At 39.6% G+C, this 72,089-nt stretch overlaps 2 protein-coding genes, 2 non-coding genes and 1 pseudogene across 15 annotated transcripts in view; 2 read left to right on the top strand and 3 right to left on the bottom strand.

Annotated features, from left to right (window-relative positions):
* Positions 1–25,044: 25,044 nt before the first annotated feature.
* TRNAI-UAU lies at positions 25,045–25,118 on the bottom strand. The gene has a single exon. It is a non-coding gene; the product is annotated as a tRNA-Ile (tRNA).
* Positions 25,119–25,195: 77 nt separating this feature from the next.
* Positions 25,196–25,276, bottom strand: TRNAL-AAG. The gene has a single exon. It is a non-coding gene; the product is annotated as a tRNA-Leu (tRNA).
* A 10,214-nt stretch (positions 25,277–35,490) lies between these two features.
* On the top strand, positions 35,491–38,884 carry LOC121984986 (ALA-interacting subunit 5-like). Its single transcript, XM_042538201.1, has 8 exons — positions 35,491–35,732; positions 36,764–36,822; positions 36,910–36,984; positions 37,055–37,171; positions 37,251–37,321; positions 37,893–38,193; positions 38,273–38,562; positions 38,672–38,884. Exons 1-8 carry the CDS (start codon positions 35,654–35,656, stop codon positions 38,727–38,729), a joined length of 1,050 nt encoding a protein of 349 aa, XP_042394135.1. The 5' UTR covers positions 35,491–35,653; the 3' UTR covers positions 38,730–38,884.
* A 176-nt stretch (positions 38,885–39,060) lies between these two features.
* On the bottom strand, positions 39,061–41,264 carry LOC121986829 (annotated as a pseudogene).
* A 19,463-nt stretch (positions 41,265–60,727) lies between these two features.
* The window catches only part of LOC121984985, a 16,999-nt gene continuing 5,637 nt past the window's right edge, over positions 60,728–72,089 (top strand). For 4 of the 12 annotated variants that reach the window (XR_006113042.1, XR_006113039.1, XR_006113045.1 and 1 more), the window contains exons 1-4: positions 60,729–61,067; positions 61,189–61,343; positions 65,621–65,673; positions 69,127–69,352. Coding sequence is in view for 1 of the 12 variants with exons in the window: in XM_042538199.1 (XP_042394133.1) it covers positions 61,269–61,343 (75 nt within the window). In the remaining 11 variants the exon portion in view is untranslated. Of the gene's footprint in view, positions 61,068–61,188; positions 61,344–65,620; positions 65,674–69,126; positions 69,353–72,089 lie in introns of all 12 variants that reach the window. The other 8 variants (XR_006113041.1, XR_006113040.1, XR_006113033.1 and 5 more) reach the window with 6 other exon arrangements.

Raw genomic sequence — 72,089 nt, 5'->3', positions numbered from 1 at the left:
ATAAAATTTCCTTAATTTTCCTTGACATGAATTAATTGAGAAAAATAAAACAAAATTTCCCAATTAACTTGAGATGGCCGGCCACATCATTGGAAAAACAAAAGAGGACAAGTTTTAATCAACAATTAAAACTTCCTAATTTGTTTCCGGAAATTTTAAAAAATAAAATTTCTCTTTAAAATCTCTTCATGGTTGATAAAAGGAAATTTCTATAATTTTAATTTTATCAATATGTGAATAATTTTAAAGAAAAATAAAACATCTCTCCAATCTATAAATAAGGAAAGAGATCTAATCTCTTTCTTTAATCTTTGTAGATCTTTTACAAGAGAGATATTTTAATTTTAATTCTCTTTAAAATATATCTTCCACATAATAATAAAAATTAAAATTAAATTTCTTTTGAATTTTATTTGGCCGGCCCTACTAGCTTAGGTTCAAGCTAGGGCCGGCCACCCAATGTTATACCTAGGCCCTACTAGCTTGTTCGGCCCCTATGCCCCTATCGGGTGGGTATAGAAGGTGGGTATAGGTGGGTATAGAACTCTATAAATAAGAGGCTACGATAGGGACCGAGAGGAGGAATTGGTTTTGGTCTCCCGATAAAATTAAGCATCCCGTGTTCGCTCCGAACACACAACTTAATTTTATCAATGATAATTCATTCCACTAGAGAACTATCATTGAACTACCGCACCAATCCCAAATTACATTTTTGAGCTCCTTCTTATTATGAGTGTGTTAGTCTCCCTGTGTTTAAGATATCGAATGTCCACTAATTAAGTGAGTTACTGACAACTCATTTAATTAATGTCTAAGTCCAAGAGTAGTACCACTCAACCTTATCGTCATGTCGGACTAAGTCCACCTGCAGGGTTTAACATGACAATCCTTATGAGCTCCTCTTGGGGACATTATCAACCTAGTATCTCTAGGACACAGTTTCCTTCTATAATCAACAACACACACTATAAGTGATATCATTTCCCAATTTATCGGGCTTATTGATTCATCGAACTAAATCTCACCCATTGATAAATTAAAGAAATAAATATCAAATATATGTGCTTGTTATTATATTAGGATTAAGAGCACACACTTCCATAATAACCGAGGTCTTTGTTCCTTTATAAAGTCAGTATAAAAGAAACGACCTCAAATGGTCCTACTCAAATACACTCTGAGTGTACTAGTGTAATTATATAGTCAAGATAAACTAATACCTAATTACACTACGACCTTCTAATGGTTTGTTCCTTTCCATTCTGGTCGTGAGCTACTGTTTATAATTTATAAGGTACTGATAACATCATCTTCTGTATGTGACACCACATACTATGTTATCTACAATATAAATTAAATGAACAACTACAAACAAATGTAGATAATTAGACCAAATGTGATTCTTTATTCATAATGAATGTTTACAAAGCTTAGGCTTTCAGTATACACTCCAACAATTACTTGACACCAAGTCCATTAATAAGATTATGCCCCTTCCGTTGGGGAAGATCACACGCTCTTAATTAACTTCCTATAGTCATCAAAAATGGAAGTTTGTTCTAGTGATCTGCAAACAAGCTCATCCGTTATGGAGGAAGGCACTCAGAGCCAACGCGCAAGCTTGTTTGCATCACTTACAAACCAGTAATGGAGACACAGCACAAGTTATTTAAAAATCCCTCTCCCACGTAGTTATTTATAAATGAGGAATTTTAACTATGCTAGCCTACTAAACTTGTAAACTAACATGCACACACAGCACAATATAAAAGCAATAAATAGAAAATCTAATTTTCAACTATTATGGCTTTTATATCTAGTTGTCCTCCGTGTGTTGTCATTTCAAGCTGCTGCCATATTTGGCCACCGCCACCAGATCTAGCTGTCGCATCCATCTTGCTCCTAGTTTCGCTGCACCTCTGGTCCTTAGAAGGTTCCACGCTTTGCAAGATTCGATCCGCGACATAAATAGAATTTTACATTTTTGATTCTATATTCCATAAAAGGAATGTACATGTATCTAGATCAAAAATAAAATCCTAATAAAACTAAATACAGCTCCTGCTGTATTTTAATACAATCATGCACACACATATAAATGCCCTTGACATGTCCAAGGGTCTAATCACACACAATAACTAAAAGTCATAATAGTTGGATCCTGCATCCACAAAGTTAGCACATCCTACTATTAACCTGCCTAAATTATGTATGACATGTGCATAATTAACCTAATACCAAATACACGGCAAAACCCTAGCTCTGATACCAATTGTTGGTTGCTACTCGGAAAGCCTAGAGGTTCCACTGTACAAAATTTTGTACAAAGGTCTGAACCTTTTCCTAGCTACCATGTGTTCTTTTAAATTAAATTTTGGATCGCCTGCGGAACTTAACACGTTTTATCCAAAACTTAATCTATTTGTTCTTTTAGGTTTTGACTTGGATCTCCTGCGGAACTTAACACGTTCGACCCAAATCACCTTAAGTTATTAATTCCATTAAATATTAATTTCCATAATCGGTTCCCAGTACTGACGTGGCGAGGCACATGACCTTCTTGGATATAGGAGCAACCACCACCGACTAGACAAAACCTTTTATAGAAATCTAATATTTAATTTCCTAAAATAACTTTAGGTTAACCGAAGAGAACAATCTAATCACAAGGAAAAGAAAAAACAAAAGAACACAACATCGAAAAATATATTCAAAATTCTAGAACGTAAACCTCTTGTATTTGGTATTATTTCCATAAATAACTAGTATGATGCGGAAAGAAAAAATTACTAGTTATACCTTGTAGAAAAACCTCTTGATCTTCTACCGTATTCCTCTTCTAACCTCGGACGTTGTGTGGGCAACGATCTTCCGAGATGAGAAACCACCAACCACCTTCTTCTCCTCCTAGCTAGGTTCGGCCACAAAGAAAGAAGCTTCACCAAGGAAGAAAATCAAAAACACTAACCAAGCTCCAAGAGATGCTCGCTTCCTCTCCTTCTTCTTCTTCTTCTTCTTCTCCAAGTAGTATCCGGCCACCACAAGAGCTCCAAGGAAAGAGAGGGGTTCAGCCACCACAAGAGGAAGAGAAGGAAAGGATGGCCGGCCACACCAAGGAACAAAAGAGGGAGAGAAAATAATAGAGGTTGTACCTCATGAAGGCACCCCTACCCCTTCTTTTATATTCCTTGGCCTAGGCAAATTAGGAAATTTAATTACAATAAAATTTCCTCAATTTCCTTGACATGATTTAATTGAGAAAAATAAAATAAAATTTCCCCAATTGAAATCTTATGGCCGGCCACATCAATGAAGGAAAAAATTAGACAAGTTTTAATCAGCAATTAAAACTTCCTAATTTGTTTCCGGAAATTTTAAAAATAAAATTTCTCTTTAAAAATCTATTCATGGTTGATAAAAGGAAATTTCTATAATTTTAATTTTATCAACATGTGGATAATTTTAAAGAGAAAATAAAATATCTCACCAATCTACAAATAAGGAAAGAGATTTAATCTCTTTCTTTAATCTTTTGTAGATCTTTTACAAGAGAGATATTTTAATTTTAATTCTCTTTAATAAATTATTTCTTCCACATAATAAAAATTAAAATTAAAATCCCTTTTTAATTTAATTTGGCCGGCCCCCACTAGCTTGGGTTCAAGCTAGGGCCGGCCACCCAATTTTATACCTAGGCCGGCCCTAGCTTGGTTCCCAAGCTAGCTTGGCCGACCCCTTATTGGTGGGTATAGAAGGTGGGTATAGGTGGGTATAGAACTCTATAAATAAGAGGCTACGATAGGACCGAGAGGAGGAATTGGTTTTGGTCTCCCGATAAAATTAAGCATCCCGTGTTCGCCCCGAACACACAACTTAATTTTATCAATAATAATTCATTCCACTAGAGAACTATTATTGAACTACCGCACCAATCCCAAATTACATTTTTGGGCTCCTTCTTATTATGAGCATGTTAGTCTCCCTGTGTTTAAGATATCGAATGTCCACTAATTAAGTGAGTTACTGACAACTCATTTAATTAATATCTAAGTCCAAGAGTAGTACCACTCAACCTTATCGTTATGTCGGACTAAGTCCACCTGCAGGGTTTAACATGACAATCCTTATGAGCTCCTCTTGGGGACATTATCAACCTAGTATCTCTAGGACACAGTTTCCTTCTATAATCAGCAACACAAACTATAAGTGATATCATTTCCCAACTTATCGGGCTTATTGATTCATCGAACTAAATCTCACCCATTGATAAATTAAAGAAATAAATATCAAATATATATGCTTGTTATTATATTAGGATTAAAAGCACACACTTCCATAATAACTGAGGTTTTTGTTCCTTTATAAAGTCAGTATAAAAGAAACGACCTCAAATGGTCCTACTCAATACACTCTAAGTGTACTTGTGTAATTATACAGTTAAGATAAACTGATACCTAATTACACAACGACCTTCTAATGATTTGTTCCTTTCCATTTTGGTCGTGAGCTACTATTTATAATTTATAAGGTACTGATAACATTATCTTCTGCATGTGACACCACATGCTATGTTATCTACAATATAAATTAATTGAACAACTACAAACAAATGTAGATAATTTGACCAAATGTGATTCTTTATTCAAAACAAATATTTACAAAAGCTTAGGCTTTCAGTATACACTCCAACAAGGGTTTTCTACGCTTATTGTAAGCTTGTGCTTGTATTCTTGTATCCCTTCCCTTTCTTTTGTACTGAGAGTCTTGTAGGGCTTCTCCGCCTTCGGTAGTTATCGAAAAGGAGGTTTTTATTAGTGGAGGGTGCGTGAGTAGGTGTGGATCCTTGGACTAGTCACCTCTTGTGAGGTGGATACCAAGTAAACCAACCTTGTTAGCGTTGTGTGATTTGTTTCTGTATTTTCCGCTGCACATCTTCGAAGAAACAAGCAATGACGAGCATCTAGCACACGACGAGCTATTCACCCCCCCCCCCCTCTAGCTACTTTTCGGTCCCAACACTACAGACAACATTATAATATATCTCATTTAGCGCATCGATGGATATAGATTGCGGCTCCCCCCCCTCCCTTTGATAGTGGCTAAGAGGCTTGAGTCACTCTTTCTGTCATTTGCTCCTATGTGAAAAATTATAATATTGATCAATATCTAATTTGATAATAATTATTAAAGTTAATCAAAATAGAAATGAGCAAATATAATAAAGTTAATAATCTTACGTGTAGGACCCGAGATCGAGAATCAACAAATGACCCATCTTTCTTCTTGTGGGTCGTTAGAAAGACCTCCATGCATATGGGTTGTCGAGCAAGATCATGTTGCTACATACACAAATAATTTGAGACATAATTATACATACAAGTGTGATAATAAATTCAAAATTTGTTAGAAAGTATAACTTTAAATTAAACTCACCAAATCTATAGCATGCTCAACAATAGATTTCGATCCTGACGTATGTCGAGCAGTTCCGGTGCTCGAGCCACCTAGCTCTATATTTCTATTAGATCGAGCCTTTTTAGCATTTTCTCACCATCTTTCTGTAGCCTAGGCGGTCATCCATGCACTCCATGTCGTCTCAAAAATATGCGTCGGCCTAGTGCCCTTTTTCCTTATATAGTACATGAGGTCTCTATAAAGTTTAGCACAATAATTTTTCTATGTAGCTTTAAATTGTTCTTCTTGGCTATCTTCCCATGAATATCTTTTCTGCAATTATAAGTTGAGAATTTAGTATATGAAAGGATAAATATATTATGGAATACCAAATATATTAATTTTACTTACTACTAATTTATTGTAATAACATGTCTTCATCTCCTAGTTTACATGCCTCTATGTAGTACTAGAAGTACATACTCGAAGTATATACTCGCTCTTTAAACTTTTCAGTGATATAATAGGCTACCTGGTGTCCATCAAGAACAAATCTATAAAGAAAAAATTTAGGTATGAAAATTATTGAAGAAATATATGAACTTGTATTACTAATAACAAAAAATACATACGTATCTCTGACAACTCTAATAACCTTGCAGCCATGGGATGCTATTGTCTGCTACTCATCCATAATAATATATGTGCAAAATAACATTACAACACAACATATTTGTTGGCACAATGAGGCCGACAATAGGAGGTGAATTGCCTGTAAAACGAAATGTCTTTCTCGATCTTTCAACTCAGATTAGTAGCAACAGTATAATTATATAAATTAAATTAAACAACTACAAAATGAAAGAAGAGACACAAGATTTACTTGGTTACAACCTAGGTGGTTGTTAATCCAAGACAAATGAAAAGCTCTTAAAAGTCTCCTTCGATGAAGGCGGAGAAGCCTCTTACACTCGTTGAATGCTCAGACAGTTGCTAGAAAATGAATACAAAAGTTGATCATTAATTCCTAGGTCCATGGGTTTTTTTATAGCCCCTGGAAATCTTATTCGAGGCTAGAAGGTGCCTCCTGCAAGGCAAGAAAGGATAAAACTTTATCCTTCGCCAACGACAGTATTTGCCCAGTCGAAGGTGCCTTCCATGAAGGGTTGAAGGTGCCGTCAATATCTTGAAGGCACATTCCACCAGAAAGGCGCGAGGGCGCTTTCCACCAGAAAGGCGCGAGGGCGCCTTCTATCCACTTGAAGGTGCCTTCAGCGGCTACTACTGAGCTCCAAGTCTTCTCCTTTGGCTCTTCCGTTGCTCCGCTCGCTTGGATGATTTCGGCCAACTGGAATAGGGCTCACCCGAACCCATTTTCTGGCTTTCTCCTCGAGCAGTCTTCCTCCCCAGCTTCTCGTCCCTTGGACCACTGCGCGCATCCTTCTTGTTTGCCGGTGTACTCTTCCGCAGCACCTCGTCCCTCGAATGCACTAAGCCCGTCAACTCTCTTCCCGTGTCATCTTTCTCGCTAGCTACATCTTCCGCTCAACTTCTTGTGTTCCTAAGCTCCTACATACTTAGATACAAGGATCAAATACATAAAACCTAACTTAACTTGGTTGATCATATCAAAACTATCACGGGATACCAACAATACTAAAATCTACAAACATGCATAACATTAACATTAGCATCACAACACAAAATAATATAGAAATTAACTGTTTCGACATCACATTAGCGTCTGTTTAATCAACATTAATATTTTCAAAGTCTTCATCGTTAGACTTTGTTAGTATAAATTCATCCTCACTATTGGACATCTTTCCATCATCTATCTCTTCGTAAGTGACATTAATATCTACAAGTAATTGAGATGTTGATTCGAGTTGCGCATCAACTGAATGTCTCTCAACTTCGTCATTATGAAATACATAAGGAATTTGAGCAGTGATGGTGTTCTCCACTGAGCAGTGAGGCTTTATTCGACAAACAGACAACCATTCACTAGCTCTTCTTATCTTTGTAGGGTATTCAAGATAGAAAACCTGGCCCGCTTGTACCCTGAAAATGAAATGTTCAAACTTGTTGAACCTTTTTTTTTCATTAACCTTAACTAAATTATAGTTTGGATATATTTTGATACATGTTCTTGGGGTAGGATCATACCATGAACATTTAAATAGCACACACCTTTTTATAGGTAATACAGAATATTTAACTTTTATGATTTCCTCAAGTCTACTATAGTAATCAAGCTGAGTGTTATTGTTGTCCATGTTGGACCCCATGGTAGTTTTGATGTGATCAACCAAGTTGGTTAGATCCTGCTGTGTTTGATCCCTATGTCTGAGTGTGCAGGAGCTTAGGAACACAGAAATTCGAGCGGAAGACGCAGCTAGCGAGAAGGACGGCACGGGAAGGGAGCCGACGGGCTCGGTGCGTCCGAAGGACGAGAGAGCTGCGGAAGAGTACTCCGGTGGGCGTGAAGAGCGTGCATGGCGTTCGAGGGGCGTTAAGCCGGGACGTATTCCGGTTGGCCGCAATCACCCAAAAGAACGGAGCATCGGAAGCTGAAGAAACCAGGCTAAAAAGTGTGCTGCCAGCTTGGAGGCGCCTCCAGCAGGCTTGGAGGCGCCTCCATCATGAAGGCGCCTTCAACCCTGTTGAAGGCGCCTTCAACAGGTCTGTTTTGACCGTTTGCGCTGCGGATAAAGTTTTATCCGCTGACTGAGCTGGAGGCGCCTTAAACCTTGTTGGAGGCGCCTTGGACCCTCGGGATAGAATTTCCAAGAGCTATAAAAAGGCCCCTGGAGCTAGGAATTCAATAACAACTCAAGCATCCAACTTGTAATCAATTCCTAGCAACTAAGTGAGCGTTCTAAGTGTAAAAAGGCTTCTCCGCCTACAGTAAAGGAGATTCTTCTAGTAGAGCTTTTCATCGCCCTGGATTAACAACCTCCTTGGTTGTAACCAGGTTAAATTCTATTTCTGTTTCTTTATCTGTCTCCTTAATTTAGTTGTTATTTTATTACTGATTTAAATTCTGAGTTGACATCCGAGGAGGGTATAGTTTACTTTTGTTTACAGCAATTCACCCCCTCTTGCCGGTCTCCGCTGCATCAACAAGTGGTATCAGAGCCTGATCGCCTCAGAAGGACTAACCGCCAACTGAAGCACTACGATCAAGACGATGGCCGGAGCGAACATCCATCCCCCGAAGTTCGACGGAGACTTCGCCACTTGGAAGCGCAAAATGGAGGTATTTTTTAAAACATATTTTGATATTCTTATTACAATGAAATATGGTTTTTCAGTGCCGAAAGACAAAGAAGAAAACACATGGAGCAAGAAGGAGCAAGCCGATTTCGTCGCCAACGGAAAGGCAGAGTTCCACCTGCTCAGTGTGCTGTCGCCGCAGGAGGTAAATCTGATCGGAAGCTACTACTCAGCGAAAGATCTCTGGGAGAAATTCCTGGAGCTTCATGAAGGTACTTCCGAAGCGAAGCTAGCGAAGCGCGACATCCTCCGGAACCAGTTAACGAACCTCCGGATGAACCAAGGCGAGAAGGTAGCGTAACTCCAGGCGAGAATCAAGGAGCTGATAACGCAAATAACGAACCTTGGAGAAGAGGTAACCAATCGGGATTCTATCCGATACGCACTCAATGCCTTCCCGAGAACTCCAGAGTGGGCCTCCTTAGTAGATGTGTACTACATCTCTAAGGACCTCGAGGTAAGTACGTTAGAACAATTATTTTCAACTTTTAAACTTCACGAATCTCGAGTTTCAGAACCCAATAGAGAAGAGAAGACAAGTCAGAACATTGCCTTAAAGGCAAAGATGAACAGTTCTAACTCCGAAGCCTCAGTCGACGAATCCGAAGCGGCACTACTGGTAAGACACTTCAATAAATTTTTCAATACTAATAAATTTAAATCGCAGAGGCATCATCGAAAGAAGAGGACGGTTTGATACTATAACTGCAACGAAGAGGGGCACATCAAAGATGACTGCCCAAAGCTAAAGAGAAAGGAGAGAGAAAGGGAAAAGTCAAAATATAAGAAGCCAGAACCCTCCAAACACAAGAACCTAAAGGCTACGTGGGATGATTCGTCATCCTCCGAATCGAAAGTCGAAGAATTCTCGGGACTAGCACTGATGGCCAACCATCAGCTAGAAGAAACGTCCAGCTCAGAGATGAGTATCGACGAAGGGGGAGGAACGTCAGAAGAAAGCTGTAGTGAAGGGGGAGCGTCACCAGATAAGGTAAGTAAAGTACGCAATCTAACCCCGAATCAATCTTTTAGATTTATTAAAGCTCTTTCTAGAGAATTAGATAAATTAGAAAAAGAAAATGAAAATTTGAAATCAGAAAATGAAAATTTAAAATTAGAAATTGAAAAATTAAAAAATGATGCATGCTTAAAGAAATTTCCAAAGTCAAAAATTAGAATTTATGGTAAATTAAATTAGTATATAAGGAAGCATCAAGGTCAACTTAGAAAAATACCAAGAAACTATGTACCCCCTAGATTTTTGAATAATCTTGTAGGAAGGAACCTCTATTGGGTTCCAAAATCTGTGCTTAATTAATTTTTCAAAAATTAAAAACTTACAGTGAGAAAATTAAACATTGAAATTCTTTATGGAAGCTTTGTCTAAGGAAGTGGTTGTTGCTCCAATAACCAAGAAGGTCTAGTGCCTCGCCACGACCTGGAAGCTAAAATATTGAAAGAAAATGTTTAATTAACTTTCTAAAAAAGCATTAAACAAGAATTATGAAATGCTTTGAAAGTTTATCAAATATTTGTTAATCAAAAATTCTAACTTAATTTTTTTTGGGGTTAGAAATTTTCTTCTAGAAAATTCTAAAAGTTCATTCACTTGACTTAGAAATTTTTTTTGGAACATTTGAACATTTACATAGGATTTTTTTTACTTAGAAATTTTTTTTTGGAAAATTTATGTTAACTTAGCAATTTTTTCAAAAATTCATTTTTAACTTAGAAAATTTTTCAAAAACTTCAATCTTACTTGAAAATTCTTAAGACCCCATTTTTTGCTGTGATCAAAGGGGGAGAGTAAAGTACAAGTTTAGGGGTAGTTAGACAAATTCAAAATTTCCTTCATTTTTATAAAAAGTGTTACAATTTTACTAATTGCAAAGATTATGTTTAACTTGTTAGTTTAGTAATTTTTCTTTAAAATTACTTTTTATGTCTATTTTAACCCTAACTTGAACTTGGATTGATGCACATCAAAAAGGGGGAGATTGTTGGACCCCATGGTAGTTTTGATGTGATCAACCAAGTTGGTTAGGTTCTGCTGTGTTTGATCCCTGTGTCTGAGTGTGCAGGAGCTTAGGAACACAGGAAGTCGAGCGGAAGACGCAACTAGCGAGAAGGACGCCACGGGAAGGGAGCCGACGGGCTCGGTGCGTCCGAAGGACGAGAGAGCTGCGGAAGAGTACTCCGGTGGGCGTGAAGAGCGTGCGCGACGTTCGAGGGACGTTAAGCCGGGATGGAAGGCTGCTCGAGGAGAAGGTCGAGAATTGGGTTCGGGTGAGCCCTATTCCGGTTGGCCGCAATCACCCAAAAGAACGGAGCATCGGAAGCTGAAGAAACCAAGCTGAAAAATGGAGCTGCCAGCTTGGAGGCGCCTCCAGCAGGCTTGGAGGCGCCTCCATCATGAAGGCGCCTTCAACCCTGTTGAAGGCGCCTTCAACAGGTCTGTTTTGACCGTTTACGCTGCGGATAAAGTTTTATCCGCTGACAGAGCTGGAGGCGCCTTAAACCTTGTTGGAGGCGCCTTGGACCCTCGGGATAGAATTTCCAAGAGCTATAAAAAGGCCCCTGGAGCTAGGAATTCAATAACAACTCAAGCATCCAACTTGTAATCAATTCCTAGCAACTAAGTGAGCGTTCTAAGTGTAAAAAGTCTTCTCTGCCTACAGTAAAGGAGATTCTGCTAGTAGAGCTTTTCATCGCCCTGGATTAACAACCTCCTTGGTTGTAACCAGGTTAAATTCTGTTTCTGTTTCTTTTTCTGTCTCCTTAATTTAGTTGTTATTTTATTGCTGATTTAAATTCTGAGTTGAAATCCGAGGAGGGTATAGTTTACTTTTGTTTACAGCAATTCACCCCCCTCTTGCCGGTCTATGCTGCACCAACAGTCCATAGATCCTTTGACTCAAACACCAAAATTATAAGTTAATCTTTGTGAATCTCGTTGTGCCACGTGAAATTTGAGACCATTAACATAGTAACCAGAGTAGACCTTTATTTTACAGAGGAGTCCTGATGCAAGATTTATTATCCTATTATCTACCACATTCGATATTCTACGGTCTTTGACCTATACAATTAGTAGACATTAGAACACTACTTAATGCATATGAACTTAAATATTTGATAAAATCTCCAACTTACATATATTTCAAACCACAATACAAATTCAACCTCTAACTTTTCAACTACTCCACCTGCATCCATTGATGGATTTTTGTAGATATAGTTATTGTTCATACAAGGTGGCAGTAATACAAATTCAACCTCTAACTTTTCAGCTACTCCACCTGCATTCATTGATAGATTTTGTAGATATAGTTATTGTTCATACAAGCTGGGAAAGAAGGTAATTTTAAGATAATTGAGATATCAAGCAACAAATTAAACAAGGAATAATTTTTTAATTAGAGAAGTAAACTTACTTTATGTATGTTTTGATCTCATCACAATTTAAGAGTATGTATGTTTTTGCAGTATGATATTCTTCTAGAGTTAAGAATCTAGAAACAGATGTACCCATTAGCTTGCCGGGAAACTTAAAAATAGAAAACATTGAATGGTCTATTGCTTGAGCATTATCATAATTTCTAGGATACTTGTGATGTCTGGTTTTCGCATTATCGGCAAAATAATAGGAGCAGAAAGAAGATGCTTCTTCAACTAGATAAGTATTACATGTTGAGCCCTCAACTCTTGCTTTGTTACAAACATTATTCTTTAATTTTCTCAAAAATTGTTTAAATGAATACATCCATCTATATTGTACAGGACAAGCTATTTGTACCTCGCATGACAAATATACTGGCAGATGTTCCATTGAATCAAAAACACTGGGTGAAAATATGCGCTCCAGCTTACATAGTATGAGAGGAATGTCTATTTCTAGCCAAAGCATTTCATCCATCATAATACACCTCGCTGTCAAATCTCTAAAAAGTTGACTCAATTCTGTGAGTGTTTGCCAAACATTATGAGAAAGTAAATCATGGAAAGCTACTGGAATAAGTCTTTGCATGAATACATGACAGTCATGATTCTTCATCCCAAACATCTTTAATCTGTTCATATCCACACATCGAGCCATATTTGAGGCATACCCATTTGAGAATTGTATTTCTTTCAACCAACTACCTAAAGTTTGCTTCCCATCTTTGTCTAATATACAACAAGCCTTTTGCAATCTATTGGTTGTTTCATTTTGATGTAACTTTGGTCTGTTTATTAGTTCTTTTAATTCCACATAAGATTTTGCAGTGTCTTTAGTTCTTCCAGGCACATTAATCACAGTGTTGAAGATATTATTAAAAAAAAATTTCTCAACATACATGACATCTAAATTATGTCGAATGAATAGATACTTCCAATAGGGGAGCTCCTAAAAAATTCTCCTTTTTTCCAACCAGACTTGCACATCCTAACAATGTATTTATTTATCTCATTGGAACTAGATTGAGATACTTATAGAAATTCATAACTATCTATTTGTTCAATAATTTCTTCACCTGAAGTATGATATGTTGGAGGAGGTTTTTTTACTACAACATTTTTTAGGAATTTTTTTTCATTTCGCCTGAAAAGGTGATCAACAGGTAGAAATTTATGGTGATTATCAAACCAAGATACTTTCCAACTGTAAGGTAATAAAAATATATCAGAATCTCTCATGCAGTGTTGACAAGCTAATTTACCACCCGTGCTTTATCATAACAACATTAATATGCTAGAAAATCACTGATCGTCCATAATAATACAGAATGCAATCTAAAATTGGTTTCACTTGCACAATCATAAGTCACTGACCCTACATTTCATAAATCATTTAATTTGGCAATTAGCAGTTACGAGAAAACATCTATCTTCTTCTTGGGATTGGTTGGATTAGGAATAAGCACAGTAAGGAACATAAATTCATCTTTCATACACATCCACGGTGGTAAATTATACGGTATTAATATAACTGGTCATGATGAATATTGTTGTCTCGACTGACTAAATGACTAAAATCCATCTACGGAGAGTCTCAATTTCACATCACGTGGTTCCATTGCAAAGGAGGGAAATAAAGTATCAAGATGTTTCCATGCAGAGGAATCATAAGGATGACACATAATTCCTCCTTCATGCTAATATTCATGATGTCACATCATGTGACAAGCTGTAGCGACAAATGCATACAAGCATTGAAGTCTAATAGTTAAATGAAAGTAATACATCACTTTCCAAGCAATATTTTTCTTCTTCTTCCCTAGTATGTGAGTACGATTCTTATAACGAAGGTGAGTACTGTAACAACCCGGCCCTCTTGGCCCATTTAGCGGCCCATTTGGCGACCTCTCATGTCGTCGACCGTCGGCCCTTATGTCATCGGCCCATTTGGCGACCTCTCATGTCGTCGACCAACTATATGAAATGTTAAAGGCTAGTGAAAGAGAAGTATGGGAAGACATTCCCTCATGTCACTCGTAATTATCAGCTACTACAAGGTTTTTGAATATGAAAGCAGAACATCATTTTTCTAAAAGATTTTACAATAATATAGGTCAATTGATGCCAGAGCCGTTTGCTGCTGACAACATATTGACAGATAGTTTTTACAGTACAAAGAAATTGGTTAGAGATTTATACTTGCATGTAGAGAAAATTCATTGTTGTGTAAACAACTGCATAATATTTTGGAATGAAGACAGCAAACTGAGTGAATGCAAAATTTGTACTTGTAACGACCCGGCCCTCTTGGCCCATTTGACGGCCCATTTGGCGACCGTCGGCCCTTATGTCGTCGGCCCATTTGGCGACCTCTTATGTCGTCGACCGACGACCCTTTGGCCGTGCCGTGTCATCTCACTTGGTTACCAGGATTTTATGAATCCTGGCAACCAAGTGAGATCATCTCACTTGGTTACTGTAAAAACCCTAATACTTAAGCCTGAGGTTTAGAGTTCGAATCATGGGGAGGCAAAATCCAGCGGTGGAAAGTCCTAGTGAGTAACAACACGGCCAAGGGTCGTCGGATGAATCCCGGTAACCAAGTGAGTCGACGACCCGAGGGTCGCCAAATGGGTCGTCAAAAGGGCCAAGAGGGCCAGGTCGTTATTTTATTGTAACGACCCGACCCTCTTGGCCCATTTGGCGGCCCATTTGGCGACCCTCGGGTCGTCAACCGTTGGCCCTTATGTCGTCGGCCCATTTGGATCTCACTTGGTTACCAGGATTCATAAACTCTAATACTTAAGCCTGGAGGTTTAGAGTTCGAATCCTGGGGGAGGCAAAAATCCACTGGCCAGGGGTGGAAAGTCCTAGTGAGTAACGGCACGGCCAAGGGTCGTCCGTCGACGACATGAGAGGTCGCCAAATGGGCCGACGACATAAGGGCCGACGGTCGACGACCCGATCCTCAAATGGGCCAAGAGGGCCGGGTCGTTACAATAAAAGGTGCCTTTTTATTGTAACGACCCGATCCTCTTGGCCCATTTGGCGGCCCATTTGGCGACCCTCGGGTCGTCGACCATCGGCCCTTATGTCGTCGGCCCATTTGGCGACCTCTCATGTCGTCGACCGACGACCCTTGGCCGTGTCGTTACTCACTAGGACTTTCCACCCCTGGCCAGTGGATTTTTGCCTCCCCCAGGATTCGAACTCTAAACCTCCAGACTTAAATATTAGAGTTTATGAATCCTGGTAACCAAGTGAGCGCCTTTTTATTGTAACGACCCGGCCCTTTGGCCTCTTGGGCGGCCCTTGTGGCGGCCCGACTGGCGGCCCTTATGTCGTCGGCCCATTTGGCGACCTCTGCCGTGCCGTTACTCACTAGGACTTTCCACCCCTGGCAGTGGATTTTTGCCTCCCCCAGGATTCGAACTCTAAACCTCCAGGCTTAAGTATTAGAGTTTATGAATCCTGGTAACCAAGTGAGATGATCTCACTTGGTTACCAGGATTCATAAACTCTAATACTTAAGCCTGGAGGTTTAGAGTTCGAATCATGGGGGAGGCAAAAATCCACTGGCCAGGGGTGGAAAGTCCTAGTGAGTAACGGCACGGCCAAGGGTCGTCGGTCGACGACATAAGAGGTCGCCAAATGGGCCGACGACATAAGGGCCGACGGTCGCCAAATGGGCCATCAAATGGGCCAAGAGGGCCGGGTCGTTACAAGTACAAATTTTGCATTCACTCAGTTTGCTGTCTTCATTCCAAAATATTATGCAGTTGTTTACACAACAATGAATTTTCTCTACATGCAAGTATAAATCTCTAACCAATTTCTTTGTACTGTAAAAATTATCTGTCAATATGTTGTCAGCAGCAAACGGCTCTGGCATCAATTGACCTATATTATTGTAAAATCTTTTAGAAAAATGATGTTCTGCTTTCATATTCAAAAACCTTGTAGTAGCTGATAATTACGAGTGACATGAGGGAATGTCTTCCCATACTTCTCTTTCACTAGCCTTTAACATTTCATATAGTTGGTAACATTTAGGTGTTGGTATTTTGTTGATATTGGAATAATCACTGCAGCATTCATTACAACGTGAACCATTGGTTACATTCCAATATCATAAGTTGATGAGTCAAGCGCAACAAAAATTATGCCAGATGAAGAACCACCAGAAGGCCCAATTGATTCAAACAAATAAAGCTCTCCATAACAATACCAATTGTAGTAATTTGGCACAAAATCATTTCTACATATATGTACTTTCATGGTATCCTCATCACCGAAAGCTCTATTTTGATATTTTTTTATGATTGCACGGACACCATAACTCGGCACCATTCATACATTCTGGATGACTCTTAGCAAAGTTCACAAACTCTTCAAGTTCAGCAATAAAATAATTTCTAATAAATTTATTTTCTAATCGATTGTACATCCAAGTTTTGTTCATAGACATTGTCACTTAATGAGAATACAATTTAAAAACTATTAAACAAGCATCCCTTACACAAGCATGTGCATCTCTAAATTGGATAATATGCCGAGAACTATCTAACTCAATCAGTTAACATGTTTAATACTCACATTATTAAAATCAAGATGCCACTATCTAAAGCAAAAATTTACACAAGTATAACAATTACTATAAAGCATAACAATCACCATAAAACATATATGCACTATTAACCTACAAAACACCATCAACATGCCAACTATTTAATATAGCATATATGTAAATGTATTGCTTAAGAAAAAAAATACCTGAAGAGAGTAGGATAATAGAAAAATAGCAGCAGATGCAATACACTATAAAATAAAAATAAAAATAAAAATTAGCTAAAATTAAACTGAATCAATCATAAATAAAATTACTTAGAAATTTATCAAAAGGTTGATGATTGTACAAGCTCTCGGCTGCGATCAAGTGGTCAAGCACACGGCCAGCCACATCTAGCAAGTGGTTGTCAGCCACGTGGGCAGCCGCAACCAACAGGAGGTAGTCGAGCATGATGCCAATAGGTGGCGGCCGGCACAACCGTCATCCACGTGTTGGTGGTCGGCACAGCCGCCAACACACAGCTAGTGGCCGGACACGCTGCTGGCGGCAGGACATAGCGCCAGCCGTGTTCTAGCACCCTGCACAACCTCCAACATGCACCTAGCGGTCGGAGACGCTGCCAGCTGCGTGCTGGTGGTCGGAGATGCCGCCAGCCGCGTGCTGGCGGATGGAAACGCCGCCGCGCTTGGCGGCGTGTCGCTTGTTGCCGATGGAAGAAGGTTACCTGGAGAAAACGGAGAGGCATGTCGCGTGTCGCCGCTACATCCGGAGAGTATATACGCACACACGAGTAGGGATGTAAATGAACCAAACGGTTCGCGAGTTATTCGGAGCTCGGTTCGATAAAAAGCTCGTTCGAGTTCGTTCGTTTATCTTATCGAGCCGAGCTCGAACTCGATTTCGAGCTCGACAGTTTTATCGAGCCGAGCTCGAGCTTAGGGATATTCGGCTCGTGAGCTCACGAACATGTTCGTTTGTAGGCTCACGAGCCAAAAAACGAGTCTTAAATCGAGCCAAAAAATGAGTTCTAAAAAGAACCTTAAAACGAGCTTTAAAACGAACCAAAAAAATGAGCTCTAAAATGAGTCCGAAAATGAGCCCGAGCTCGCTTAACAAATTAGGCTCGTTAACTATGATAATCGAGCTAATAACGAGCCGAGCTCGAACTGTTCGCGAGTTTGATAATTCCAAAACGAGCCGAGTTCGAGCCTTGTAATAAAAGTTTGATTCGAGCTCGAGCCTAATACTTTTCGGCTCGGTTCGGCTGGTTTACATCCCAACACACGAGAGAATGAAGGGCATCGATGCCCTAATAATTTTGGGTATTCAGATGGAAATAGGATTCCGTCGGTAATTACTGATGGAATTAGGATTTCGTCGGAAAATCCAAATTTTTTTGGCTTTTTTTGATGAAAATTAACTTCCGTCGGTAATGTCGAATAAATACCGATGAAATATTTTTCTGTCGGTATATTTCGTCAGTAAATCAAGAATTTTTTTTTAGTGACAGATCAACCCGTCTGATAACTCTATGGGCTAGTGACGTCAATATGAGGTTGAGCTCCAATTGATTTGTAAGATTTTGAAGTATAATTGTATATAGTATATTGTAGAAGCCGAGTAGAAAAAATGATGCATGAGTACTAAGTACAAAAATGTTAACTTGTCAGGCGCTCCAACGACCTTTGCTACTCTGATCGCGGATCTGCAAATTCAGATGAGTGAAATTTGATGCTTTGTTCGTTTCAACCCCTTACCAACTCGCTCATTTGTTTATGTAGATAGTAAGAGAGAAGATTGTGAGCAAATCGTACACTTGGATAGAAAGGATCAATGATATATACAATGAGATTGCACCGGAAAACTTATTAGATGTCAAAGAAAAGACTAGTAAGAACAACAATCTCCTTCCGGTCCAACTTGGTATTATTCGACCGTTGTGGCCGGCTAGAAGGGGAGTTGAATAGCCTAAAAAATTAAACGCAAAAACATTCTCAAACTTTCTTAGACTAACACTTGCATAAATTAGCTAAGTAGAAAATAACAAAAAGAAGAGACACCGGATTTGACTTGGTTACAACCGGGAAGGTTGTTAATCCAAGAAAGATGATCGCACTAAAAACTCCTTCGGGCGGAGAAGCCTCTTACAATGATGAAGCGCAGAAATAAAGAAGCTAACTAGAAACTGAGCGTACAAGTGTTGGAAGTGAATTGCTTGAGTTGTTGAAAAGCTTCTGGACCAAGGTTGTACTTATAGCCTTGGTTGAGGCGCCCCGAAGGGATTCCGGGCGCCCTGGGGGGATAAAACTTTATTCCCCAATGTTCAGATCGCGTTTGACACGATCTGGTCAAAAAGTCAACTTCGGGCACCCTGGACAATTCTAGGCGCCCTGGAGGAAAAGTCAATCCCGTTGACTTTTTCCTGCCCGGGTCTTCTACTCCGGCTCCGTTTACCTCAGACCGAGTCTTCCGTTCGCTTGGGTGATCTCTGCCATCCGGAATAGGGTTCACCCGAATCCAACTTCCGGTCTTCTCGAGCAGGCTTCTGCTCCGGCTTCTCGTCCCCCGGAATCGCCACGTGCTTCCTTCTCGGCGGCCAGCGTACTCATCCGCAGTCTTCATCCCTCGGTCGCACCCCGTGCCAACCTTCTCGCTAGCTGCGTCTCTTGCTCCCAAGCAGTCTTCCGCTCCCGCTTCTCGTCTCTCAGAACCACCGCACGCTTCCTTCTCGTCCGTCGGTGTACTCTTCCGCAGCGCCTCGTCCCTCGGATGCACCACGTGCTGTCCTTCTTGCTAGCTGCGTCTTCCGCTCGACTACCTGTGCTCCTAAGCTCCTGCACACTTAGACACAAGGTTAAAAACACACAGGACCTAACTTAACTTGTTGATCACACCAAAATAACCTTGGGGTTCCAACAATCTCCCCCTTTTTGATGTGAGCAACCCAAGTTAAGATAGGGTAAATAGACATAAAAAAAATAAATTAACTAATTTTACAATAAAGTGCAAAAAGATAGAAAATTTAAATTATGGTCTACCTCCCCCTAGACTTAGACTTTTTTTTTCTCCCCCTTTGCTCACAAAAAAATGGGGTTCCGAAAAAAATCTAAGGGTAAAAAAAATTTCTAACTTTCTTAACAAAAATTTAAGTTGAATAAATTCTAAGTTAGAGTATTTGCAATAATTTTCAGCAACAATATTCTAAGCTTAAAAAATAATTTCTAAGTAAAACTTTAGGTACAAAAATTTTCTAAGGAAAAACTCTAAGTATAAAAAATTTCTAGGAAAAGCTTTAAGTAAGAAAATTTAAAAAAAAATTCTGACTTAAGAAATTTTACAAAATTTTTTGAAAATTATTCTAAGTAAAGGTTTCAAGCAGAAATTTTAGAAAAACTTTTAACTTTTATGTAAAAGTTTTATTCAAAAAATTTTCTAAGTAAAAAAAAATTCTTACTTTAAAAAAAATTTTGAAAATTTTTCTAAGTAAATATTTTAAGCAGAAATTTCTAATTTCAGAAAAACTTTTAACTTTTAAGTAAAAATTTTACGCACAAAAAAAATTTAAAAAATATTTAACAAACTTTTCAAAGCATTATTAAATTTTAATTTTAATGTTTTATCAGAAAGTTAATTAAACATTTTATTTTAATATTTTGGCTTCCAGGTCGTGGCGAGGCACTAGGCCTTCTTGGTTATTGGAGCAACAATCACTTCCTTAGAAAAAGCCTCATAGAGATATTTTAATGTTTAATTTTCTCACTGAAAGCTCTAAATTTGATTAAAGATTTAAGTTAAACAAGACTTAGGAACCCAATATAGGTTCCGACCTTCTGGATTAACTAGGAATTTCTTAGGAACATTTTTCTTTGAAATAATTCTAATTTGTCCCTTATGATATCGAAAATACCAATTTAAATTATTAAGTCTTCTAAAATTTGTATTAGATGAGCATGCATGATTTTTCAAGTTATCAACTTGAATTTTCATATTTTCATTTTCTGATTTCAATTTTTCATTTTCTAATTTTGATTTGTCTAAATCTTCTAGAGGGCAAGATTTAGCTAGTATTACTTTTAAATTTTTATTTTCTCTTTCTAATTTGCAGCAATCTTTTGTTAATAATTTAACAAATTTAAAAAGTTTATCGGGAGGAAGAGATCGTACCTGACTTACCTTGTTGATCTCGTTGTCCGTGTCTCCCCCTGAACCGATGCTATCTTCCGACGTGGCTCCCCCTTCATCGATGCTCTCGATGCTCATTTCAGAAGAGCTTGACTCGCAGTCGTCGTCTTGATGACTCGCCATTAATGCAAGTCCGGAGAACGTCTCGACTTCCGATTCGGACGACGTATCGTCCCACGTTGCCTTTAGGGCCTTGCGCTTTTGGACAGGCTTCTTACCTTTATCCTTGTCCTTGTTCTTTAGCTTGGGCCAGTTGTCCTTGACGTGCTCTTCCTCGTCGTAGTGGTAGCAGCGGATGGTCCTTTTCTTTTTCCCCTGCGGATGGTTAGATTTCCTAGATTTACAAAGATTCTTAAACCGTCTTACCATCATTACCATTTCCTCGTCATCGAGAGAAGACTCCGACTCAGGTTCGTCTCTCGATGCTTTGAGGATGACATTGTTCTTGGGCTACTTGGTACCTGCACATCTTGATTCGTGCACTTAAAATTTAGAAAATAATTCTTATAATGAAATTTTTTCTTAGTCTTTTGAAATATAAAAGGCATCTACTAGTGACGCCCATTTTGAATTTCTCGAAAAAGAATTTATCTCATACCTGAGTGAATCTCGGTTACTTACCTTTTCTCCGAGATTCAAAAGTCCGGTGACGATTTCTTAATTAATTCTCGAGTGTAGATGTGCAACTGTCTCGTCTTCCCCAAGTCGCAGGCTGGTGAGTTGATTGCGAAGTAGATCTCGTCTAGCGAGCTTGGCTTCGGATGTCCCTTCGTGCAGCTCGAGGAACTTCTCCCAAAGTTCCTTCGCGGAGTTGTAGTTGCCGATTCGGTTGACTTCTTGTGGCGGAAGAACGCTTAGCAGATGGTATTATGCTTTTCCGTTCGCCACGTAGTCGGCTTGCTCCTTTTTCGTCCATTGATATTTTTCTTTACCCTCTGGAGCTACAAAACCAAATTCCATTATTAAAATTAACTCAAAATCTGTTGTAAAAAATACCTGCATTCGCTTTTTCCAGGTAGCGAAATCCCCTTCGAATTTCGGTGGGTAGATACTTGGTCCGGCCACTATCTTTGCTTCGATTGACGATTAGTCCTTCTAAAGTGACTTGGCTCTGATACCACTTATTGGATCATTGCGGTCGACTAGAAGGGGGGTTGAATAGCCTGAAAAATTAAACGCAAAACTTTTCTCGAACTTTCTTAGACTAACACTTGCATAAATTAGCTAAGCAGAAAATAACAAAAAGAAGAGGCACCGAATTTGACTTGGTTACAACCGGAAAGGTTGTTAATCCAAGAAAGATGATCGCACTAAAAACTTCTTTAGGCGGAGAAGCCTCTTACAATGATGAAGCGCAGAAATAAAGAAGCTAACAAGAAACTGAGCGTACAAGTGTTGGAAGTGAATTGCTTGAGTTGAAAATCTTCTGGACCAAGACTGTATTTATAACCTTATTTGGGCGCCCCGAAGGGATTCCGGGCGCCCTGAGGGGATAAAACTTTATCCCCTAACGTTTAGATCGCGTTTGACGCGATCTGGTCAAAAAGCCAACTCCGGGCGCCCGAAAGGGTTCCAGGCGCCCCGGACTATTCCGGGCGCCCCGGACTGTTCCGAGCGCCCCGGACTGTTCTGAGCGCCCCGGAGGAAAAGTCAACCCCGTTGACTTTTTCCTGCCTGGGTCTTCTACTCCGACTCCGTTTGCCTTAGACCGAGTCTTCCGCTCGCTTGGGTGATCTCTGCCATCCGAAATAGGGTTCACCCAAACCCAACTTCCGGTCTTCTCGAGCAGGCTTCCGCTCCGGCTTCTCGTCCCTCGGAATCGCCGCGTGTTTCATTCTCGTCCGCCAGCGTACTCATCCGCAGTCTTCGTCACTCGGTCGCACCCCTTACCGACCTTCTCGCTAGTTGCGTCTCTTGCTCCTCAAGCAGTCTTCCGCTCCGGCTTCTCGTCCCTTGGAACCACCGCACGCTTCCTTCTCGTCCGCCAGTGTACTCTTTCGCAGCGCTTTGTCCCTCGGACGTACCACGTGTCGTCCTTCTCGCTAGTTGCGTCTTCCGCTCGACTACCTGTGCTCCTAAGCTCCTGCACACTTAGACACAAGGTTAAAAACACACAGAACTTAACTTAACTTGTTGATTACACCAAAACAACCTTGGAGTTCCAACAAGTATGACATCGGAAAAACGTTCCCACTAAATATATTAGACTTGCTTGAAATGGAGGAAGTCAACCTTCACTCATCTCGACTGATAAATTATTCATAGATAGATCCAATACATCTAAAGTTATGAGATTGAACAAATTAGTATTTGTGAGGACTCCAACCAAGTAATTTTATAACAGCCCTAAGTAGTCAAATGCGGTTAACTTTGCTAATGATGTTAGGAACTGAGCCATTCAATTGATTAGAACTAAGATCGAGAAGAGTCAATTTGCTTCTGTTGCATCTAGATATTTGTTCAAAGAAATCACTAAGCTCCCTGTTATTTTGTTTTCCAATAGAGAGATATATTCAGGTTGCAGAGATTGCCCAAGGCAACGTAACAGATATGACTCCAACAATTCCGTCACCAGATGACATGTAGAAAAGTCATAAATTTTCAAGGCTTTCAGTACTTTCTGTGTACATGTCTGGTTACAAAATTACCTGATGTCTTTGAGAGTCTCTGCAACCTAACTATAATTAATCTTTATCATAAATGAATAATAGGGGAACTTGCTGAAGCATGATAACTCTGATTTTTTTTTTTTTTTTTTTGTGTCCAACAGACTAAATAGCAACATCCCATCCTTTATTTGTGCAGCAACGAATCTGCGAATTGTGGACTTCGCCAACAATGATTTATCTAGAGCATTCCCAAATTATTGAGACAATTCATAAAGTTGGAATATCATTGGTATTTCCAACAACAAATTTTCCGACACATCCCAAAACATTCATCTTGATCACTGTAATTGAGCAACAATAATTTATCTAGTATAACTTCATCGGCCTTGAAACACTATAGGAAACTCAAGGTTAGGTGTTATACCCAATTGGATCGAAAGGAGATTGTCGTCCTTATGAGTCCTTTCTTTGAGGTCTAATAAGTTTATCGATCGGTGAAATCTTCTTGCGCCTATCATTGATCCATTCTCTCCAAGTGTTAGATCTTGCTCACAATCTTCTCTCTAACCCTTTACCTCTTTACTTTGCTAATTTTAATACTAGTAAAATCGATCTAGCAGATTCTGATGAGTTTTATATAAAGAACAACATCTTTGTAAAATTTCACAGGAAGAACATCTTTGAAAACTTTCATATATATATAGAGAACATCATCTTAATAGAAAAGGATTTAACACTTGATTTCACTTCTTTTGCTTTTGTCACTAGCATTGACCTCTCCAATAACAATCTCTCCGAATCCTAGAAAGTTGATAAATTTTCATTACCTTCACAACCTCAACCTTTCATCAAATTATTTCATAGGAAATATACCAACTAACATCGAATTAATGAGTCAACTATAATCACTTGATTAGGAGGAATTCCTTCTGGTATGTCTGCTTTAAATTATCTCAATGTCTTAAATTTATCTTATAACAATTTTGTTAGAGAAACGCCAACAGACCCTTGGCTCCGAACATTTACTAACTTGTCCTACAGTAGCAACCCTGAGCTTTGTGGGGAGCCATGGCAGAGTAGGTACCCAAGCGACAACCTGATCATTGATAACGGAGTTACAAAAGAAGACATGGACGAAGCTGATGAGTATAAAGGAATGCCACCATCTCCAAGTGATCGAGCCATGTACTAGATCGTATACGATACCGCTAATCCTGCTCATCGTCTTCTAAGAAACTAGCATGATGATTTTATGAATCATGTTGACAGCAAACCAGATGAAGTAGATCAAAAACACAATCCTACCTTGGTAGCAAAGGAGTGCAGCTTTACCATCTGTGGGTTCCTGATCAACTTTGCATCGCTCTCGATCTAAGAGAATGGAATGGCGGCGTCCATATCAGTGAAGACCAACAGATCGAATACACCTTCAGGAATAACACAAGCAAAATCAGTAAAAGAAGCTTTGCCAAGCACAGCTAACTGACTGTTCCAAGAAACCAAAAGCATATTGAGAACCCACACAAGGTTACCTCGTTTTATTAAAAAAATTTTAAAAAAAGAAAACAATGGTCCCGGCGGGGCTCGAACCCGCGACCTTCGGCTCATAAGACCAACGCTCTAACCAACTGAGCTACGGGACCACATCTGTTTATTCAAACGTTTTTAAAATAATATATAAAATAAAATTGGATAATAGTCAAGAAAATTTTAAAAAGCTTGTTGAGAGTGGGATTTGAACCCACGCCCTTTCGGACCAGAACCTTAATCTGGCGCCTTAGACCAACTCGGCCATCTCAACACGATATAAGTTTTGTAGAAATATTGGATTATAAATATATTATTGTTTATTTGTTTTTCTCTCTAAATCTAACTTTTAATATTCACGTAAATTTTATTTCTTGCGGATCTGAAAAACGGGAAATAAATTTTATTCTTATTTTTATCTCAGAATTATATGATGGATTGGGATAGAATATATGATTTTACTATCGCATGAGTTATAAAGTTGAAAAAAGAAATAATATATTTTTAATCAGACATCGACCCAATCTCACGATAATGTTTTGTAAAATATTTTTCTCTAATTGGATTTGAGAATCTTGAATTTTAGTTAAGTAAGGATAGTGAATCAATCAATCGATTGATTGGATCAAAATCCAATCGAGCAGTCGATCGATTAAGAGAATGTTGCGATAAACAGCAGCCCAATCTATCGATTGATCAATTGGGGATGTTTATCGCGTGCACAGAAGCATGCCCAATCGATCAGACGATCGATTCAAGTCTTCCCAATCGATTGATCATTTATCGCGCGCACAGAAGCATTCTCAATCGATCAGACGATCGATTCAAGTCTCCTCAATCGATTGGTCAATCAATTGAGATATGACCGTTGCATAGGATGAGATACGATCGTTCCCAATCTGTTGGGATTTTCGAGCCGCAAAAATCGCTTTTTCGCGTCGCGGAAACCCCGAATCTCCCTAGCCAACGGATCCGTGCGAAGAATAAAATTCAAAAACTTTCGAGTACGAGTTTCAAACTCTAGATCTACAGTAGATAAGAGTATTACCCTTGTAGCGAAGCCCTTCGCGTTCCCGCTCGTCCAAATGGTGTCGGATCTCGAAGTTGTCAACATAGACAACTCTCTATACGTATCCACACAAACAACTCAATGGAGAGAGAGCCTTAGAGTGTGCTAGCACTCCAAAGGGTCTCGGCAATGGTAGAGGAGGAGAGGGAGAGGGAGAGCTTGAGGAAGAGGATGAAGTGAATGCACATGAATGAAGAAAAATCAATATTTTCTTCACTATGTGTGGCCGGCCACAATTGTAACTCCTCTACAATTAATGTGGTTGGCCACATTAAATGGAAAGGAGGCTTGTAACCTCCATGATGTGGCACACACCTAAGTAACCATGATGATGTGGAGCATCATCATTGGTCCACATCTTGCCAACTCACCAATGAGGTGGCATAAAGTCAAGTCAAACTTGACTCTTCATCTTCCTCTCAAGTCAAGTCAAACTTGACTTAATCTCTCTCATGGTTGATCTAATCCAACCATTTAATTCAAGCCAATTTAATATAATGAATATAATTCATTTAATTAAATTGATTCAATGAATCATAATCTAAATTAGACTCATTGAACACATGAATTAACTTGAGTTCAACTCAATTAGCCCAATTAGGATTACTCTTAATCTAATTTGATTCATCAAATGAATCTAATCCTCTTGGTTCATCATATGAACCTAATCTCCATCTAATTGTCCTTAGTGTGTGACCCTATAGGTTCTTGTAACGTTGGCAATGCCCCTAAACCCATTTAGGAGCATAAGTAATGAGCGGTATCTAGCAACACATCATTACTACCCAATGTTACAAGAATGTTGAGATCCAACATCACCTTGTGACTCCTCACAAAATATGACAAGTGTCCTTCTATCCTAGACATCTAGATTGATCAATGTGAGGCATAGACCGTGTCATCCTCTAATCAATCTAAATCTTGAACTCCAAGTAGACTCACTAAATCAAATGAGCTCAATATCTCATATTGACTTATTTGGGCATGGGCATGCACTTCGTGGTCTTATTCTATCAAGAATATCGATGTCACTCCCGTCATATAGGAGGGATAGATCTCATCTACATCACTCACATCCTCTGCATAATTCGTTACATACCCAGTAATCACCTTTATAGTCCACCCAGTTATGGGTGATGTTTGACGAAACCAAAGTACATAACTCCTTATGTAGGGATCCATGGTGACTTTAGGTCTAAGGACTAGTAGTCATACTAATAGCCACATGAGAAAGTATATGACACTCATATAATGATCCATGATACTTTCTCATGGCGGGTCATTCAGTATACATTCTCCAATGCATACCCATGTGTCAACTTGATATCTCTATATCCATGACTTGTGAGATCAAGTCATCGAGTTGACCTACATGCTAGTCTTATTGCATTAACATTGTCCCTGAATGTTAATACTCGACTAGGAATGATTAAGAGTAGTGTTCCCTATATCATCTCACTATCGATTCAACCAATCGATTGATATAGGTAAGAACCTTCTACTTAAGAACGTTATTATACTTAGTTTATTTGGCACCAATACAAATAAGTATAATAACAAAAAACCAAATGTCTTTATTTATATAGAATATGATACAACAAGTCCATAATACAATCATCAAATGATTGGCTCTAGGGCTCTAGCTAACATCCAATCTATCGGTTGATCGATTGGAGATGTTTATCGCGTGCACAGAAGCATTCCCAATCGATCAGACGATCGATTCAAGTCTTCCCAATCGATTGACGGTTTATCGCGCGCACAGAAGCATTCCCAATCGATCAGACGATCGATTCAAGTCTCCCCAATCGATTGGTCAATCAATTGAGATACGACTGTTGCATAGGATGTAGGTTTTGGACGGTTGAGATCACTGGGATCTGACGTGGAAATCGATTGAGAGGAGGTCCAATCAATTGGGAGCCCTAGAAGGGCAGACATAAAGGCGACAACGAGTTCAAACGTTGCAACGCTTCTTCTCCACTGCACCCGATCTTCTCCGATACTCTCCGCCAGTTCTTGGAAGCTCTTGGGGACAAGTGTTGTTATACTTCCAAGGTTCAAGAGGCGATCTACATCAACAAGGTCAAACAAGAAGCGGTTTTTATTTTGTATTCTTGTATTTCCTTCTTGCGTGTGTTGTATCTTGTTGTGTTGGTGTTGTAGGAGGTTTCTCCACCTCCGATAGTTACCGAGAAGGAGTATTTTTCATAGTGGAGAGTGTGTTGTGTATGGATCCTTGGATTAATCACCTCTTCTTGAGGTGGATAAAGTAAATCTGTTGTGTTAGCATTGGAGAGGTTGCTTTAAGTTTGATTCCGCTGCAAATCATCACGAATCAAGCCCATGAAGCATGATGAGCTATTCACCCCCTAGTTACAAATCGACACTAATAAATGGTATCAAAGTGAGATCGTTTTTCACTGGAATCATCACCGAAAAGGGCAACAAGTTAGAGGGAGAAGAAGTTGAAGCAAGTTTGACAAAGTCAAAGACTTCAAAAGAGCTCAATATTCCAAGATGGATTTGGATATGACACAAGGGTGCCTCCACCATACACATGACAAGCTTCGATTCTTGGAAATAAAGAATCGAAAAATCCTTTATAATAGAGATAGAGCAATGGTTTACTCTCATGGAAGGTTTTGAAGTTCCAACAAATAGCAAAGGTAAAATTCTCAAGAAGAGCAAGTGGAGTCAAGAGCAAATCCAAAGATGTGAGGCCAATGATAAAGTGACAAAGCTATTTGTCAATCTATTGCCTAGCAACATCTTGAAGCAAGTGGGAGAATTTGAGGATGTTAAGGAGCTATGGAGCAAATTGACTAAAATCCATGAGATCCCCTCCACTATACTAAACCAAGAAAAATCCAAAGAGAGCGACTCATTGGATCAAGACCAAGAGAAAGAGGACTCCGACGTTGAGAGATGCTCAACTCCCGAAGAAGAAGTCCAAGAAGTTTCATCCTCAAAGGAGTGCAACCAGAAAAGCAAAGAGGGAGCATACTCTTTGTTTCATGTGCAAGAGGATGAAGATGAAGAGACCTCCACCTCTAGGATTGAGGGGGAGTGTCATTCATTGACACCGGAGAAAGAAGAAGCTTCTACTTCCGGTTTAAATGGAGAGGAAGATGATACTGCCTCCACAAGTCAAGAAAAATCATATGAAGGATCATGTGCCACCCCTACAAGCAAAGGTATAATAATTTCAATTCTTAATAATAAAAGTCATATTATTTGCTTTGAGTGTAGGAAAAAAAGGTACTACAAGAGTAAGTGTTCTAAATTGGACAAGAAGAAGGGTCAAGTGACACCCAAGGCTAAAGAGAAGGCCAAGGAGGTCGGCCCCATGACAAAGAAGAGCAAGGAACACATTGTGTGCTTCTCTTGCAATCAAAAAGGGCATTACCGAAGTCAATGTCCTATGGGGAAGAAATCGGCCAAAGTCAAAGGAAGAAACTCAAGTCAAAGGGGAGCTTCTGAAAAGAAACTCAAGGTACCATTTGTTGAACCAATTCCTTTGACACATGATAAAAGACATGCTAGGTCTAATTTATATCATTTTAATGTTATTTATCATGAAAATCAGAAGCATGATAAAATTAAGGAAAAATATGTAGATTATCATGCTTAGACTACCATACCTAGGGTTAGAAAGGTAGATAAAAACTTAGGCAAAATCTCTAAGAATTTTGAGTATAGGTCTAAAAACAAAAATGTTCATAGGAATCAGGAAAAATCAAAATCTAAAGATTTAATGTTGTGAAACTAAGTCTTGAGGTCAAGGCTTGACAAATTGGAAAAGACACTAAAAATAATGGAGAATATCAAGGGGCAAAATGAGCATAACCAAGGCTTAGGAACACAAAAGCCATCAAATGGCTGTAGAGGTTTGGGGTACAAACCTAAGACTAAGAAGGATGTGGCTTCATATCATAGGGTTTCATATAGTTATAAAATCAACCCTAAGTTTAGGGGTCAAGTCAAAGATACTAGAAAAGTTATCCCTAGAAGTATTTTTGCCAAGATCAATGTGACTAAGACTTCTAGAAAGTCAAAGAAAGTCACCAAGAAGGTCACATGGGAAGCTATCCTTAGAGTTGACCTAGAGAAAGTGACCAAGACTTCTAAGAAGCCTAGAAAGGTTATTAGAAAGGTATTTAGGGAAGTCATCCCTAGTGAATACCTAGAACACACAAGGAGCACCAATAGGTTTTGGGTTCTTAGAAGCATATTCTCTACATCCTAGATGGGTTTAGAGAGTGTCAACTCTAAATGGGTAGGGTGGTTAACCCAACCTTGATAAAGTTGACACTTGTAGGTATTTTCAAGGTTTTTGTTAACATATGAAAATGAAAAGGATTAATTGTTTACTCTTTGAAAGAATAAAATGTGTCAAAATTTGAGGAATTAGACTTAATTTTAATTGACACCAATAGAAAAAAGCAAAAGAAATGTCAAGTTGGGTTTTGACATTTTCTTTAAGAAGATAGGGGTCATCTAGATTTAATTTTAAGCTTAGCCAAGAATTAATGATACTTAGATAGATTATCTAGGTATATTTTATTTTTACTAAATTGTCATGCTTTGTTTGCCCATCATATGCCATGACATCATATTTTATATTCATATTTATTATGAAAAATACACAAAAATACCATGTCATATTATACATACATCATGTAGCTAAAGCATATTTTTCTTTTAAAAATTACTTATTTTGATGTATGACATAAAATCATCATGCATTATTTTAATTTCCTTGTAATTAAGGACAATGACATTTACTAACAAGTGACATCCTATGTGGATGATCATAATTTAAAATGCCTAAATAGATATGCATGATCCCTAGTTTAAAGCAAAATCAAAATCTACATCTCACATAAACTATAAGGTGACTTATATGTGTTTTAGTGCACATTAGATACCAGTGAGATATTGGGATGATGAACAAGACTTAAGATGTTGATTTAGTGCATCTATTTGAGTTTTGATTTCATCAAAACACATAGTTATGTGTACTCCAATCATTGGGAAAGCTAATGTATAAATCATATGCATTGAACCCAAAGAACATGGTTGGAAATTAGTTTTGGAAATCATTTTAAATATACTTTGAAAAATCTTGGTGAAGGTTATCTTTTGATAGTAATCATCATTAAAAAGTTAAACACAAACTTGAAAGAAACATTGGAGTTTTTACAAGTTTTCGATTTTGTGTCAATCTTTGAAAATAAGGTGTATTTTCTTAGAAAACTATTTTTCCATGATAATATATGCCTTAAATAATGTCTACAAGAAGTTTCATGATTTTTAGAATTTTGTATAATTCTTAGGGCATTTCTGAATTTGGATTGAAATTGGATTTCAGAAATTTAGAAACCAATCAGTCGATCGATTGGAAAGCCTCAATCGATCAGTCAATCGATTGAGAAAGAGTTTCTAGTGAGCAGAGACTCGCGGAATCGATCAGTCGATCGATTCAACTCTACTGGATCGATCAGTCGATTGATTCAAGCAGTTTTTCCGCGAGCAGAAGCTTGCAGAATCGATCAGTGGATCGATTGAAATGGCGTCAATTGATTGAGCCTCAACCCCAATTGATTGAGAAGGCTGATTTTGGTTGGGAAAGTCTGATTTCAACACTTTAAGATATTTTTAGCTCTTTAACTACTCCTAACCCCTTGGAATATATTTATATACATTTAAGGGTAGTTTTCATGATGAAAACAAGAAGGAATGGTTAAGGAACACTAGGTTGAAGTTTAGGATGAGGTTGGTTTCAATATTGAATCCTTTAAACCTCAAAACTTTAAGTTTTGGGTTTCCTAAAGGTTTAGGGATTCCAAGTCATTGTTGGTGCAATGATATAAATTTGGAGCATGTCTTTAGGGGGAGTCACTCTTTAAGGACATGAAAATTAATTTTTTTTAAACACCATAGAAGATGGTTAACCTTCGTTAGAGTAAATGCTCAAGGTTGAGTATTGAAAAATAATGGAGAGTAGATATCTTCATTGTTGAGTTGTGGATGCTCTAGAATGAACATTATGAAGTGGATTAATGCTCAAGGGTGAGCATTGAATACAATGAAGGGTATGTGATGTTCATTGTTGGAATGATGAATGCTCTAGGATGAACATTGTTAAGTGGTTAATGTTCAAGGGTGAGCATTGAAGATAATGAAGGGTGTAGAACCTTCGTTGTGGTGTTGTGGACAACATGTGAGGTTTTGAACAACGTATGAGTAACTCTTCAGGAGGAGAGTTTTTGATGTGTGCCAAAGGGGAAGAATGTAGGGTTTAAGTTAGACTTTCATTACCTAAGAGGGAGTTTGCCCTCTAGGAAAGGGAGAGAATAAAGGAAACCCTCATTCATGCTTTTGCATGAAGAAGAAGTTGAGGCTATGAGATTAGCCTAACTTAAAAGTATTATCAAACATTAAAAAGGGAAAGATTGTTAGTGTAATATTCCCTAGGTCAAGGTTGACCAAGTTGACTAAGCTTGAGTTGGCTCAAGTTTGAGTCTTGATGTGTGAGTTTTGATGTTTGACAATATATGGAGATTGCAGGTGCAATCGTCCGGGCAAGGTTTAATCAGTTTGATATGAAGAAGAGTCAAATATGTTAAGGTTAATCGGATACTTGATTGGGAAAGTTTTAACTGGAGGTTAGGCAAAGGCAAGTCCTGGTGAGTGAAGCCAGACAGGTGAAAGTCCTGGTAAGTGAAGCTAAGTGAAAATCCTAATGAGTGAAGTTAGGTGAAAGTCCTAGTGAGTGAAACCAAGCAAGTGAAAGTCTTAGTGAGTGAAGTCGGACAATGAGAAAATCCTAGTAAGTGAAACAAGGTGAAAATCTTAGTGAGTGAAGCTAAGTGAAATTCCTAATGAGTGAAGCTAAAAAGATGGAAAGTCTTGGTGAGTGAAGTCAGGCAGATGGAAAGTCTTAGTTATTGGAGCAATTCCAATGGTCCGTGCGACGATGTGTTTTGGTGTTTAGGAAAAGGGTTTAAGTTAGGATTACCCTCGTTATTTGATATGTGTATGTAAGTGTGCAGGTTTGCAGGATACACATATGACTCAGCTTGATGGCTTCGGGTCCGGTGAAGGATGGGACATCCGAGGGACCATGGATAAGGGCCGAGGGAAGCGACTTCGAGGCATACGCGAAGGATGACATTAGGGATGAGCCGTAGGCTTGAATGCATTCGAGCGATGAGAGTCAAAGGAAGTAGACTTGCAGGCAAGAGGTCAAAGCTGCAAAGAAGAGTTAAGTAAGTCGTGAGGATCCGAGTGCGAGAGAAATGTACTTGGGAAGGGGAACCCTAGGCATAGGGTTGTACCAGTCAATTGATATTGGGATCAGTCAGCTGGTGGTGGGCACAGAGAGGTTTTGTGCTCGAAACAGTTGGGATCAATCGACTAGTCCATGGTATCAGTCGACTGGTAGAGAGTCGTTGGGCTGGCACCGGTCGACAGGTGCAAGGACTAGTCGACTGGTAATGGTAAAACAACAGGGATATTTTCTTCCAAGCTCTATAAGAAGGAGCTTGGGATGGCCGGCTAAGGTGATGAAATTAGACTTGGTTAAAGTCTAATTATTAGTCACAAGAGTTCTCAAGTGCTTGTGTAATCCAAGAGATCTTGGTGAGTTTTGTGGTGAGGTCTCTCCACCCACAAGGAGCGACTTGAGATAGCCGGAGTTTGTCAGGAACTAATCCATTGACGGATTGAGGGATTGTCCACATTACGGACAGCCGCGGAGTAGGAGCAAGTTATCTCCGAAGCACGTTACATCGACTTGTATTGGTTTGCTTATTCTTTCTTTGCCTTTAGCTTTTGTATTCATATTTAGTTTTGTATTATTCCACTGCGCAACTAATGAATACGTAGGAAGCAATCGAATTGGAGGCATAACTATTCAACCCCCCTTCTAGCCGGCCGCAAGATCCACCTACACTAGTGAGTGAAGTTAGGTAAATGGAAATACCTAGTGAGTGAAGCCAGACATGTGGAAATCCAAGTGGGTTAAGGTTGACTGGACACCTGGTATTGGAAAGTCTAAGTAGGTCAAAAGAGTGACCGGATACTTGGCACAAGGAAATCCAGGTGGGTCAAGGTTGACCGAACATCTGGTGTTGGGAAGTCCAAGTAGGTCAAAGGAGTGACCGGATACTTGTCACAAGAAAATCCAGGTGGGTCAAGGTTGACCGGGCATTTGGTGTTGGGAAGTCCAAGTAGGTCAAAGGAGTGACCGGATACTTGTCACAAGGAAATCCAGATGGGTCAAGGGTGATCGGACATCTGGTGGAAGGAAGTCCAAGTGGGTCATGTAGGACCGAACACTTGACACGAGACGGTAAGTCCTAGTGGGTCAAGGTTGACCAGACACTTGCCACGAGGAGAAAAGTCCAAATGGGTCAAAGGATTGACCGAACACTTGGTAAAGAAGTCCCAGCAGGTCAAGGTTGATCGGATGCTAGGCATGAGGAGTTCCAACAAGTCATGATTGACCGAATGTTGGATTTGGGACCCTTGAGCTTGAGTTAAGCAAGTAAAGGGTGGTCAATCGATCAACCGATTGATTGGGAGAATCCTGCGATAAACAACAACCCAATCGATCGACCGATCGATTGGGGGTGTTTATCGTGCGCACAAAAGTCTTCCCAATTGATCAGTCGATCGATTGGGCACCGCCAATCAATCGGGTGATCTATTGGGGCTAGTTTTCTCGTGCAAATGCGAGGAAGTATGAATCGATTGGTCGATCGATTCATGCCTTTTCCAATGAGAGCACAGAGGTGTTCTGAATCGATTAGATGGTCGATTCAAGTCTCCCCAATCGATTGGTTAATCGATTGGGATACGAGTGTTGCACAGGATGTAGGTTTTGGACGGTTGAGATTGCTGGGATCTGACGTGGCAATTGATTGGGAGGAGGCTCAATCGATTGGGAGTTCTAGAAGCACAGATATAAAGGCGACGACAAGTTTAAACGCTGCAACTCTTCTTCTCCAGCGCACCTGATCTTCTCCGACACTCTCCGCCAATTCTTGGAAGCTCTTGGGGACAATTGATGTTGCACTTCTAAGGTTCAAGAGGCGATCTACATCAACAAGATCAAGCAAGAGGAGGTTTTTTACTTTGTATTCTTATATTTCCTTCTTACGTGTGTTGTATCTTGTTGTGTGAGTGTTGTACGAGGTTTCTTCATCTTCGATAGTTATCGAGAAGAAGTATTTTTCAATCGACTCTAACAACTACTAACCATTAATACATGTGGTAAGGTATAAAAGAAGATATGTTGAAACATGTTACATGCATCAAAATATATATAATCCTTCCATCCACCTTAATTTAGGTGTTAAAATGAAATTAATCCCATTAAAGATCTTTACTTATTTTTGAATTCCGGATTTGCCCAAATCAAAAGAATCTCTCTCTCTCTCTCTCCTTGGGAGGATTTGGTCCGCTCGAGTTCCGGCGGTTTCGGGTTCCTCTTTCGATGCCTTCCTCCTCGCCTTCCTTCTTCTCCATTCTCCTCGATCTCCTATTGCTCTCCATCTCAATCCCCTAATACCCATGAGTCCACAGGCGGATCCCGCTCCGGAAGGTGACGCCGGGGTGGTCGAGCGGAGGAAGAAGTCCAAGAAACCCAAATGTATGTCTTTTGTTGATGTAATCCTTGTTTTTTTCTGTAGGTAGGTTGATCGGATATTGGATTGTGCGATAATTTTGATGGTATAAAACAATGTATCGAGGTTCGAGGAAGATATTTCTTTCCAAGAAGTTTATATTGTTGCTTATGCATTTTCACTTGGATAATTATATTGTTCTGTTTCAGTGTGTTACAGATTGAAATTCTGTAGACAAAATTATATTGGTTGTTCTAGAGTGAATTGGATCATGGATACGCATCTTGGTTGTCTGTAGACAAAATTGATTCAGAAGTTAAAATTCTTGTTTGATTTTTTTTTAATGCCGTGGTCATTAACTTAACTGAGATTTAGTTAAATTATGTGGTATGGGACAATTTCCTGGGCACCGAGTAAGAAAATTTTTCTAGTGGTTTGGCATTGGATTGATGTTAAAGTGCTTTATCATGCCTGAAAAGTTGGCAATTATTTTCCATGCACATTCGGAATATGCAACGTTAGTCTACACCGACCAAAGTTACTATGACGAGTAGAATTCTTTACAAATTGAAATGAAAGTTCACCGTTGATTTATTAAGCTTTATAAAGCAAGCAACTCATTTAGTTATTTGAATCATCCTCCTGTTTTTTGCCATGATTTGGGAAGTTATATCAAAGTTGCTTTATATATATATATATATATAAAGATTTGTTATATTGGCCAACTCATTTTGCGCAACTGTCCTGCGTGACTGAGTGAGTCGGGATTTCTGGAAGTGAATCGGGCTCTCGGAATTGAGTCGTGGCGTCCAGAATTGATCCGGATGACCTGATTTTTCAGTGAGTCGCGGATGCTATCGCGCACAGGGAGTCGGGCAGGATATCACACCTCTCTCTCTCTCTCTCTCTCTCTATATATATATATATATATATATAATTGAATCACATTAGTTACATTTATTCATTTTAAGAGTGTATATGTCGAAACTAGCCATTTATCTTTCTTTCATACCTTCTCTTCATGTTTGATTGACATTGAATGTTTTCCGAATTCTAGATTCAAGATTTACACAACAAGAGCTTCCTGCTTGCAAACCTTTATTAACTCCAACTATTGTAAGTAAGCATGCTGATTTCACAAAATTAAATTGAAAGGTAGAGAAGTGCTTTTGAATATCTAGATTTTCTCTTTCGTTCTTTCAGGTAATATCAACATTTTCTCTCATTGGAATTCTCTTCATCCCAATTGGACTCACTTCTTTGTCTGCATCAGATATTGTAATTTTTCTCGTCTGTTATACTTCAGACCTCAAAGAATTGTTGTTAATCATGCTTGTTTGAGATGTAGGTGGTTGAAATTGTGTATAGATATGACACAGAATGCATTCCACAACAGTCACAGAATGACAAACTTGCATTCATCCAAAGCAGTGAGACTAACAAAATTTGCTCAACTACTTTGACTGTAAGTGTATCGGATTGTGATATAATTTAGTTTTTTTGTGCAAGAACTTGTACAAATTGAGCAATAATTCATATTTCAGGTGCCTAAAAACATGAAGGCTCCTGTTTATATTTACTATGAGCTCGACAACTTCTATCAGAACCACCGCAGGTTAATGCTTCTGTTTATTGGAATTTTCTGCAACATTGTATTGACTAATATGTGCCTATTTGGATTCATTAAAGGGGTCCATGATTTGGACCAAGGATGCATTTTGACTAATTGCTCCTGTTTTTTAATTATTTGTAAATATCTGCAACTTCTAATTAACTATTGATCTACCCCTAATGTATCAAGCATTCCAACCTAATTGTGTCAATACATATTTATACTTGTATTGGCTTATATTTTCCATGTTATCATCTCCATTTTCAAATTTAGCATCATTAATTAAAGGTTGTTGTTTTGGTTGTGTATGAAACTAATTTTGTTTATTTTCATAAGCATGAAGCTCTCATCAGTCGTCTGTCTGCCAATCACTTTAAAAAATAGTTACTGAAATTCATAAAACTCATAGTTTATATGCGATCATATTAGCTATTCATCTGGTACTCTCACTTTTGATTTGTATGTTGCATATGCCTAAAGTCTATATTCTAGCATGAATAGAACGTGCAGCACTTTAGAATCTCTCTTCAACCTACAATGCAGTCTCTGTTTTTTCTATTCAAATGTGATATAGGTATGTTAAAAGCCGAAACGATAAGCAACTAAGAAGTAAGGCATACGAACAAGAAACTACTAATTGCGCACCTGAAGCCACAACTGCCAATGGGTCTCCCATTGTTCCTTGTGGCCTCATTGCTTGGAGCTTATTCAATGACACATACTCATTTGCAATACAAAACAAAGTCATTGAGGTGAATAAGAAAAACATAGCCTGGCAAAGTGACAAAAATAACAAATTTGGAAGTGATGTTTATCCCAAGAACTTCCAGCAGGGAGGTTTAATAGGAGGTGCGAAGCTCAACGAAAGCATACCTGTAAGTGCTATTCTTTGCTCAATTTCCTTGTGTTTTGTTTTATTGAATGTGGTAGTGATAGTTGTAATAAAACTCGCAGTTGAGTGAGCAAGAAGATCTCATTGTTTGGATGAGAACAGCTGCCCTTCCACAGTTCAGAAAACTATATGGGAGAATTGAGACAGATCTTGCAGCTAACGAGCAAATCTCAGTGACAATAGAGAACAATTATAACACCTATAGCTTCGAGGGGGAGAAAAAGTTGGTGCTTTCTACTACCTCCTGGATAGGTGGGAAGAACGATTTTCTTGGTGTCGCCTATCTCGCAGTTGGCAGCCTTTGCCTATTTCTTGCGCTGGCGTTCATAGTTCTTTATCTGCTCAAACCCCGGTAAGTGTTGTCAATGGGCAAAATTTGAAGTTGACAAAGGTTTGAATTGGAAGTGATAAACCTGTTGAGTCGTAGTATCACACTAACAGCATGCATTATGTTCTTCCAGGACTCTTGGAGATCCTTCATATTTATCCTGGAACAAGAACCCTGATGGACATCAGTAAACTTTCAGCTCAAGTTGCATTTCCTAAGTTGGTATGATCTGTGCAAGTGTAATTGCTCCCTTATCCATGTACGTTCATGTATATAAGATTTAGAAATGCACACACTGGATTTCTTCATGATTTTGGCACATTCAATGGAAATATGACCTTTCTTATGTTAATGTGCAAGTTGTAGATTGATTAATATTGTGTTTGAAATGATCTTGATCAGTGGAGCTTGTTGCGAGCATGAATCTACTATCATAAACATTCCAGCACTTTGCTTTATTTGTAAGCAACAATCTATTTTCAGAAGTTAACTTTAAGGATTCCACAATTTTCACGCAGCCAGTCATGTCAAAAAAAAATGAACTATATCTGACTCACCATCCAGAATATATGTGAGCCTCGAGGGAACATTAACAAGCCCTTCAAGAAATGGGGTGACAAAACAGTCACCACGAGTTATGCCTTGTCTGATGCTGATCACCTTCGAGAAGGCTATCCTGAAGGCCCCTTCATCCAAGAGCTGTCTCGTTAAAACAGAGTCACTCTCAGGAAGGACAGCAAGGAGCCCAACAGCATCTGCCTTCTCTTCTGAGATCCCATTGTTCTCTGCAATGACATTAATCAAGTTGCTGAGTTGGTCAGCAGTGCCACGAAGAGCATCAGCTAGCTCTTGGCCCATGAAAGGAGAGATATTATGCAAAAGCTTTATTGAGGCTACTCGAACATCTCTTTGCGGTGCTTCGACAAACTGAATGATACTAATGGTAGCACCAGAGCTTCTTATGGCAGCAACAATATCAAGAACTGTGGTTGAAGAACTTGTGAGGCCGACAAGCACCTGAAGAAGTTTGCATGCTATTGCAGGCCCAGTGTTGCTGATAAGATGAAGAAGATTGTGAACAATGTCTTCAGAAACCAAGGTACGGTGATCTTGATCGAGGGGGATTTTCTCAAAATTAGCACCTGAGGAGACGATGTTGGCAAGAACCGTTGCAGATACCTCTTTCAACCTCATAGGTAACTGGTTCATGCCTACAGTGAAAAGGTCTTTCACAAGTGGTGGAAGGATGCCAGCATGGATAAGTATTTTTGCACTAGTCTCATAGGATGATATCTGGTTCAGAGCCTTCCGCTTCTCATGACTTCAACAAGTATTGAACCAGCTGTCTGGGCAACAAAGATTTTCACATCATTGCTCAAAACATCTCTCCAAGATAGGCAGCCATTGAGAGTTGTGTTTCAGGAGACCCTCCAAGATTTGCACACAGTTTAGTTATAGGATCGCCTAGAAAGACACCATCACTAGTAGTCCAATTACAAAATGAAAGATTAGATATTTGGATATAGTCTGTTTAATGTCAACAATGCCAATTCAATGTTTAAATTAGTAATCAGACAAAAACAGCATAACTAGAGCTGCACTGAAACATTCTTCTTAGAAGATTACAAGATGAAGGAAGATGCACATTAGCAGAAGTGGAACTCTAAAGAACTAAAAACAAATGGGTTAATTGATAAATCTATTTTGTGCTTTAGAGGTCATAGAACTAATGAGCCAACAAAACATGTTGCCTTTGGCTTTGATTAAAATCGTCATTATAAGAGGAATAAAGTTGCAATGGCGTCTAAATACTAAGGTAGTAATATTAATTATGTCATTGAAAGCCAGCTCAAAAAAGTGTCCTCTGATACTACATCACACTGCTCAACTTTGGATGATGACTCACAGTAAATTTACAAAATTAAGAAATAGTCAAAAAGAAATTTAATGCTAAATCCTTTAAAAACTAACAAAGCATATGCTAGATTTAGTAATTAACCCAAACAAAATGATCCCTTCAGTATGACGAACCAACAAAGATATTCATGTAAGAACTTTTTCTTTTTGCTCAAAACTGAATCCTTGTTTTTTAATAAGAAGAAAATAAACTAATATGGAAAAGAAAGCAGAACAATAGAAATGTTCAGGGAAAAGCTGGAACGAGAAAAAAACTTGCTGCTGAGAAAAGTGAGACATGCATTTATTATAATCAAAATATCCTATTATTTACAAAACATAAAACATAAAAGAGAGAACAAATAGCCTTAACAAGAGTAGAAAATCACCTTCAAGAAGAAGGGTAAGAAGTGGCTGCAGCCTGCCATTTTCAGCCATTTGCCTCACATTATTTTCACATTTTCCTAAATTTTAACCAAAGATTCAGATTTTGAAAGCTCATATAATAATGAAGTGGCTTCATTTCTTTTGGTCCACTCTTGAATGGTATTCCTCAGAGCTATGCTGGGGTTTAACTCAGTGCTCCTTAATTCTTTATGTGTTAATGGACAAGTTGGCCTCCTTCCACTGTCCTTGCATTTCTTGAACCATCCCTGAATTGCTTCTCACTCAAATGTCTGCCCATTCTCTATGATAACTGGATCTCGCATTATTTGTCTTGTAAGTGGACAAAGAAATGATTCATAAATAGGATCGACATGTACATTATCACGATAGCTCTCCTCTGAATGACTATCAGAATCCAAGTTACCATCCCAATTCTCTGCCATTCTATGGAGAAACCTGACATACAAGAAAGCAATGCCTCCATGATGATCAATGATAAAGCATAATAGATGAAAATATAAATGGTAAAACAAAATCAAGGAGAAATTGATTTGACTTCCTTTGTTTTACCTTGATGGATTTTGGGGAAAAAAAAAATATATAATTTCAAATGAAACTGAAACCTAGCCAAAAAAACAAAAACAAAAAAGAGAGAGAGAGAGAGAGAGAGAGAGAGAAACATTCCTTTTAAACCTAACAGGAAGCTGAGCATCAATCCAGCTTAATCCGCTATCAGTTTCAGCTAGCTATTGACTAGAAATATATCTATCACCAAAGGAATATAGTAATTATATTGCATGTGTACCACTTAAAAAAAGATTGAAGGAAAGAATACAAGACACTGGTGATAGTGCTCCATCTAACCCATAAATATGCACATGTTTAGGTTTTTTTCTCATGCTCTAAATAAATTGGGAGGTTTCAGATTTTAGAGCTTGTAGGGATTGGCTTGTTGTTCTTGCTAATGACGTCATGGTTAAGTCCTTTTTTTGTGCTCTTAATTGATTGTGAAGAGGGTGGGTTTCGGATGTTATAGGATGTGTTATAAAATCTATGTTTAGTTTACACATCTTGGTTTAAATTCTGTTTTTGGAGTTTAGTCCTCATGATGTTTCACAATAAATTGCTTCACGTTTATTATTGGTTTACCCTTGGAAGTTAGAGATCTTTTCATGCTCCCATGGGTTAGTAGTGTTGGGATCTCTTCGTACTCGGCTAGAGAGGGGGGGTGTGAATAGCCGCCCCAAATCGCTCGTTTCTTCCTACAATTCGTTAGCGCAGCGGAAAAATAAACTAGAAACGAAAGGAAGAATACAAACCTCAAACAAACCGATGTAACGAGGTTCGGAGATTAGGGCTCCTACTCCTCGGCGTGTCCGTAAGGTGGACGAGTCCAGTCAATCCGTCGGTGGATGAGTCCCCGGAAAACCGGCTAATACAAACTCCTTATGGGTGGAGAAACCTCGCCACAACACACTCTTGCAACAGCAAGTAAGGAGAGTACAGAAATACAAAGAAAGACAGCAAGAAATACAACAGTAAGAAAACTCTTGCTTGCCTTCTCTTCGACTGGAAGAAGCAGCAGCTCCAAGCGCCTACAACAGCAGGTGACCCAGCCAAAAGGAAGCTCACGCAAAGCTTCAACGCTTCAAGAACTCAGCAGAGCTCAGCAGCAGAAAGAAGAGGAAGAAGGAGAGGAGACGCACAGCAGATGCCCTCGATCCTTTATACCGCGAAGAAGAAACAAGCTGAGGAAACTAGGCGTTGCGTCGCATTAGGACCGACGGTCCACGCATCGATCGGGAAGAGGTGATCGGTCCACGCATCGATCCCTTCCTTCTCGCGATGCTCGCTCGATCGGTCCACGCACCGATCAAGATGGCCCGATCGGTGGACCGATCAGCCGCTTTTTCTTCTTGATCGACGGCCACCGATCGACAAGAATCGAACAGAGCTTGTTGATCCGATCGGTCACCGCATCGATCGAGAAAACAATCACCGGATCGGTCGGTGACCGATCCAGCTTGGTTTTGCCCAAACCAAGTCCCAAGACTTCAAACCAATATCCGGTCAACCTCGACCTATTGGTACTTCATCCCTAGCATCCGGTCACTCCCTCGACCTGCTAGAACTCCCCGCCAAGTGTCCGGCCAATCCCTTTGACCTACTTGGACTTTCCTCAACACCGGATGTCCGATCATCCCCGATCCATCTGGATTTTCCTTGCCTGGATTCACTCACCGGGACTTTCCACACCGCCTAACATCCCAGTTAGGACTTTCTCATTGCCTAACATCCCGCTAGGACTTTTCCTTTGCGGCTTCACTCACGGGACTTTCCAACCGCCTAACATCCCAGTTAGGACTTTCACCGGCTTCACTCACCAGGACTTTCCAACCGCCTAACATCCCAGTTAGGACTTTCTCATGCCAAGGCTCCACTCACTGGGACTTTTCCGTGCCAAGTCTCCATACTTGGACTTTTCGCATCAGCTCAACCTGGTCTTGCCAAGTCTCCATACTTGACTTTTCCAATGCCAAGCTCCTGCTTGACTTTTCGCGTGCCAAGCTCCCTGCTTGACTTTTCCATGCCAAGTCTCCATACTTGGACTTTTCCAATGCCAAGCTCCCTGCTTGGACTTTTCGCGTGCCAAGCTCCCTGCTTGGACTTTTCCCGAATCAGGTCAACCAGGTCAACCTTGACCTAAGGTTGCACCTACAATCTCCCGAACACCTATTCTTGTCAAACATCAAGAATACAACTCTCTTCTCGTCAAACATCGTCAAACATCAAAACACAACTCGAGTCAGGTCAACTCGAGTCAGGTCAACCAAGTCAACCTTGACCTAAGGTTGCACCAACAAGTAGGACTAGTAAGTTCAGATTCTTTAGAGTATAGTGTAAATTCTATTTTTTTTAAGTTATATATTGGGATGTTGCACTACATTTTAGCTCCATGTTCCTAGTTATTTTCCTTTAGAAGATAGAAGACCATTGGATGCTCAACTTGAATTATGAAACTTGTAAATTTCAGATTTATAGGAGTAATTTAAATTCTATTTTAGAGCTTTAATTAACATGATGTTAAATTTTGTTTTATTATCATGATGTCGCTCTACAAGTTGCTTCATGTTTTACTATTTATTTGTCCTTAGAAACTAGAGATCTTTGTATGCTTACGTTTAGATTTATTATTATACCATGTCTAAGTTGGTATGCATGCTCAAGCTATGTTGATACACAAATCTATGCTTAAGCTTATGTTATGAATTTGCACGCAAGTTTATGTTCATGTTCTTCATATGTATGATTATGATACCTTAAAATGATAATGATAGTGATAAAGATTTAATAAGGATACCGTGAGGGACAATGTCCTAGAGGGACCCTGTTTACAGGATAAGTCTCTAGAGGAAGCCCAATATCGGGTAGGTTGAATATAACAAAGTGCTAATGATAATGATAATAATAATGATAATGATAAAGATTTAATGAGGATACCGTGAGGGAAAAGGGTCTATAGGAAGTCCGTTTACGGGAGAAGGCCCTAGAGGGAGCCCAATATCAGGTAAGTTGACGATGACAAAATGATAATGATTAGATAGGAACACCGTAAGGAAAAAGACCCCAGAGGGATCCCATTTACGAGATAAGGCCCCAAAGGGTGCCCAATATCGATTTTCCATGTTAGACCACGGCCCAGTGACGAGAGTTGCTGACGCCCCATCGTTAGATACCATGGTTTTACAGCTGAGATTGATCAATAGACCATATGATGATAGCTAGTCACTTTCAACGATCCTTACCTTAAAAAGATTTATGATATATTATGCTTATGTTATGCTTATATACATGCTCATGACTATGTCTATTCGTATGCTTACGTTTATGCTTATGTTATGCTTATATACATGCTCATGATTATGTCTGTTTATAGGTTTATATTTATGCTTACATTATATTGATGTATATGCTGATGATTATGTCTGTTCATATGCTTATGTTTATGCTTATATACATGCTCATGATTATGTCTGTTCATAGGCTTATGTTTATGCTTATATTATGCTGATGTACATGCTCATGATTATGCTTGTTCATATGCTTATGTTATGTTGATGTGCATGCTCATGATTATGTCTGTTCATATGCTTATATTTATGCCCTCATGCTTATGTCGATGTCTATGCGTATGTTCGTGGTATGTTAGTAGGAAGGTCCCTAGTTACCTAGAACGTGATTTCCCTTAGTACACTAGATTATAGGCACTAACTGTTGCATGACATGATTTTGAATATGCTGAGTTTGTTGACTCATAGACTTTAACCTTTCTTTTTCAGACAGTGGAACAAATGAGGCAGGAGACGTTAACTAGTGAACCAGCTCAGAATAATGGCGGTACAACCCGAAGACCTTCCAATTTAATTTTCACATTTAGCTATGTTATATTTTGAACCATTTATGTAATTTTATTTGAACTAAGAAACTGCTATGGAAGTATGAGAAAGTGACGCCCACAGTTACATTTATGAATTGCAAAAAAAATTAAAAAAACTAAGGGTGTTGCACTTTGTCTTTAGGTAGCTTAGTATAACATTCAAAATGATAATGTCCAAATTTATGACATCTAAAGCACTCTACATTTGATTTGTCAAAATGTTGATCTCGACCTCAGTCTTTGCCTTGAAAATGACCATCATCGGCTTCGAAATACCTATTGCCATCTCTATTGCCTTGATCTCCCCTTCCTCTACGTTTATCCTCTAGAGTTTGAGAAATGAGTAGAGATAGAAGCCTTTAAAGCTTGCTCCTCTGAAGTTGAACTTTAGTTCATCTTTTGTTCATTGATCAGCAAGGAGCTCTATAGTTCATCAAGAGAACATGCATCTATGCCTTTGGCTTCTTTAATGGAACACACAACATAATCAAACTTTAATTTGGTGTTAGGGAATGCAATATCTTCTCCACAATGGTGACATATCACATCTTCTCACCATGAAATCACATTTTGTTGCTGATCTCCATAGTCCTGGCATAATAACTGGCGACAGATTTCCCATCCTTCATTTGTAGAGTCTCAAAATATCTTCTTAAAGCTTAAAGTTGTGCATGCTTCACGCTAGCAGAGCCTTAATATTTTTTCTTCATGGAATCCCAAATATCTTTGGAAGTTTCTATTAGTGCAATTTTCCTAGGTTAAGGTTGACTAGTTTGACTAAACTTAAGTTAGCTTTGTTGGGACACTTCAAAGTTAGGAGGGGAGGGGGGGGGGGGGGGGGGGAATAGCTTGCTCGCTTTACTTCGATGATGATTTGCAATGGAATAACATTGAAGCAAAGCTCCCCAATGTTAACACAAGGATTTACTTAATATTCACCTCAAGATGAGGTGATTATGTTCGAGCAATCTGGGTACCCTTGGTTTTGATGTTTGGACAAAGATTTAAGTTAGGTTTATTGTTGTATTTGATATATATTATGAGTGTGCAGGATACAGATACAACAAGGAGAGTCCAAGTGTGATCTTGGTAAAGGAGAAAAGTCCAAGGGTGAGTTTTGGCAGTGTAAGTCCAAGCATGTAATCTTGACAATGTAAGTCCAAGTGTGACTTGGCAATGAATGAAGTCCTGGAGGCGTGACCTCTTGGCAATGAATGAAGTCCCGGAGGCGTGACCTCTTGGCAAAGGAAGACCCGATAACAATGACAAGATCGATGGAAGCTCCAAAAGGCAATGCATGAAGGATGGAGAGGCATCCGAGAGACGCGAGGCTGATGGAGGAGGCTAGAAGGCTAGGTGTAGGTTGTACGGGCAAGGACAAGTGCATAAGCGACTATATTCAGGGTAAAATTCCATATATACTGTAGCATTATTATAATGTACTATAGCGCTACTATAGCATTACTGTAATAGTTGACTAGAATTTTTATTAGTCAATTGGTATCGAGCAGTTGGCTTGTAACGGACGAAATCTATGAAAGCTAGTTGACTGGTAAGTATGGTAGTCGACTGGTGATGACAACATTGCTTGGATGTTTTCATCTGAGCTCTATTTAATAGAGCTCGAGATGCTTGAGCAAGGTGATGAAATTAGTGATGGTTAATCCTAATTAGAGTCTCCAAGTGCTCAAGTAATCTAGTGTGGTCTTGTGCGAGTTGTGATGAGATTTCTCAACCCATAAGGATCTACCAAAGCTAGCCGGAAGTTCTCCGAGGAATCATCCATCGATAGATTGGAATTGTCCACCTTACGACAGCTGAGTAGGAGTAATTGATCTTTGAACCATGTTGCATAAACATGTTAGAGGTTTTATTATCTTGGTTATTGCCTCTAGGTTTAACTTTATATTTGTTAATTTTGTTTAGTATTTCCGTTGTGCGCTAACAAGCGTAGGAAGTGATGATTTGGATGACGAGCTATTCACCCCCGCCTCTAGCAACGTCAAGGTCCCAATAGACTAATCCAAGGATCCACACCGAGCACACTCTCCACTATGAGCACAACTCCTTCTTAGAATAATTCAGAGGTGGAGAAATCTCGTACAAACTCACACAAGCATACAACTCGAACCTGTCGGGAAGCTAAGAAGACGAACCTGCCGGTATGACGTGTCTGGAGGGTTGACCGCATCCTCTTGACCCGGTGGTGAGCTGTCCTCTACGTTGACCAGATCGTCAGAAGTCCTCCTCCGGTCAACTGTACCTGTATCCAGCGACCGGGTTCCCCCGGTCTCTGGTACCTCGGTGCTCGAGGCGAATCTCACAGACATATAAGTAACCGCATAATAGTATAGCAATAAAATGAACAGATACCGAGCACGAGAACTTACCCTGGCCCAGGGGGGCGCCCTCGGAAGGATGTATGAGCTGGTCGTGTCGCTAATCGAGTCGTAGCGGTCCGGAACAATACAGCGGCTCACAGGCCGGCACACGGCACGCAGGCCGGATAATACGAATGACTCACAAGCATCATAATGGTACGAAGAATGAAATACAACGGCACGATGACCGGATCCACATCGGCTCACAAGCCGAACATAATCTTGGCGCGAAGGCCTGAATAAGCAAACCTGAGCCCGTTAGATGACGGCTGCTTGGAGGGTGATGACGGCTGCCCGGAGGTGTCGGTGGCTGCGACAGTGGATACCAGAGATGACGGCGCGGGACGCCGGAGGTGCTAGCCGCCAAAGACGCGGGCTGTCAAAGGCGCTGGTGGTATTCGCCGTGATCGCCGGCACCAGCCACGGGAAGTGCAGGCGGCAGTGGCGGAGGTGTCGGCGGTTGCTGGATACGCCGGTGACGGCTGTGGCAGTCGCCGGAGGCGGCCGTGGCGACTGGAGACGCCGGCTGCTGCTGGAGGAGGCGACACCGGAGGAGGAGGAGGCGCTGGACGCCGTACGCGACGGCCGTGCTCAGTTTCTCCCTGGCAGCGGTGAAAACGCCCTCTCCTAGGCGGCGTCGATGGCGTGAGACCGGAGGAAAGGGGTGGAGGAGAGGAGGAGAAGAGCGGCCGGCCACCGGCGTCGCCGCCGGCAGAGCATGTAAGAGGAAGCAGCACCTATCCTGGCGACGGCTCCCTGCACGAACCCGTCCCCTCCCTCCTGATGACGGAGCAGGAGTGAAGAGGTGATAAAGGAGAGGAGGAGGATAACTCCGGCGACTTCGTCGGTCGTCGACGGAGGGCGTGAGAGGGGCAAACCCAAGCTTCCCCTTGGCTGGCGGCGGGTCCAGCCCCCCATCCTTTGCACTGTCCCCCGTGCTTAAAAGCACTCAAACCCCTAAATGCGCCCAAAAGACAAAAATGCCCTTATCCCTCTCCTTAATCCCTCCCTTGCCCCCACTATCTCCGGATCACAAGCCTCCCCTTCAAGTCTAGTCGAAGGAGGCGTGAGTCCGACTGACTGGACAGTCTATTGCCAAGAATTGAACCGCTCTCGATGTCAAAGCCAAATCGCTGAACCAATAATATAATGTTGCTCGAGCGGTCGCTATAATAGTGGTGTCGTAGGAGATGGTAACGATACCAAGCGGACCAAGTCTGTAATCGGACCAATGCCGAGTGCGCAGCCGCGAAGATACCGACCGGACGATCGAAGTGCTATCGATCGGATGGATAGATGCTAGATGGACGCTGTCGTGCGAGTGATCGAAATGATGCCGATCGGATGGATAGATGCTAGACGGACGCTGTCGTGCGAGCGATCGAAATGACGCCGATCGGATGGCTATGAAAGTGCTGACTGCGTAGCCTCAAGAATAGTCCACGGGCGATCGTAAGGTGCCACCCATCAATCGAGTGAACTAAATGGAATGATGCCGAGTGACCGCATTACTCGTGAGTTGATCGGAAGTGTAGCCCGTGAATCGAAGGCTCGTGGAGGCGAAAGTCACGAGCCGAACGGGCGCATAACCTATATTCTGGTTTGAAACCAGTAGAGATACTCTTTGTTCGCGACCATCGGAGATAGCTCGACCCCGATCGGGGGAGATAAGAAATACGATATGCTGATAAGCTGGCTCGAGGCCAGTGATAATCGCTCGACCCCGAACGGGGGAGATAGAATATCTGATAACTAGTCCATGCAGCGGTCTTTAAGCCGGGGTTTTTATAGTCGCCAGTTCGACTCTACGATTTAACGTCTAGGCTAGACGGTCTTCAAGCCGGGGTTTTTATAGTCGCCGGTTCGACTCTACGGTTTAACGTCTGGGCTAGACGGTCTTCAAGCCGGGGTTTTTATAGTCGCCGGTTCGACTCTACGGTTTAACGTCTAGGCTAGACGGTCTTCAAGCCGGGATTTTTATAGTCGCCGGTTCGACTCTACGGTTTAACGTCTGGGCTAGATGGTCTTCAAGCCGGAGTTTTTATAATCGCCGGTTCGACTCTACGGTTTAACGTCTGGGCTAGACGGTCTTCAAGCCGGGGTTTTTATAGTCGCTGGTTCGACTCTACGGTTTAACGTCTGGGCTAGACGGTCTTCCGCGGTTTTATAGTCGGCGGTTCGACTCTACGGTTTAACGTCTGGGCTAGACGGTCTTCAAGTCGGGGTTTTATAGTCGCCGGTTTGACTCTACGGTTTAACGTCTGGGCTAGACGGTCTTCGCCGGGTTTTTATAGTCGTCGGTTCGACTCTACGGTTTAACGTCCGGGCAGACGGTCTTGCCGGGTTTTATAGTCGCCGGTTCGACTCTACGGTTTAACGTCTGAGCTAGACGGTCTTCCGCTGGGTTTTATAGTCACGGTTCGACTCTACGGTTTAACGTCTGAGCTAGACGGTCTTCAAGCCGGGGTTTTTATAGTCGCCGGTTCGACTCTACGGTTTAACGTCTGGGCTAGACGGTCTTCAAGCCGGGGTTTTTATAGTCGCCGGTTCGACTCTACGGTTTAACGTCTGGGCTAGACGGTCTTCAAGCCGGGGTTTTTATAGTCGCCGGTTCGACTCTACGGTTTAACGTCTGGGCTAGACGGTCTTCAGGGTTTATAGCTGGTTCGACTCTACGGTTTAACGTCTGGGCTAGACGGTCTTCAAGCCGGGGTTTTTATAGTCGCCGGTTCGACTCTAGGGTTTAACGTCTGGGCTAGACGGTCCTGAGGGTTAATTCGAACCCGGCCGATCGGCTCGGCGGTCTTCAAGCCGGGGTTTTTATAGTCGCCGGTTCGACTCTACGGTTTAACGTCTGGGCTAGACGGCCCTGAGGGCTAATTCAAACCCGGTCGATCGGCTCGGGGGTCTTCGTCATCGAGCGTGTGACTCGTATATAATCCGCCCGGCCGATCGGCTCGGGGGTCTTCGCCATCGAGCGTGTGGCTCGTATATAATCCGCCCGGCCGATCGGCTCGGGGGTCTTCGCCATCGAGCGTGTGGCTCGTATATAATCCGCCCGGCCGATCGGCTCGGGGGTCTTCGCCATCGAGCCTGCAGCTCGGATATAATCCGCTCGGCCGATCGGCTCGGGGGTCTTCGCCATCGAGACTGGCTCGTATATAATTCTCCCGGCCGAATGGCTCGGGAGTCTTCGCCATCGAGCCTGTAGCTCGGATATAATCCGCCCGACCGATCGGCTCGGGGTTCTTCGCCATCAAGCGTGTGACTCGTATATAATCCGCCCGGCCGATCGGCTCGGGGGTCTTCGCCATCGAGCCTGCAGTTCGGATATAATCCGCCCGGCCGATCGGCTCGGGGGTCTTCGCCATCGAGCGTGTGGCTCGTATATAATCCGCCCGGTCGATCGGCTCGGGGGGTCTTCGCCATCGAGCGTGTGGCTCGTATATAATCCGCCCGGCCGATCGGCTCGGGGGTCTTCGCCATCGAGACTGGCTCGTATATAATTCTCCCAGTCGAACGGCTCGGGAGTCTTCGCCATCGAGCCTGTGGCTCGGATATAATCCGCCCGGCCGATCGGCTCGGGGGTCTTCGCCATCGAGCCTGCAGCTCGGATATAATCTGCCCGGCCGATCGGCTCGGGGGTCTTCGCCATCGAGACTGGCTCGTATATAATTCCCCCGGCCGAACGGCTCAGGGGTCTTCGCCATCGAGCGTGTGGCTCGTATATAATCCGCCCGGCCGATCGGCTCGGGGGTCTTCACCATTAGGGATGGCAACGGGGCGAGGCGGGGGCGGGTTTGCCATTCCCATCCCCGCCCCGTTTTCATTTTTTCGGGTTCGGGGATTCCCCGAACCCGAACCCACGGGTTCGGGGATTCCCCATCCCCGCCCCAATCTCAAATTTAGTATTTGAACCGAATTAGAGAACAACTTTGGTCACGACAAGTTATGAAACATGGGCTGAGCTTTCAGGTTCCTTGTGCATCAGCGAAATTGAATGAGAAGAGTACAAAATGATCTGAGTTGTTAGACCAAGTTTTTCCACTTAATTATTTGTTCCTTTTAAAGTAATTATACAATATGATTTATGAAAGTATTCCTAAACTGAAGAACATATATCATCATCATTCATCACCAACCAGTAATATTAATATCAATATTAATAATATTATTAATAATAATATTTTCAAAATTTTTAATATTAATATTAACACTATTATTAATATTTTTTAAAAAAATCATATTATTATTTATTAATATTAATAATAATATATTCGGGGCGGGTTCGGGGATGGGGATAGTATTCCCATACCCGCCCCAAACCCGCCCCATCCCCGAAAAATCGGGGATCCCCATCCCCATTTCGGGTTTTCCCCGCGGGGCCCCAAACCCGCGGGGAAAATTGCCATCCCTATTCGCCATCGAGCCTGCAGCTCGGATATAATCCGCTCGGCCGATCGGCTCGGGGGTCTTCGCCATCGAGACTGGCTCGTATATAATTCTCCCGGCCGAATGGCTCGGGAGTCTTCGCCATCGAGCCTGTAGCTCGGATATAATCCGCCCGACCGATCGGCTCGGGGTTCTTCGCCATCAAGCGTGTGACTCGTATATAATCCGCCCGGCCGATCGGCTCGGGGGTCTTCGCCCGAGGAACTAATGCAAATCATATAACTGACAGAGAATGGATAATGGTAAAACTGACCGGGGTTATGAGAATGGCAGAACTCTCCGACATCGTCCATCTTCACGTTCCAGATCAGGCGCGTTCCCACAGACGGCGCCAATTTGTTCCCGTCGGGAAGCTAAGAAGACGAACCTGCCGGTATGACGTGCCTGGAGGGTTGACCGCATCCTCTTGACCCGGTGGTGAGCTGTCCTCTACGTTGACCAGATCGTCAGAAGTCCTCCTCCGGTCAACTGTACCTGTATCCAGCGACCGGGTTCCCCCGGTCTCTGGTACCTCGGTGCTCGAGGCGAATCCCACAGACATATAAGTAACCGCATAATAGTATAGCAATAAAATGAACAGATACCGAGCACGAGAACTTACCCTGGCCCAGGGGGGCGCCCTCAGAAGGATGTATGAGCTGGTCGTGTCACTAATCGAGTCGTAGCGATCCGGAACAATACAGCGGCTCACAGGCCGGCACATGGCACGCAGGCCAGATAATACGAATGACTCACAAGCATCATAATGGTACGAAGAATGAAATACAACGGCACGATGACCGGATCCACATCGGCTCACAAGCCGAACATAATCTTGGCGCGAAGGCCTGAATAAGCAAATCTGAGCCCGTTAGATGACGGCTGCTTGGAGGGTGATGACGGCTGCCCGGAGGTGTCGGTGGCTGCTGCAGTGGATACCAGAGATGACGGTGCAGGACGCCGGAGGTGCTAGCCGCCAAAGACGCGGGCTGCCAAAGGCGGCTATGGCAGTGGTCTGGAGGTGGTATTCGCCGTGATCCCCGGCACCAACCACGGGAAGTGCAGGCGGCAGTGGCGGAGGTGTCGGCGGTTGCTGGATACGCCGGTGACGGCTGTGGCAGTCGCCGGAGGCGGCCGTGGCGACTGGAGACACCAGCTGCTGCTGGAGGAGGCGACACCAGAGGAGGAGGCGGCGCTGGATGCCGTACGCGACGGCGGTGCTCAGTTTCTCCCTGGCAGCGGTGAAAACGCCCTCTCCTAGGCGGCGTCGATGGCGTGAGACCGTAGGAAAGGGGTGGAGGAGAGGAGGAGAAGAGCGGCCGGCCACCGGCGTCGGCGCCGGCAGAGCATGTAAGAGGAAGCAACCTCTATCCTGGCGACGGCTCCCTGCACGAACCCGTCCCCTCCCTCCTGATGACGGAGCAGGAGTGAAGAGGTGATAAAGGAGAGGAGGAGGATAACTCCGACGACTTCGTCGGTCGCCGACGGAGGGCGTGAGAGGGGCAAACCCAAGCTTCCCCTTGGCTGGCGGCGGGTCCAGCCCCCCCATCCTTTGCATTGTCCCCCATGCTTAAAAGCACTCAAACCCCTAAATGCGCCCAAAAGACAGAAATGCCCTTATCCCTCTCCTTAATCCCTCCCTTGCCCCCACTGTCTCCGGATCAGTCAAGGTCCCAATAGACTAATCCAAGGATCCACACCGAGCACACTCTCCACTATGAGCACAACTCCTTCTTAAAATAATTCAGAGGTGGAGAAATCTCGTACAAACTCACACAAGCATACAACTCGAAACAAGAAATAAATGTACAGAAATACAATAAACAGACTCTCTTGTTCGATCACTTGTAGCTTAAGGATGCCTCTGGACTAATGGAAAGTGTAGCAACACTTGCCTTCCAAGCTCAAAGTCCAGCTGTGTGAGTTGGAGAAGAATCAGTAAAGTGATAATGAGTTTGAACCTTATTGTCGCCTTTATACTCTATATTTTTAGGGCTCTCAATCAATTAGGTCTGCTCTCAATTGATTGCTACGTCATATCGCAATAATCACAGTTGTGCAAAACTCATAACTTACACAATGGTCATATCCTAATTGATTGGAGAGGCTTCAATCGATTGACTGATCGATTCAGAGTGCTTCTATACTCTCGCAGATAATCCCATAATCGATTGACGAATCAATTTTGGCTATCTTGCAAAATTGTGAGAAAACCTTTCCTAATTGATCGATTAGAGTGTCTCAATTGATCAACTAATCGATTGGGAAACCCTCTGTGCATTTGTGATAAACTCTCAATCGAACGATCGATCGATTTAGCTTTGGCTCAATCGATCAACTGATCGATTGCCCATCCCTATCTCACTAAACACAAGTCTAGGGTTCCACATCCAACATCTGGTCACCCATGACCTGTTAGAACTCCTCATTATCTAGTATCTGGTCAACCTTGAGTTGTTAGGACTTCATCACCAAATGTCTGGTTAACCTTGACCCACTTGGACTTTCAAACACCAGATATCCGGTCAATCTTGACCCACCTGGATTTCTACTGCTTGGTTTCACTCACCAGGACTTTTCCCATTTACCTAGCTTCACTCACTAGGACTCAATTGGTTGGCTTCACTCACCAGGACTTTTTATCACTTAGCTTCACTCACTAGGATTTTCATCTGTCTAATTGCACTTACTAGGACTTTCCAACTGTCTGACTTCACTTACCAGGACTTTCTCACTGTCTAGTTTCACTCACCTAGCTTCACTCACCAGGACTTTTTCTATCTACCTAGCTTTAGTCACTAGGGCTTTACTCATTTATCTGACTTTACCCACCAGAACTTCCACACCAAGTGTCCGATCAACACTGACCCACTTAGATTTTCTTCTTCTACCAACCTTTCTGTTGGACTTGGCCTTGCCTAACCTCCAGTTAGGACTTTTCAGTCAAGTATTCGGTCAACCTTTGATCGATCAATCTCCCATATAGACAATTGCACCTGCAATCTCTATATATTATCAAATATCGAAACTCAAATATCAAGACTCACTACTACAAATTGAGGCTAAGATATCACCCCTAAATGTTGTTTTTGGTCATATAAATGTTGTATTATACCTGAGGTAGCGTTTTTCATTCTATCTTATCAGGTCCTATCATGTTAGATATAATGTAATGCTTTTGTCATTTTATGCAACACTTTCTTAAACTATCGTGATATATAGCAAAGGTAGCGCTTCTCTATATGCAATACTTTTTTCTTCCAACGACAATACTTATTTTTTTTTTACTCTTAAGCAATTGCAACACTTTTTACTATTAATAGCAATACTTTTACATTTTTTAACCCAATAATGCAACACATTTTTTTATTAAATGCATCACTTTTTATTAAATTTTTTACCTCTTAAACGCATCACTTATTGATACATATGCAACACTTAGTTTTGTGTTTTATTTTTAAAATATAACACTTTTACCCATTAATAGTAACACTTATTTTTTCAACAATATATGATTAATAATGTAATTTTATTATTCAATGAAACACATTTGTACAAAAATATATTATTCAAAATATGATTATTGTATTGCAAAAGTTGTACCACACTATATTATGATTAAGAATATTACAAAAATCCAACAAGTAGCATCTAAAAAATATATAGCCAACTAAAGCACTATGCAAAAGTCATCAACTAATTAATACCTTCATGAATCTCTTCAAAGAAGGTAACTATATACATTTAAAAAAAGCCAACAAATGGTAATGTGTGGTCGACTTCATTAATCCCCCAAAAGTCATTTGTCCATGCATTGAACATGCCCACCAAAAAAGACATAATGATGTCCTGCCAATCATGAAAACAAAAAACAATACACATTAATCAGTAAAGCTACACAACATAAAGAATATATAAATAAACAATTTAAACTAAACATACTTGTGTAGTTTCAATATTAAACCAGACATTAATATTGCACCTACTAAAACCAATAACAAGCTATCAATTTTTAAAAAAAAAAAATCAGCAACTCAAGACCATAAGAAGAGGAAAAACCTTTTAACTGAACAAGGAAAGGGAGAACTTAAATGGAGCTCAACCTAGAAAAAAAAGTTCTTTCAATACTTCAAAAGCTGTCAAGGCATGTTACTTTTCAAATTTTGAGGTTGCTGCCAAGTTAATTATTACCAAAACCATATAAATTTGCAAGCACGAACAGGGGAGGAGGAGCATGCCTATGGCCCTATGCTACTAAAGTTTCAACAGTGGAATCACAACACAAACTCTTTGCTTGCCTCAAAAACATATGCTACTAATCTTTTATATTAGGACGAAGTGCCCCACTGATAGCTGAGTTGGTACTCAACAATAACAAAGGCAACACTTCTAAAAAATGTCTTGTATTTTAGTTATAATGCAATACTTATTTGAAAGTATTGCTTGTTTTTTTTCTAAAATTTAATATATGACAACAATTTACTAAAGTGTTGCTTCCAAAGTGATACCTTAGGCTCATTTTATAGTAGTGACTCAAGCTTGAGCCAATTCAAGCTTAGTCAACCTGGTCAACTTTGACCCAAAGATAATTGCACCAACAGACTCAAACTTGAGTCTTGATGTTTGACAATATATAGAAATTGCAGGTGATAACTATATTTTTACTCTTCATTTGTATGACCAATTAAATCAATATCGATTAATTCTATTACACACATCCCAATAAATGAACTAATCATTTATTATATCGTGATTTCTTTAATTAAATTAACTCATCATTTAATAAAATGAACTAATCATTTATCATGCATTATGTAGAGTAAACAACATTAAACAAACATATGAATGAACATATTATTAACATAAATAAGCTGCATATTATTAACATATAACAAACTGACATGAACTAAATGGACTAAATATTGTTACTCTAAAAGACTAGATAGGCTAACATCACTCCCACTAGGACAGATACTAGACAGTGGCTAACATTATCCCTTTCAACCTCTACTCATTTGAGGTAATCTTAGGTGGGACAACTTCAGAATTCTCTATCGGATCCTTAATCGGATTTATTTCTAGATCCTCTACACACTCTTCCAGATCCTCCTCTGATTGTTCAGGATCTTCTTTTGAATCCTCCTCAGATTCATTAGAATCCTCCTATGGATCCTCTTCTGGTTCTTTGGACCCTAAGCTAAATGAAGTAAATGTCTACACATCTCTGAATATGAGACGTGCCCTTCAGAATCATCCCAAAGTTGGAGTGTTATTTCCCTAAGATGTTCCGGTAGTGATTGAACCAGAGTCCATCTTTTGTGTGTGTCTTGGACTGGAAACTTTTCTCTCTCGAGTTTCCAGAACAATTGATCGAGGCGACCAATAAGTCATCCGACTCCATGAACCGGGTCGAAATCAAGCTCTTTAATATCCTCCCAAAGCTTATGTTGTCGTATATTGTGACTAGCCATATGAAAAAAATTAAAATTAAATAAGTCAGTGCAAATTCGATTAATTAGTATAAAACCAGCTTAATTTAATTTATGCAAGCATAGAACCATCATAATTAATAAAAAAATAAATCTTCTCAATTTATAGGAGTCTAAGTCAATTGATCCATTGGTCCGATCACTTGGGAATCTAGATCCTAAGTTCAGTCCATTATCCTTGTTAGAACTGTTGGGGTTGTAAGGTTGCAAACATAATTCCATATTGAAAACACATGGGAAAGAACATGGGTTTATAAGAAAAAGATATCTCCATTTGCATGAGACCTTTTGGGGAGAGCCCAAGAGTAAAGTCATGAGAGTTTAGGTCCGAAGTGACAATATCATGTCATTGTGGAGATATCTAAATTTTTTTCAATCCTACAATTGGTATCAGAGCGAGGTCGTTCTTCACCGGACTAACCGCTGGAAGAAGCACAAGCCAGAGCCATGATCCAAGATTTAACCATGTGGGTGAAACCTTGAACGAAGGAGGGGTGGACAATATCATGTCATTGTCGTAAATATCTAATTTTTTTCGATCCTACAAGAACAAATCTAATTGAACTGGGATGGTTTACCTATATTTTGTTATAATTTAATCTAAGCCCATTTCGATCAATCTCAAACTTATTGATCAAACTCAGATCCGTTTGATCAAATCAATGCTCATTGATCAATTATTAAATCTGATCCATTAGAATAAATCTAATCCAATTGATCAAATTGGATTCAATATAACAAATCTGATCATTTAATCATATATGGTCTAAGTCCAATTAAATTAACCTCAAATCAAATTAATTCTTATTTGGATTAAATTAGTTTAATTAAATCAGCTAATAATTTGAACCATATAAAATGATTTCATAAATCAACTACTGCTTTAAATCAAAGTTGAGTTGGATTAAACCAACCGAGTTGGTCTAGATATGTGAACTAGATAATGTTCCACATGTATTAATTAATTGAGATAAAAACATAAAGTTTAATTTCAATTAAGTAAATTGTGAGATTAAATCTACAATCTTTCTTGATTTCAACATGCATGCAGTAATTTATAACTAAATGTTTTTTTATTTACTAATTTATTTGATGCATGTTTTATAAAATGACTTCTTAGTATGATTTAGATTGCGTGCGATTAAATGATAAGAATGATTATGAGTATAGATTTAATAGTAAAATGAAATAGGAATGAGAATGAAAATGAAACTCACCTAGTTATATGAGTTTGGTTGATTCTCATAAATCTAGATATCATTTTTAAATTATCATTCTTAAATCTACAATCCAAACACTATCTTTTATTATCATTTCATTTCCTCGTTTCCAAACCCATCAACAAACATCCCCTTAAATTAAAAAAAAAAGCATTTCGATTTCACCCTAGCCCTATCTGTTGTTACTCCTTCACTATGAACCCTTACGTCACCGACAATGCTGTTTCCTTTCCTCCGCCAACAGCGCCCATGTCGTTGCCGTGACTACCTCCATCAATGTGATCAGCTGACAGGGACGGTTCTCTTCCGTCGTGGTGCGATCGTCGGCCACGGGAGGAAACCACAACACACAGTCGTAATTTCTCGATGGTTTGGTGTGACGCACAACCGACTTGGGTTCGTGATCATGCCCACATTCCACTCCTCTGTGGCTCGGGACCTCAACCTTCCATCGTCCAGCAATGGTAGAGGATCATGACATAGTTATGATCTCACTCAGAGACGGCAACCTTTGTCGGTAATATTTTTTCTCGGCCGTGAACAGGAGCAAGAATAACACAGAGGCAAGTTTTAGGGAATTTTGTTTTTCATGCATTTAGAACTACACCTAGCTCTGATATCATTGATGATTCTAAGATGTATGAAATCTAATTGCGAATTCTTTAAAATTTTACCGTGATCTCCCGTAGATCAATTGGTGACGACAAAATGTGATCTTCGGACTTGTTAACTTGCTGTCTTAAGAACGATTACAAACCTTCAAAGTTCCACAAACCAAATCCCTTATCTTGGATGTTCCTTCGTCTCTTACCCTTGGATGAACCACCTTTCTCTTGCTTGGGGACACAGCTTTTATAGGCGCTCGTGCACTTCTACACAAAGTGTAACGTGCAGACGTGGGTGCTACTGCCAACAAGCTGCGTCGCTGAAGCCGAGGGATTCGAGCCAGGTAGAAGCGAGGAAAAGGTGAGAGGTCCGGGGTGAGGACCCTCAAAATGTTTTTCATTAGAAAATAAGATCGTAGCGAATATTTCCATCACTGAAAATCTTGAGTATCAATCTGCAGACACTTGGACAAATTAAAGTAATCTTAAACACAGTTTAAACCTTCTGTTTGAAGGTTTTTTATATTTGTGATCATCTTTGAAGAAAAATGAAATTCTTGTCCGTGGTGGATTGGATGCGCAGTAGTCCTTTAAGGATAATCCCATTAAAAACTGATGCATTGGTGATTTAGGTTATTGGTAACAAAAATATGTTGATGCATTAGATAACCCAACCCAAGGGCTCGTAGTACTAATGACCTGATCATTTATACTAATGACTAGTAGTTATCCGTGATTTACCTTCTCCGTGTTGATTTATGGACGAGTTGACGATGACACTAAGAACGAGCGAATCACTTTTTACCATATAAGGTTGGATCTCCAAACGTGGATCTCGGGATTGAATACCCATCAATCTGCAAACACTTGATAAATTATAATCTATTGCAAGGGATTTTAAAGTGGGCGATCATGGACAGACTATCAATTTATGCTAATAATGGTTAAATTTTTTTTATAGAATTAATCGATTCACAAAACAAAATATTTAATACGCACCATAATAACTCCAATTATTAAGAGTTTTTAAAAGCTAAAGATAACATAACACGGAAGCTGTCCCTCTTCAACGGAAATGTACAAATGAAATTAGGTCAACTGTGATTCTATCTTCTTCTTATCCGTGCTTTATCTTTGTAGCTCCACGGATGGAATCACACCCGTTGAAGATGAACGGCTTCGTGTGATTCTGTTTTTGGAGCTAAAAAAAGAAGTGTTAATTATATAACGTGTTATAATTTTTGAAATTTGTTGAACTTTTTCGTAAAAGTAGAAGGTCACGGGCGAACCTTTTCCTCTCTCCAATGAACTGCTTCTCTTCCTCTTTATATATGTCCAACGCTAACCCTAATCTTCCGAATCCCACCTCTTCTCACCCTCAAACTCCCGCCGCCGCTCACGCTCCTTGCGCCTTCGTCGTCGCCTACCTTCTGTTTGTTGTTAAATCCGATATCCGTAACTTGCAATTTGCTATCAATCCCTACCTTCACTATTTCACAACGCCACCAGGCCCTCTATCGCTCTCCAAACCCTATCTTGTTCCCATTCCGATCGCATCCTTTCCTCCATCGCTCAACTGCATTGATCGGCCATAAAACGGCAGCGGGAGTGATGTTTTTAATATCCTTTGCTACTGGAGTCTGAGCCTCGTGCTTCCCTTGAGCGACGATCCAAAAGAAACGGTCGCTACTCTTCTTTCTGTCTCTTTCTCCTTGACGCTCTTTCTCCTTGACTCGTGAGTGGCGATCTGCGACACTGCTGTTGGAAACCGGAATTGAAGCACAGAATGATTGATTTTTGCAGGTAGCAAACTTTCTTGTGGAGTGAGATGTTCCAACTTGGCCGAAGAAATGAGGATAAGTCAAGCATGATTTGGCTTATCCATGGAACTACAGGAAGAAGAAAACAAAAACATTCTGGTCCTTTTGCGTTTGGCATGGGAGGTATTGGAAAGATATGTAAGTAAAATATATTTTATGTTATATCTCAATTACAGTTTATTAGTGGTGTTTTTAATATCAAAATCTTCATTTACGTGCAACTTTATTTTCTCTCCAATTTGTTTATGCAGCACCTTGAAATTTATCAACTATTTTATTTTGTCTTGCCTACTTGCTGAATTTATTTTCACTTAATTTAGCGATAAAAATTATTCGGCACAAATTTGCGACAACTTTTACGACAAAAAGCTAACTTGTCGTAGATTAGCAACAACGTTTGCGACAAAAATAATTTCGTCGGCAGTTAGCAATAAATTAATATTCGTCACAATTTTTATTGAAAATTAGTGACGAATTAACAAATTCGTCGCATTTTTTGTGATGAATTTAGGATTCGTTGCAATTTTTGCAACGAATTTAAAGTCCGTCGCAAAAAAACCTTTTTTTTCCAAATAGCCTAGGGAATTCCAAATATATATATATATATATATATAATTTTAAATCTGTGATTAATTTTGAAATTCGTCTCAAATTTTACGATGAATTTCAAAATTTATCGCATATTCTGTGATGAATTTCAAAATTCATTGCCGATTGTAAATATTATTTTTTCTAAAAAAAACTTTCCGAAACCGGTTGAAGTACCTACAAAACTCGGAATAAGATGAAACAAGTTACTATGGGTTCTTATAAATCCCATGATCATATAGATGCCCTCAAATATCAATTTGACCCAATATATTGATATTATTAATTTTATAAAGGTGAATAATATTTTTCAGACATTTTTGAGGTAAAAACATGACCGGTGGGGTAAAATAAGTGGTTGAGGACATGTATAAAATCAGTGGATTTATAGAAACCCATAAGAACTGGTTTCATCACATTCCGAGATCTCTAGGTATCTCAACCGACCCTGGAAAATTTAAATTTATATATAAAAAAATCTCAAATTTGTAATGAATTTTAAAATGTCGTAGATCTACGATGAATTTCAAAATTCATCACAAATTCTACGATGAATTTCAAAATTCATCATAGATTTTGCGACAAATTTCGAAATTCATCGTAAATTATAAATATTATTTTTTTAAAAAAATAAACTTTCCGAAATCGGTTGAGGTATATAGAGACCTCAGAATGAGAAAAAACTAGTTTCTATAGGTTCCTATAAATCCCATGATCATATAGATGACTTCAAATATCAATTTGACCAAATATATTGATATTATTGATTTTATGAAGTCAAATAATGATTTCAGACATCTTCGAGGTAAAAAATTACCGGTGGGGTAAAATAAGTGGTTGAGTGGATTTATAGGAACCTATAGGAATTGATTTCATCTTATTCCGAACTCTCTAGGTACCTCAATCGGTCCTGAAAAGTTTAAATTTATACATAAAAAAATCTCAAATCTGCGATGATTTTTAAAATTCATTGCAGATTGTAAATATTATTTTTTTTAAAAAAGAAACTTTTTGAAACCGGTTGAACTACCTAGAGAGTTTGGAATGAGATGAAATCAGTTCCTATAGATTCCTATAAATCCCATGATTTTATAAATGACCTTAAATAGCAATTTGACCAAATAATTTAATCCTAATTTGTTAAATCAATTATGAGCACAAAAGACTTGGTTAAATTTTTATAGGAAAATGTAGATTAACAAATTACACTTATTTTGAAATATCTGTTGACAGTTGAGGTACCTAGAGAACTCGGAATGAGATGAAACCACTTTCTATATGTTTCTATAAATTCCCTTATCATATAGATGTCCTCAAATATCAATTTGACCCAATATATTGAGATTATTGATTTTATGAAGACGAATAATGATTTACAGACATCTTCAAGGTAAAAAAAATCACCGGTGGGGTAAAATTAGTGGTTGAGGATGCTTATAAAATCAAAGGATTTATAAAAACCCATAGGAACTGATTTCATCTTATTCTGAGCTCTCTAGGTCACTACAAAAAAACTACAATTTAGGGACGAAATTTTGGGACGAATAAAATTCGTTGTAAATTTGGGACAGATTTTGCAACGAAAAATAAATTCATCGTTAATTAGCAATGAAAATAGAAACGAAAACAATTCGTTGCAAATTCGCAACAAATATATTTTCGTCGCAAAATTCATTGTCAATCAGCGTCAAAAATAAATTTCGTTGGAAAAATTAAAAAATTTGCGATGAAAAATTTGTTCATCGTAGAGACTGAGATAAACAGTTAAATTTTTGCGACAAATCTCTGGTTTCATCGCAAATTGGCAACGAATATATATTCATCGCAATTATCGTGGCATATTTGGGACGAATTCTCGAGTTTGTCGCAAATTTTTATTTTTTAAGTGATACTTTAAAAATTTGGAAGATGATCCTAGAGATCTCGGATTGACACGAAATAAGTTTCTATGAGTTTGTATTGTATTCCTTATCTTATTAGTGGGTCCAAACAAAATTTTTAACCAATATTCAGACATTTCTAAATTTCTAACCCGAACGAGTAATAAATATTAAAATCTTGTTTCAAAAATTTATAAACGTCAGAATATTAGTTAACAATTTTGTTTGGGACCACTAGTAAGATAGGGAGAACGATACGAATCCATAGAAATTTGTTTCGTGTCATTCCGAGCTCTCTAGGGTCATCTTTCAGTTTTTTAAAGTATCAATTAAAGAAAATAAAAATGAAATTTTGGGAGGAAATTTGGAATTTGTCCCTAATTAGGGACGAACCTGGAAGTTCGTCGCAAATTTTAAAATTTTCAAAAATCAAAATAAATGCGTCCAAAATGCGGAAGATGGACCTACAAAGCTCCGAATCACATGAAACAAGTTCCTATGAGTTCGTATTGATCTCATGATCGCAACGATGGCCTCAAATATTTTTTTTTAATTTTTTAATCGTAATAATAAGTAGATTGAGTTAATAAAGCGTAAGAGTTAGTGAAAAAGAGTTAGAGTTTGAAAATGGTGAAGTGATTTTGATATCAAAAAATCACTCACCTAAATATATTGTGTGAAAAAAATATTTGAGGTCATCGTTGCGATCAGGAGATCTATACGAACCCATAGGAAATTGTTTCATGTGATTCGGAGCTTTGTAGGTCCATCTCCCGTATTTTGGACGTATTTATTTTGATTTTTGTAAAATTAAAATTTTGTGACGAATTCAGGAATTCGTCCCTAATTTGGAACGATTTCGGAGTTCGTTGCAAATTTCTATTTTTAAGTGATACTTTAAAAATTTGGAAGATGACCCTAGAGATCTCGGATTGACACGAAATAAGTTTCTATGGGTTCGTATTGTTCTCCTAATCTTATTAGTGTGCCCAAACAAAATTTTTAATCAATATTCAAACGTTTATAAATTTTCTAACCCGAACGAGTAATAAATATTAAAATCTTGTTTCAAAAATTTATAAATGTCAGAATATTAATTAAAAATTTTGTTTGGGACCACTAGTAAGATAGGGAGAACGATACGAATCCATAGAAACTTGTTTCGTGTCATTCCGAGCTCTCTAGGGTCTTCTTTCAATTTTTTAAAGTATCAATTAAAAAAAATAAAAATGAAATTTTGGGACGAAATTTGGAATTCGTCCCTAATTTGGGACGAACCTGGAAGTTTGTCACAAATTTGGGACGAATTCTAAAGTTCGTCGCAAAGTTTAAAATTTTTAAAAATCAAAATAAACTCGTCCAAAATGTTGAAGATGGACCTACAGAGCTCCGAATTACATGAAACAAGTTCCTATGGATTTGTATCGATCTCATGATCGCAACGATAGCCTCAAATATTTTTTTTAATTTTTTTATCATAATAATAAGTAGATTGAGTTATTAAAGCGTAAGAGTTAGTGAAAAATAGTTAGAGTTTGAAAATGGTGAAGTTTCTATGGGTTCGTATCTCTCCTCATCTTACTTGTGGCTCCAACCATAATTTTTAACTAATATTCAGACGTTTATAAATTTTTAGAACAAGATTTTAATATTTTTTATTCGTTCGGGTTAGAAAATTTATAAACATCTGAATATTGGTTAAAATTTTTATTTGGGCCCACTAGTAAGATGAGGTGAGTGATATTAACCCATAGAAACTTGTTTCGTATTTTCCGAGCTCTCTAGGGTCATCTTCCAAATTTTTAAAGTATCACTTAAAAAATAAAAATTTTTCGATGAATTTTGATTTCGTCCCTAATTTGGGATGAACTTGGCAACGATTTGTGTTTCGTCGCAATAATCTCGATCTACCGTGCCCTAATTCTTTTTTCTTCTCTTCTCCATCAGCTTGTGCGGCGGCAGCGAACCTTCTGCCCTATTTCGGCCACGATCTCCAGCAGGTAAAGTTCATTTCTCCCCAGTGTTGTTAGAGGCGCGAGGCGCACCGAGTCGCGAAGGGCTCATAGAGCCCGAGGCATGAGGCGCGCCTCTCTCTTGAACATGAGGTTGATGACTACTAAACTATTGACACACTTATAAAATATGTCAAATATGATAACTATTAATATTCCACACATCAATATCAAATATAATAAGTAAAGCAACACCATCAATATCAAATATAACAAGTAAAACAACACCATGATAAAATTAATAAAAGTTTCAAACTTTTAAGTTTCAACTTTTTAATTTAAACTAACAAAGTTCATCAAAACAAACGTAATAAGTCAAATTAATCATCAAGCTCAAGATCATCCTCATTGTATTCTTCTTCTTCTTCTTTATCTTCATCTTCTTCAAATTCAATTTCTTCTTCTTCATCTCGAAGTCTTAGAGATGAGTGTCTCATAGAGGAAGATGTATTTCCTTTCTCGACTTGTTTAGGCCTAACATGTGAACTAGAGGTCATGGATACAATATTTTTTTCCTCTAGTACAATATTCAGGCTCTTCAGCTCCACTAGCCCTAGCAACGACATCTTATGTCAAGTCATCACATTCAAAAATCAACTCATCTTCTTCATTATCATTTTCTCCATCCATTCTACCCATCAACCATTCATTACTATCATCAATATCTGTCAAAGAGATGGGGTCAATCTTATCACATGCGTCATACCGAAGTTTTAAGGCACGATTGTATTTCACAAATACCAAATCATTTAAGCGCTGCTGAACTAGCCTATTCCTTTTTTTGCTGTGAATCTACAAAATGTCAAAAAACACAATAAGTATAATAAAATAACAAAAATTATTTTCTACTTATAAAAGTAACATACTAATAGTATTACATTTATATTTATTACATACCTGCTCAAATACACTCCAATTGCGCTCACAACCAGAAGCACTACAAGTGAGGCTAAGCACTTTAATAGCAAACTTTTGCAATTCTGGGGTATTTGCTCCGTAGCATTCCCACCATTCTGTTGGAGATAATGCTCTTTTATGTCTAATTGCCACATTCCTCCCAAATAGTCCTTCTGCCTTTCGATATATAGAGAGCTGGGCAGTGATTTTATCTTGCTCGGCAGCGTTTGAAACCAATCTCTCCATAGTTTCAAACAAACCATTCACCACTTCTCCACAGATATTTGAATCTGTGTATGAATAAAAATATTCTGGATTCAAATAATGTCCTGCAGCATGCAGAGGCCGATGAAGTTGGCATTCCCATGTCTTATCAATGATCTCAAACACTTCTTTGTATTTCTCTTCTTTTTCCTTAAAGGCCTTCATAATTGTTGCTTTTGCCCTATCCATAGCCTCATAAATATAGTCCATTGTAGGTTTTCTTTCGTCATCAACCAGTCTCAGAACACGGACTAAAGGGCCATATATATTTAAAATATGCACAATACTGCTCCAAAATCTAAGTGTCATGATGATTTTAGCTACCTTCTTCCCCGTTGCTTCTTTTGCCCATTTACTCTCTGTCCAATCTTTTGAAATGAACATTTTTCTTAAATTTTGCTTCTGTAGGTGCATCCTTTCAAGAGTGAGAAAAGCAGTAGCAAATCTTGTGACACCCGCTCGACAAAGCTCTTTTTGTCTTGTGAATTGCCTCAACATATTTACCATGCCGGGGCGAACATAAATGTAAGCATTCACACTCATTGCCTTCTTCAATGTTGCTTTAAAATCAGGCAATTTCCCAATATCTTCTAAGATCAAGTAGACGCAGTGAGCAGCACAAGGAGTCCAATACAAGTGTGACCTTCTTGCTTCTAATAATTTTCCTATAAAAGAAGTTAAAAAATTAGATAATTTTAACATATATAAGAAAAAGCATAATGATAAGAAAAAATTAAATAAATTTTTACCAGCTAGCACATTGTTACTTGCACTATCCGTTACAACTTGAATAACATTTACTTCTCCTACACGCTCCATAAATCGATCAAGCAACTGAAATATTTTCTCTCTAGTTTTTGCGTAATCAGAAGCATCAATCGATTCGATGAAAACTGAACCTTTAGGAGAATTCACTAAAAAATTAATCAATGTCCTCTGCCTTTTGTCTGTCCACCCATCTGCCATCAAACTACAACCATACTTTGCCCATTCTGTTTCACACGACTTAATGTAATCATTAGTCACATTATCAACAGTCTTTTTTAGACAAGGAACCCGCACCTCATGATAACTAGGTCCTTTTAGACCTACACCATATTGGCCAATCAAGTCCAACATCCTTTTGAAGCTTGAATAGTTAACGATATTAAAAGGAATTGCCGCATCATACATCCACTCAGTTATAGCCATACAAGTTTTTTCCCTCAATTTTTTCTTGTATGCCTCATTTATCGTAGTTTCTCTCTTTACCCTTTCTACTTTCAACATTTTTTTGCATATTAGGAGCAAAATATGTATCCATTGGACCTATTTGTCTTGGCCTTTTTTGCATATTCATTGATCAAGAACTTGTACTTGTACTTATAGGCGGTACAGCTTTAGTTCCAATATCATACATATCAATATCATCACCAAGAGGGTCTACATCCTCAAAATCTAATGTCGCAAGTTTAGAAAGATTGCTTTTCTCCGTCTTTTTCTCCATGAAATTTTTTATTTCACGTACATGATGCGGACATTTCTTGCAAAGTCGTAGTATTTCGAAACTCTCCAACAATATGCTGTTTTGCACGATAGATATCTCCTTTTGTAACTTTTTGACAAAAGTTACAAATCAAATCATTTTTGTTATTCGGATTAGCTCTTTGAAAATAATTCCATGGCAGATCTTTTGATATATATGTTGGAGTATCACTACTACCTTTCATGATAATTGAACAAGAAAATAACCTAAAAAATTAAAAAAAAAATAAAAAAATTAATGAGTTAATGGAATGGTAAACTACTGTACGTCTGTACCTAGTATCAACAATAATAGAAAAGTACTGTACCACTGGTACCAGCAATAGAAAAATAGGAAAATAAAAAGAAAAAATAGGGACAACATCACAGGCTTGAATTGCTTATGCAAAAAGGGAGAGAAAATATTTGCACATCACATTACCAACAAGCACATTGTTTTAATTAGCTAAAATTACCAGTAAACAGGGACAGCAGCAACAATTTTTTAGTCCCAGCAACATAAAACAAAAAAACAAAAAGAAAACAGCAAAATAAAAAAATAAAAAAAAAGGGGGACAGCATCACACCAGCAGCAGAAATGGGACAGCATCACAGCTCAGCAGCAGCTGTCAACGGGAAGGGAAAAAAACAAAAAACAAAACTATTGCTGCTTTGCCTTCAACGGGAAGGCAAAACAAAAAAGAAAACTGCTAATGTCTGCTGTCTGTTGACAGAGAAGAAACGAAAGTGATTAAAAACCTTTGAAAACTTGAACAGTGAAAACGCGAACAGAAGAAGAAGAAAAAAAAAAGAAAAACCAGAAAACGAAGAGGAGCGAAGAAGCGAAACGAAGAAGATTACAAAAGAAGAAGATTAGAAGAAGAAGAGGAAGTGAAGAATAGAAAAACAAAAAAAAAAGATGGAAACATCTCATACTTGGGCAGCGACGGAAGCAACTCAGTGGCGGCGGCGGCAGTGGAGGATGGCGCGACTCTTCTGCAAGGTTTCTTCTTCTCCTTCCGTTATTTTCTTCTTCCCTTTTCTTCTCCGTGCCCTAATTCCATACCAAATTATGTTTGAAATGATTTTTTGGTTAGAAATCGTGAACGGGAAGGATCGCGCGAGTTTTGCCATAACAGCCAGACAGTTACGTGATTCTAGAGAATATCGGCGGCAAATTCAAGCAGAACTAAATGCATTACCTCCATCTACATCTTCTCAAGGGTCATCCAATTCAACGCAGTTTCTATGCGTACTTACAGAAGCTAATACTGATGATGATTATCTTGATTACTTGCAGTATTTAGATTTGCAAGATACACCTCAATATCCAACTTCAGAAGACGAATTTGTCAATCCGTTCGCAGAAGGTGGTGGGAATGTACATATTATTGCTGCAACTACTGCTGCAACAACTGCTGCAACAACCTCTGGTCTCTCAGAGGAATGAGTTTCTGATTATCCAAAATTACAACAGTTACAAGAGCAAATTTATTCTCAAGCAGAATCTGCTTATAGAGCACCTGCAGATACCACAATGAATCCTGTTGGTTACCCTCCAAACCGTGCTCCAAAAGATGAGCCTGTAAGTATGGCGGTTCCACCTGCAACCAAGTCAAAGTTCAAGCGTGATGACAAGTCTGAATGGTGGAATTTACCAACAGCGCACCAACAAACTGGGGCAATTCTTACACTCCCGCCCCAACTACACAGAATAGAGGATGTTTTCCTTAGATGGGAAGCAGTAACTAAGAATGTAGTAGCCTTACAGAATTTCACAGATCCTCAAGACAAGGCTGATTATATTGAAAACCTGCTTGGTGAAACAGAAAGATTAACCTGGATACAGTGGCGCATGGCTTATCCAAACGAGTATCAAGAGTTCATCAATTCCAGTGACGGAAGGAACGGTACCCAAAATATAATATCTCAAATAAGAAGGGTATTCTTATTAGAAGATCCATTCCAAGGATCAACAGATATGCAAGATAGAGCATATAGAGATATGGAAAGACTGAGCTGTAATCAGGTAAAAGATCTCATTCCATTTCTAACTGATTATATGCATCTTGCTTCAAAGACAGGAAGACTGTTTACTGGGCCAGATCTATCGGAGAAATTCTGGCTGAAACTTCCTGGAGAATTGGGTCGTCGAATCAAGGCAGCATTCGAAGAGAAATATCAGGGCAATACCATGGGCGTACATCCCAGGGTGATATTTACATACAAATACTTAGAAGAAGAATGCAAGAAAGCAGCTTTCAGCAGATCCCTCAAGGATCTATCTTTTTGCAATCAAATGCCCATCCCAGGCTATTACAATGACCCAAAAAGGAAGTATGGGCTTAGAAGATCCACTACATACAAGGGCAAGCCTCGCCAAACACATGCACGAGTAGAGAAAAAGAAGCATCTACTACGAAATAAGAAATGCAAGTGTTTCCTTTGCGGTGAAGAAGGACATTTCGCCAGAGACTGCCCCAAAGAATACAAAAACACAAAGAGAGTGGCTCTTTTTGAAGGATTGGAAATCCCTGAAGACTATGAAATCCTTTCTGTACAAGAAGGAGATGAACCCTCAGATGCTATCTTCAGCATATCAGAAGGGGAAGATCACCAGGTGAACACTGTTCTTAACCAAGAATTCCTATTTGTTTTTATAGAACAGACAAACTCCTACATGATAGGAAAAACAGGGGGTTGGCAACCTATGGTGAAAATATCAAAAGCACAGCATGACTGCAATCATATATGGGAAATCAACGGAGAAATAGCACCTCCCTATCTTAAATGCACATGTTGCAAAAGGGAGACTATGCAAAAACATCGTATGCATTGCAGTACTTGCCACATAACTTCATGTGATATGTGTACAAGAAATTACTTTGACATGAGCATACCCGTTGAAAGGTCAGTATCAGTTCCTTTTTCCCCTACTACACTAATTCAAGAACAGCAAAATTATATTGCATGGTCAGTAGCGGAAATTAAAAGGCTGAAACAAGAAGTCGCCAACACCAAATTATTAGCAGAAATCCAGATGGATGCATTAAAAAAGGAATTTGCTGCTGAGAAAGAAGAAATGCTAAGAATTAACAGTGCCAGCACATTAGAAGTCGACACTGAAAATGAGGAACTCCGTCTCAAGCTAGACCTTCTGGAGTTAGAAAACAAAGATCTTATGAAAAGATTGGAGAAACTAGAGAAAGGCAAAGAATCCTTCTGTCCTGAAGCAGATGATGAAGAAACATGTGAAGAAGAAATACATGTGCTTATTAATTCAGGAAAGGAGAAAGTCTTCTCTATGGAAGAGGCGAAGCAGCCAAGACCTAAAACAAATGGCCTCTTCAACTTGGTGGTAGAACTCTCTATCCCTGGGATAGACAGTTTCAAAGTAAACGCCATTCTTGATACCGGCGCTACCACCTGCTGTATAGATCAGGTATCGATACCTCCTCTTGCCATTGAAGATAATACTTTCGTTGTTAATTTCAGTGGAATTAATTCGAGGACAACAACTAACAAGAAGTTGAGGTACGGTAATATGAAGATAGGGGATCACCAATTCAGGATACCATATACTTATGCTTTCCCGCTCACATTAGGCGGAAATATTACTATGATCCTTGGTTGCAATTTCATTCGAGCTATGCATGGAGGAGTCCGCATAGAAGGCAATGAGGTAACGTTTTACAAAAATGTTACAACTATACATACTCAACAGATTGTTCCTACAGCCT

This window comes from Zingiber officinale, chromosome 5B (genome assembly GCF_018446385.1).
Source record: "Zingiber officinale cultivar Zhangliang chromosome 5B, Zo_v1.1, whole genome shotgun sequence".
NCBI lineage: Eukaryota > Viridiplantae > Streptophyta > Magnoliopsida > Zingiberales > Zingiberaceae > Zingiber > Zingiber officinale.
Note: the sequence above shows the minus strand (reverse complement) of the source record. Positions and strands in the feature narration are given on the sequence as shown.

Coding starts and splice junctions, on each gene's coding strand:
- LOC121984986 (XM_042538201.1), top strand. CDS start 35,654: ATGAGTCCACAGGCGGATCCCGCTCCGGAAGGTGACGCCGGGGTGGTC. Junction 36,985..37,054: donor CTTTGTCTGCATCAGATATT/GTAATTTTTCTC, acceptor TTTGAGATGTAG/GTGGTTGAAATTGTGTATAG. Junction 38,563..38,671: donor CTTTATCTGCTCAAACCCCG/GTAAGTGTTGTC, acceptor ATGTTCTTCCAG/GACTCTTGGAGATCCTTCAT.